This window comes from Furipterus horrens, unplaced genomic scaffold (genome assembly GCF_987537825.1).
Source record: "Furipterus horrens unplaced genomic scaffold, mFurHor1.1.pri manual_scaffold_4, whole genome shotgun sequence".
In the NCBI taxonomy this organism is placed as follows: domain Eukaryota; kingdom Metazoa; phylum Chordata; class Mammalia; order Chiroptera; family Furipteridae; genus Furipterus; species Furipterus horrens.
Genome location: NW_028327174.1, coordinates 14799985 through 14872073, shown reverse-complemented (window position 1 = coordinate 14872073; position 72089 = coordinate 14799985). Strand labels below are relative to the sequence as shown.

Sequence of the window (72089 nt, the reverse complement as noted above, 5' to 3'; positions counted from 1 at the left end):
AGAGAGAACATACCTCAGCATAATAAAGCCATGTATGAGAAACCTATTGCCAAAATAATACTCATTTGACAAAATCTGAATGTGTTTCCTTTACAATCAGGAACAAGACACTGGTGTCTACTTTCCCATTCTTATCCAACATAGTACTGGAAGTCTTAGCCATAGTGATCAGGTAAGAAGAAATAAAAGACCTCCAAATTGGAAAATAGGAAGCAAGATTGTCATTATTTGCAGAAGACATGATATTGTACATAGAAAACTCTATAAGCTCCACCAAAAAAACTACTCGACCTAATAAATGAATTTGGCAAAGTAATGGAATGTGAGGTTAATATCCAGAAATTGATGGTATTTTATACACTAATAATGAATATCATAAAGAGTAACTAAGAAAACAATCTCATTTACAATTACAACAAAAAATTAAGTACCTAGGAATAAATTTAACCAAGGAGGTAAAAGACCTGTACTCAGAAAACTATAGTACACTGAAGAAGGAAATTGCGGAAGATACATATACTGCATTCATGGATTAGAAAAATTAACATCAGGAAGGTGAACAATACAATTAAAAAAATGGACACTTCTCCAAGGATGACATACAGATAGCCCATAGACATATTTAAAATGCTCAATATCACTAGCAACCAGAGAGATGTAAATTAAAACTGCAATGAGATACCACCTCACAGTTGCCAGAATGGCTTTCATTAATAAATCAGCGAACAACTGCTGGTGAGGTTATGGAGAAAAGGGAACCCTAGTGCATTGCTAGTGGGAATGCAGACTGGTATAACCACTCCAGAAAAACAGTATGGAGTTTCCTCACAAAATTAAAAATGGGACTGCCCTTTGACCCAGTGATTTCACTGCTGGGAATACACCTGAAGAACCCTGAAATAGCAATTCAAAATACCCCTATGTTTATAGCCATGTTATTTACAATAGCTAAGAGTTAGTGACAGCTTAAGTGCCCATCAGTAGATGAATGGATCAAAAAACTGTGGTACATTTACACAGAGAATACTATGCAGCAGTAAAAGAGAAGGAATTCTTACCTTTTGCAACAATGTGGATGGAACTGGAGTCTATTACACTCAGTGAAATAAGCCAGGCAATGAAAGACAAATACCATATAATCTCATTTATAACTGGAATCTAAGGAGCAAAATAAACTAATGTGCAAAATAAAATCAGAGACACAGAAACAAGGACAGACTGACAGCTGTAAGAGGGGAGGGGGAGGTGGGTACTGGTTGAAAGAAGGTGAAGGGACTAACAAAGAACATATATGCATCACCCATGGACATGAACAACAGTGTGGGGACTGACTATGGGAAGGCAGGGTGGGAAGAGGGGGGATATGGCATAAACAATAAAAAATTTTTAAAAAGTACTGCCACTTAAAACTAAATAAACAAACAATAAAATAAAACTGTAGCTATTCTTTTATTGGTTTCCAATGAATTCTGAATTTCATTACAATTTGAGATTCACCACTATCCATTCAAAATATGTGAATAAGAATTTAGTTAACAGTTAAAATTTTATTTATTTTTTCTTAAATCCTATTTCCATTCCACATTGGACACAATTTACAAATAGTTATTAACCACAAAAGTTCACATTAATTAGAAATGCATTTATTAATTAGTTATATGGGAACTTTTTAGCTCTATTAGTTCATATAGAATTTACTTATTGCTACAATGAGTTAGAAACCAGTATTTACTTTATTTCTGTGTTTTTTGCAGTTTTATAGCTGTAGGTGCTGAGAAAGCTTATTGACAAAAATAGGCAAATGTGAATATAACATTTATTATAGTAATGCCATTCAATTATTCAAACACCTTCGAATTACTTGCCAAAAGTATATAGTAATCTAACAAAATTATTTTAATGAACAATTAGATGTTTGTTTTCTTCATAGTCTTTATCGCAAAATAATTATATTCTTTATTTCTTTATATGATGTCTCCTCTCCCACCTCCTTACCCATATATCAGGATGCTGATGCCACAGACAAAGGAAACTTGATTCTTTTATTGGAATAATGTCTGTCAGGCAATCTTAGTAATTCTGTTAGGACAGAAGATGGGGAAAGATTGGATGTGTAGTTGACCAGCTTCTCCGTGAGCTCAACTGTTGAAGCTTTCTTCTTCTCTACAAATAAGTTCTGTGAAGTACACTGTTATTTCAGTAAAATACAGATTCTCTTGTCCCTAACGTGCAACATAGGTAACTGTCCAATTCTCCTATACCTCTGGCCTCAAGTGTACCTTGGCAGCCATCCTCCTGTCCTCTCTTCTGGGGGTTCTCCTAGTAGATTCTGCAGTAGTTGAATGGCTGTCTATGGTGTCTGGGTGATTTTAGTGTGTCTGGTGTGTCCATCAACCTTTATTTATTCCCAGATGTGTGTCACTCAGGGGAAAGTTTCTAGAAATATCTGAAGACAATTTAACTTACAGTTCCATGTCATTTGAAGGCCTACAAATTGTACTTACATATTTAATGTTTATCCTTACCCCAGCTTTGTTTGGTGTGAAGGACAGGTATTATTATTTCTCAACTCAAAGATGAGGAAACTGAGGACAAGGGAAGTATAGAAACATACAAAATGTCATCACATCATGAGCACATGGCTGAGTATGGGTCTGAATGCCAAGTCTAGAAGTAATATAGAATAGAATTTAAATCCAGCCTACTTCAGAAATTTACTGTAAGGAAGTACCTTAACTTCTCTGAACAAAAGCTTACTCAGTAAAATGGCACCATTAAAAACATCTGGAGACTTCTGGCCAAGATGGAGGCCTAGACAGACAGACACACAGTGTCTCCCTCCACAACTAAGAAGAAATACAACTACCTCAAAACTAGAGACAACCAGACGTTCCAGAAAATCGAGCTGCGTGGAATTCCAACAAACAAAGATATAAAGAAGAAATACTCATCCACAGGTAGGCAGGGCGGAGCTGGGGTGAAGAGGACAAAGGGTGGTGGTGGCAGGAGTGGTGGCAGGAGTGGCAGCAGTGGCAGTGGCAGGCTGGTGGAAAGCACGGCCACATATTTTAAAAAGTTGGGAGGGACACCTGGGAGTGCTTCCAGCACCAGACCAGACCGCGCAGCTCATGGTCCCAGTGACAGGGAAAATAAAGCCTCATTGCTTTTGACTGTGCAAACCAGTGGGGGTTGTGGTGGAGGAAGAAACTGCAGGTCTCTCAGCAGACTCCACCTGTTTAAAGGGCCCACGGTTCTAGAATGTCCACAGACTCACCCACTCTGGGAAAAACAGCCAGGGCAACAGCTAGAGAGGTGCCAGTCCCATATGAAGTGGAAGAAGTGTCTGGAAAAGGAGTGAGTGCTGAGCAAGATGCATTGTTCCCTCTCAGATCCCTCCCCAACACAGCACCACAACGTGGTGAAACAGGTCGCCCTGTACTGATGAATACCTAAAACTCCATCTCTTACAAGGTAACAGGTGTGACAGCTCTACCTAAGACACAGAGGCAAACAAACACAGGAGCCTGTCAAGATGAGCAGACAGAGAAGTATGGCCCAAAAGAGGGAATGGATCAAGGTTCCAGTGGGAGAACTAAGAGACGAAGAGATAGCCAATCTAACAGATGAGGAGATAGACAACCTAACAGATGCAGAGTTCAAACCACTGGTGATAAAGATGTTCACAGGCTTGACAGTTAGGCTTGAGTATGGCAAACACATAAGGGAAGAAGTGAAGGCTATGCTAAATGAAACGAAGGAAAAGCCACACAAAATCAATGGTGAAAGGAAAAAAACCAGGCTTCAAATAAATAATTTGGAACATAAGGAAGACAAAAACAGTCAATCAGCACAGAATGAGGAAGCAAGAATTGAAAAAAATGAGGAGAGGCTCGAGAACCTCTGGAACAACTTTAAACATGCCAACCTCTGAATCATAGGGGTGCCAGAAGGAGAAGAGGAAAAGCAAGAAATTGAAAACTTATGTGAAAAAATAATGAAGGAAAACGCCCCAAGTTTTGTGAAGGAAATAGACATACACGTCCAGGATGCACAGAGTCCCAAACAAGCTAGACCCAGAAAGGACCACACCAAGACACATCATAATTAAAATGCCAATGGTTCAAGATAAAGAGAGAATCTTAAGAGCAGCAAGAGAAAAGCAGAGGATTTCCTACAAAGGAGTGCCTTTAAGACTATCAGCTGATTTCTCAAAAGAAACTGCAGGCAAGAAGGGGCTGGCAAGAAGTATTCAATGTGATGAAAAGCAAAGACTTAGAACCAAAATTACTCTATCCAGCAAAGCTATCATTTAGAATGGAAGGGCAGATGAAGTGCTTCACAGACAAGATAAAGCTAAAGGAGTTCATCATCACCAAGTTATTATTGTATGAAATGTCAAAGGGACTTAAGAAAAAGATCAAAATTATGAACATTAAAATGACAGCAAAGTCACAACTATCAACAACTGAATCTAAAAAATAAAAACAAAATCCAACTAAGCAAACCAGAATAAGAACAGAATCATAGGTATGGGGATCATTTGGAGGGTTATCAGCTGGGAGGGGGAGGGAGGAGAAATGGGAAATGGTGCAGGGATTAAGAAGCATAATTGATTGGTACAAAATAGATGGGGAAGTTAAGAATAGTATAGGAAAGGGTGAAACCAAAGAACTTATATGCACAACCCATGGACATGAGCTAACGGGCATGGGGCTGGAGAGAAGGGGGGTACTAGGCAGGGAGGAGCAAAGGGAAAAAATTTGAGACTACTGTAACAACATAATCAATAAGATATACTTTAAGAATACCTAATGTCAGGGGAAATTAACATATTTATAGCCTTACCACTTGTGAATACATTTTCTATCCTGCCATGAGAAGATATTATTATCCTCATTTTAAAGATGAGAAAAGCAAGGCATAACATAGCAGAATAGTATAGTCTCAAAGAGTGTGGGCTTGAGAGTCAAGTTGCCTGAGCTCAAGTCCTGGCTGTATCACTAACTAAGTGACTTTGGGCACATTACTTTATATTAATTAGAAATGCATTTATTACTTAGTTAGCTTGGTACAAGGTATAGGTCAATATATGTCAACTAATATTATTGGGCAACTTTTCCAAGGCCACAAACAAACAGTGACATTGCTCAAGTTCAACGCTAGTCAGTCCAATCCTAGAGATCATGCTCTGAACATTAACACTAAGTTATGTGTAGAGACAGAAAATCAGAAAGAAATACAAAGGCATATATGCTCAACAATGCTTCTCTCCCATGAGGATGTTTCTTTAGAAAGTAATACTGTAATCAGAAAGGCAACAAGGCAGACTAGCTTTATTTGTATTAAAATTTCTGAAAGAATTCTTACAGTTCACTTTGGGTAGGGCCTCCAATGAAGGATCCTGAAGATAAGGGGCAAATATTTCTAAGGCAAATGACACCATACAGCAGCTGTATGACCTGTATATTGTGGATACTCATTGTATCCTGGGAACTGGTCAACTGGCCAATCTAGATATCAACCCACTTAAAACATCCAGGTAGAATCCATGCTCCCTTCTCTGTTTCTATGTATTTTTATCTCAAGGCTATACTAATTAAACTCACTTTTACCTCTGGTAAACTGAATCCAGGATGTTTCACCTCCTCTTCCAAGATAGACAGGTTCCCATCCACATTCTTGACCTAGAGAAGAGGCATGATTTCCTCTTTTCAGCTGGTGTTAGGTGTTACCTGTGGTACCTGCTAGGTGACAATAGACGCTGCACTGACTTATAACCTTAATGTCTTCCAACAACCAGCTCTCCCCTTTACCAGTAGTCCCAACAAAAGTAACACCAATACCAACAATCATATCTCACACGCACTGAACAATTTCTACATTTGTTTGCTGAAACCAGTTGTGTTTGTAGAACGTTACCTCATTTATCATACCTTGGTTAGGAGATTGCTATGCTGCAGGATGTCTGTGGTCTCTTTTCAGCTTCCAGATTTTATATGATCTCTATGGTTCCTCTACAAAATGCTGTTGTTATTATTATCAATACTTAGAGAGAGAGCTAACATTTCTTGAACACTTATGACATTGTGTTAAGAACTTAATATGCATTTGCATTTTTAATCCCTAGGAAAATAACCTGTAAAGTGTGCATCTATTATTATTATTATCCCCAAGTTGAGAATGAGAGAACCCAAGTACAGCAAGATTAAACGTATTTTTCAAAGTTACACAGTTTACAATGGAGGGTCCAGGATGAGAACCCAGGCTGTCTGACTCTAGATTACTCACTCTACTATGAGAGTTGCTCCTTCCAAAGTGCTCTTGAACAGGAGAGTTCAATTTATCTTTGTATGTATATCTGGGGTTAGAGTTTTTACCATACATGTATAATATATTGGCCTTAGTCCATAATCAGATTCCCAGACATATTCTTCGGAAATAGAGGCCTGCCTGTCAGTCTTACATGATGGTGACAATGATGATATTTCTTTTCAGTGCAGATGAAAAATCTTGCTTGGAATCCTCTTTTGGAACTTGAAAAAATATAAATAGTATCTTATGGAATGGAATTCAGAAAAACAAGGCCATTTCACTTACAGGATGATAAGGGTCCAAATTGGGTCCATCCTTGGTTACTAGGTGGTAACAGTTAAGACCTTATAATTTCATGTGATATGGGCTTTGGAATGGCAGTCTTGGAAGGAAATAACTCAGAAGCAACGCATGCTACCATCATAATCATCATGAATCACTAAGCACTTTTGTCTTCATTTGGGTTTTCCCAGAGGCAGACTTTGAAGGAAGGATTCTAGCACAAATAGTTTATTTAGGAAGTGAAGATAAAAAACATGGGAAAGAGATACAGGAAAGAAAAGGTGATAGTGTTATCAAGCAGCTATTATTGTGGGCAACTGAGCTTAATTCCACTGAGGAAGAGCTGGGAGTCATGTTTAAAAAAAAACTTGACCAACTTTTATAGATCATTGGCAGAAAACTGATGAGGGTTAATTCCCAGGTACTTTTGGTCTACCATAAAGGCAGGCAAAGTGCCCTAGACTCTAGACAATACTTTCAAGAAGAGAAGCATAGGAACTGATCATTAGAAGTCAGCCTTCTTGCATGGATGTGGAAAAGCCAAAGGAAATGGGTAGATCACCGACAGCTTCTGAATCAATTTTGTTTTTAGAAGGCAAGTGACATGTAGTAGCTAACATTCACTGAATGTTTAGAACTCTTTTAATTATCACAGCTACCACATAAGGTGGGCACTATTATTTTTGGCACTTTATTGTTACAAAGTACAGAGAGGTAACAATTGCTCATGTGCGAATAGCTGGTGAATGGTAAAGCCAGGAGTAGAATCCGGGGGGGTCTGACTCTAAAACCCATCATCTTATTCCATGTAAGTAAGCAGACTGTAGCTACAGCCTCCTTAATCTATTTCCATTTCTCCAGCTCCATTCCACTTGGCCACACTGGATATTTTTGTCCAGAAAAGATGTATGTTGCTTCTAACCGGTTTCCATTGTCCCTTGATTAGCATTTTCTAAGCAGTGTTAATGATTATAATCTACACTGAGCACTTTCCTAAACTCTTTACAGGCTTATCTTAGTTAATGACCTTATCAAACCTAAGAGGTACTTACTATTATATTATCACCTTACTCATAAGAGAACAGAAGCAAGATGTGGTAAAGAAATGGCTTGAGGCCATATATTTAATGAATGGAAAACCCAAGTTTTAATCTGAATCCAACTTCCTTGATTAATCACTATGTTGTGCTGTCTTCTTGGTCAGAAAAGGCTTACAAGAACAGAGTTTTGAGTATTCTGTGGCAATTGAAAATTCCAAGAACTACCTTTAAAATGAGACAATGTTAGTGAGCATAGTTAATCCATGGAAATGGGAAAACTTCATCTCTACTCAGCTGTGATTCAGAAGGTAGGAGTAAGGAAATACAATCATATGTCTCTTTCTTCTAGGTGAATGTGTGTATATCTGTGCTCTTGTTCTAAGGCATCACTGGACCTAGGAAGGTCATATTCATGTAAATTTCCAGTTGAGACAAAGCACCCTTGATCTTGGGAGCAGGTTTGGATTCTAAACAGTGGATCTTTGCTTCAAAGGATTAAAAGGGAGAGATGTGTCAGTAACTGGCATCTTTGTGTACTTGATTTTTATGCTTTCAGTGATATTCTTTATTACAAAAAAATTGGAAAAAAAATAAAAGCAACAGTAAAGCAACATTCAAATGATCTTTAATTACATCATTTTTCTTCTCATTAAAACAGTATGTAAGGTAAAGAATAAGAGCAGTCTCCAAACCCCATTCAAATCCCAGAAGTAACTTCTGTCAACATTTTGGTACTCACCAGTCTTTTATTCTCTGTAATTATAAAATATACCTCTAGGCTACATGCAGACATATACACCATTAACAGCATTTTAAAAAATAAAAATGTAATCATGCTTTTTCTCCACTTAACAATATCTCCTAGACTTCCCCAAGAGTATTTACAGATTTACTTCATTTTTTAGATCCTGCATAATTTCTCAGTATAGAGATTATAATTTACCTAAGTAATCTCTTATTGATAGATATTTGGCTTGTTTAAAAATATTTGTTAATACAAAAAGCACTACAAGAATCATCTTGGTGTATCTTTCTGCAGTCCCCTCGTCTGGTGTCTTCTTAGAGCATTTAATACTGAAGGTGTCAGATAACTGAGATTTTCCTATTGCACTAACCAGGTTGATCCTAACTGAGTATTTAGTTTTCAGATTCCCAGACCCCCTTCCAGGGATGCTTCCTGCCTCTGATTCTAATTTAGATGTGCACAACCAACAGTAAAGATTTCAATTATCAATTCTTAAAGTCAATAGGATGTCTTTATTCTCCATTCTAATATCCAATCAGGAAGAAAATCTTGCAGGCATCTTTGCTCCTCTCCATCTTCTCTCCCCAACTCCCACCTTCACATAGATCCAGCCTTCCACTCTGATCATTGTCTCCTGGGCCAGCCCTGAGTCATTTTGGGGTTCAAGACACCAAAGCCTTAGAAGGTGTTGCCTAGTTTAATTGAAATACACTTCCGATAGCACCCCTTCCCCCAACAAACACACAGAGCAGGAAAGGTCCAGCTCCTTTAACAAAGGTTGTATCTGTGAAAAACATCTTTAGTTTTAGAGGAAGACTGTTTCTCTTTGAGCTTTTTGCCCCTATGCTTAGAATGGAAGTCAGCAGAGAAGACCAACTTGAAGCAAAAGGACCACACATTTTCTCCCCAATTTCCAACAGAAGGCAAGAACACCTTCTACAGGGCCTGGAAATTGGCATATCTGGAAATAGGGGAGTGTGGAGATCACCCAGTGGTTGGCAAAACTGGGAAAAGGGCCAGCATGGGTGAAGAAATTCCATATCTGGCCAAACTCTGTCCCCGAAGAGCCAGGTTAGGAGGGATTGGAGATGTGGTGTGAAGGGGAAAGCAAGGTGACTGGGCTTATTGTCCCGAGAAATATAAGCTCCACTGTGCAACGAGGCTTCTCTTTTTACCCTTTCTTCACTTGGAAGCCAATAAAGACCAAAAGCAAGGTGATACCTCCAAGACTTGGGCTAGTTTGATATACCAGCCTCCCTAAGAGAGAAAAGCAAGGTCACCCCTGCCCTGAAATCTCCCAGGGCTCTTGGCTGCCTTCTCCCACTGTCACCTCCATGAGTGCTGCTTTTCAGATGCAGAAGCTGAGTTCCCAGAGAACTGCAGGCTTCCATCTTCATCTCGCACCCCTTTCTTGGCTCTGGCCCTTGGTGGGGCTCCTAGCTCAAGATGGAACTCCAGGCTCTTAACAAGACACCTAGGGATGGTGGGGGAGGGAGAACAAGAGGAGGCCAATCCAGGCAGCCACTCTCCGGGTCACCCCGAGTGGAATTGGAGACTGCCCAAACCCGGAAGGGCAGAGGACACAGGGCGGGAGCTGTCCGTGGTTCTGGCCGACTTCAGCAAGTGGATAATTAAGGTCAAGAACAGCCCACCCATCGTCCTCTAAAGGATTGGAGGGGTCTGGGGTTGTGGAGCAAGAATTGGTTTTAATTAACCCACTGGAAGATTTTTTTTTTAATTTTATTTGATCCTTGTTAGATTTTTTTTCCCATTACCATTTAGTTCCCCTCTCAGAATCTTTCCCTCCTCCACCTCCCTCCTCTTCCCCACCTCCAGATCTAGGTGGACAAGTACGAGGTAATGGCTGCCTAGGCATCTAGTCATTTCCAGTTTTATTCGTGATCCCAAGGCCACTATACTGACCCTGAGAAATCCAGGGCAGTCTAACACTGGAACTGGCAGGCTAACACTGTCCTGGTCTCTGTGTCGAGGAGATAGACCTTTTAATTTCATCAAATAGAAACCGGATCTCTGAAACACTGTGTCTGTGACTCCATCTGAGCTAAATCTGAACCAGGACTAGAAAGTGAAAGAGTCCCCCTTTTAGTTCAAAGAGCTCCAGGAGAGGGAGGAGAAAAGGAGGCCCAGGAATGGAGTGATACATAGATGGAAACAAGAAGTTGCTGAATCGTTTCAGCTTGTCGGGGCCACAGAGGTGCTGCCCCGTGGCTCTCACAGTAATCTTTATATCGAACCTGGCCCCACGCTGGCATAGAAGCAGACAGTCCAATAAATATTTGTTAAATGAAACCCAAAAAGTGCAATAAATTGAATCGTTAAGCATTGTACGTTCGTTGATTGTCTCTTCCCTCTGTCACACTATGGAGCTATGGCTGATTTTTGGTGACACTTATTCTACAGTATTTTAGTGAGGGGACTAGATCAATACTCTCAAAGGAACAGGATGTTTTCTTTTCACATCCATGTTTGAGGGGCTAACTTGCCCCACTTGACTTTGCAAAAATTATTTCCATTTGGTCCTTGTTTGTGGATTTATTAATGATGGCCATTCTGATCAGTGTGAGGTGGTATCTCATTGTAGTTTTAATTTGCATCTCTCTGATGGTTAGTGATCTTGAGCGTCTTTTCATATGTCTATGGCCCATCTGTATGTTCTCCTTGGAGAAGTGTCTACTCAGGTACTTTGCCCATTTTTCAATTGGATTATTTGTCTTCCTGGTATTGAGTCATAGGAGTTCTTTATATATTTTTGAGATCAAACCCTTGTCCAAGGTATCATTGGCAAATATGTTCTCCCATTTGGTTGGTTCCCTTTTCATATACCCATCTTAATTTGTTAGATGCATCTGAAAATGATTCATAGTTTTCTACACACAAGATGCTGTTTTATCCCTGTGACAATCTTAAGAGGTAGACATGACACGTCCACATTTTACAGACAGGAAATTGAGACTTGGAAGATTAACAGTCTCTCTCCAAGTAGGTTCAGCTTGATGGAGAACCACCATTTACATCAGGATTGTCAGAGCAGTGCTATTCAAAGATGTTAAATCTTCCATCTCAAGTAGTGTCACATGGGAATGCACTGCAAACCAAAATAGGTACCTGGCTTCCATCTTTACAGACACTGGATGTTGTCACCAAGGGAATAAATGTTGCACTTGTCCTTTCTGTCTTTCCTTCATTTAGTCAAAATTCATTCCAAGTCTATAGCAAGTAACACAATCATCAGAGTTGTGTCTCCTTGTCTGTGTACCAACTTCTGGACATTTTACCCCTCCTGGCTTTTGCTCCATAAAATGATAGGCTTTGGAACTTTACCACCCTTTTCCCTGGTGGCAGTACCCGCGAGGGCATGGGTGCTGTCCTCAGTGCTGAGAAACTCCAGTGTGGGAGGTGTGGATAGTCCAGTCCATTCTCTGTCATCTCCAGTCTCAGGAACGCTCTTTTAGGAGCCGTAAAACCACTATTTTGTAATGCTGGACTGCCCCCTGTTCTGAGAAACAGATTTCCCCCCAAGAGGAACTCTACAAGGAGCCTCTTGTCTCCCTGGTTTTCCCAATGGTGTTCTGGGAATGAAAAGTTTGGGAAACATTTCCTCCTTGTCTATCTTGATACTAGATTATTTTGGTTTGGCCAAGGAAATGGACCTCATCGGGTTCTACAGCCTCAAGGCTGGGGATCACCAGGAGCATTTGGACATTGGAGGAGTTCAGAAACCTTCCTAGGCTGACAGTTACCCTTTTCCAGTAATGCTGTTTTTCCAGGCTAATTCTTTACTTCTGGGTTGTGCCAATGGCTGGAGGCCCTCTATGGTACAGATTTGAAGTGTTTTCTCTCCTAAACACAGTAGGAGGAGGCCTAAGGAAAGGGCCAGCCACTTTCTGGCTTCACTGACGGTGTCCTCAACTCAATCCCAATTCATCCTGTGGCCTCTTAGAGTTCAAAGGAAAGGTGTGTGTGCATGTGTGTGCATGTGTGTGTGTGTGTGAGAGAGAGAGAGAGAGAGAGAGAGAGAGAGAGAGAGAGAGAGAGAGAGGAAGAGAGAGACAGAGAAACAGAGACAGAGACAGAGAGAAAGCACACTCCATGGGGAAGAGGAAGCTTTGATCAAATTTTTTCTCTTTCCTTTGTAAAGTCCATTTTTATAGGCTTTCTTATTGTGTTTCCTCTGTGACTTTTTTTTTGTGGTGAGGGGAGTCATTCATTACTTTCTAAATATTTCAGCTCCACTATAGATGATTAAGAAGTTTCATTGATGCATTTTTCCCTTCATTAATGAACAAACATTTATTAAGCACTCCTATATGTCAGTTATTATTGAAGCACTGTAAATCCAAACTACCTAGGAATAATCTAGTCCAACTACCCAGGAAAAATCTAGTCCAAACTTAATATAAGGTATATCTTTGTTTTTAAAAGCCTAACTTAAACTAAGACACAAAACTGGCAATAGCTTTTAAAATGGAAAATTGCAACTTCAGCTGTTTCTCAATTTTTTCTTGCAGAATAGTTTGTGAGAGACACTCTTCACTATACTCCCTGTAATTCAACTCAGAGACAGAGAGATTTTTTTTTTAATTATTGAGCACCTACTGTGTGCTATATGCTAAGGCTTTCAGAGGTGAAAAAGATAGCCATGGTTCTTGTTTTTGTGAAACACAACTAAATTATGTAATTTAGAAACCTAGAATTAAGTTAGATACCTCCTTTCAGAAACTTACTGAGCACTAATACTACACATTGGTAGTGTCCTTACTTTTTTTTTTTTTTTTTTTTTGGACACAACAGGGTTATCTGTCAGTAAAGCATTACTATTATTTCTAAAAGTACTGCTCATTTACTGAATATTAAACAGATGATAATACTATCATACAGAAATGTATTGAATATCATTGCTGTAGGCTGGGTTTTTATATTCAGTTAAAAAGAGTCAGTACTGAGTAGCACATTGCTAAAAATTCAAAGATTATCTTTTATTTAGTATGTAATTTCTTCCTGACAATATTACAACCTAACCTAATCTAAGCTTTGATTTCAAACACACTCAGTTATCTTCAGTGAGACCAAAATTCACTATAAAATAAAATATCCAGTCTAAGAACGATAAATATTTTAGTTCCAAAGTTAAGAAATTAACTAATTTACATTTAATATCATGTAAAGAAATATTTATCAAAATAGTCCCTTTGCAGAGGATACGGGCTCTAGAGGAACAGCAGCGGAAAAGTCCGTTTTCATTTCTAGAATTGGTGCTTGTGAATGGGTTCTAGAAAGGCATGAGGAAAAAGATACAAATGCAGAAGTCCCAACTTCAAAGCAATGAAACTTCGGACACATTCAGACCAAACTGCTCTTTCCGTCTAGCTGGTGTGTTTAGGCAGGTATTATTATACCCAATGAGTGATGGAGAACGTGTGTTTAAAGACACATGTTAGTGTTTGGATGGTATTTCAGGGCTGAAAGGGACCTTGATTCATCCAGTTTAACTCCCTTATTGTTATAGTAAAACCAAGGTCCAAAGAGGGGAAGTGATTTGTGCAAGGTGACATAATTGGCAAGTGGCAGAAGTCAAGTTTTCTCAAATCTAATGTACCCAGTAGATTTGACTGGGCATAAAAAATCATCTTGGGTACTTAAAAATGCAGGTGTCTGTGTTCCATCCTCAGATAATCTAGTTGGGTACAGCGGGGTGGCGCCCAAGATGCCCTGTTGATGACGACACAGCTGGTCTGAGAATTACATTTAAAGAAGTGCTATGAAAATCCTCTAAGATTTAACTATTTCCAAAATAAAACATTAAACTAATGTAAGAATCATTTCAAAGCATGATTTCTCCAGATATTGTTCTCCCCACTCTTTCTCAGAGATCCAGTGTTCATGTAAAATGCACAACCAACAAACGTAGAAGACCGTTGACTCTCCAGGCATGACTTAGATTATCACAGAGAGCCCCTGCAATGGGTTGGAAATCAGAGACTTTGATTACTCTTGCATGTCATAAGATTATCCAGCTAATATATTTCTAAGGCAATGAGAGAAATATTTCATTCCAAGAAGCATTTGGAAGTGCGTAATGTTGTAACCACTTGAGTTTTTAAACATAATTAAAAACTCTCATTTGCTATTTAATAATGTATTCCATTACTCATTCAATGAATATTTATTGAATATCTACCAGCCAGGCTTTTAGTTAACATCTGTTTTATCTTAAGTGTCTTCAAAATGTCTCCCAAAGCAAATTTTACAATTACTGGAAAACCATAGTGCAAGCTGTGGGAGTCAGGTGGGGAGTTCTATTATCTCCCACCACAGCACTTATAGTTACAATAAAACATACAGAAATGTTTTGATGTTATCCTATGAACTTTAATGTTTGTAACTATTGAATAAGGTCCTGAATTAAAGGAAATCTTCATAGGTAACACAACAAAACAGTTATTAGAATTATAGTTTCCTGAAGTAGAAAATGACCTTCGTAAGCTAAGATTTATATTAAATCCAAAAGTTCAATTCTGATCACAGGCTGTGTTTTACACTGAGTGATATCTACTCCTTTAGGAACTCTCTATGGTAAATATAAAGCTTGAAAGAAGCAGGTCACAAATTTTAATTAACTTTGATGAAATATGACAAACTATTCATTTTAACTCAATTGAGAGTATGTGATTATCATCTCTAAGTCAAAGATAACCCCAAAAGATCTACCACTATGCTTTTGAGTATGTATTAATATACTGTCATTTCAGATTATTTAGATTTATTTGTTAATCCTCCACCTTGTCCAAAAAATTACTTAAGCCTATTATTTCAAATTAAGCTTTGATTTTCAGACTTTTTCAGATAAAAGAAGTAGTTGGGTTTCCATCAACAGATTCTCAGTTGAATGACCTGGTTCTGTCTACGGCTTCACTTTATTTTCTGGAGGGCACTGCAAAGAATCCCAACTTCACCTACAAAACAAACAAACAAATGAGCCACTCATATCATGAACAAACACCCTTCAAGTGTCCATAATGTGTAAAGCACTAGGAAATCCTTGGACTGCATGGAGATGCTAGGTATCACCTCGACCTTCAAGGAGCTCATGGCTTAGGTATGGTGATAGAATTTGGGCAGTGATAGCGTAGGTAGTTACAAGTTTTAGGAAGTACTAGAGCTACTAATGAAATTAGCTTCCTCTTTCCATAGGCTGTTTCTCTGCAAAGGAGTTAACAGTTCTCTCCTTCAGGAAAATCTTCAGCTGTTCTATTTCTTTTTCATGATGATCAATTGATGCTTGCAAGGACCTAAGACATTGAACCTAAAAGTGTGGTTCATACAAACCTCCTGTGTCAGAATCATCTGGAACCTTATTACAAATATGAACTCCCAAGCCCCACCACAAATCTAGTGAATTTAGCCTGGGACTATGACTCATATCTATTCATTTTTAACTATCACCGCAAGTGATTCTGATGCACACTAGGTTTGAGAATGCACAGTCTAAGCAGATAATGTAGCCTAGACCACTGGACTAAGGTATGATGAAGCCACTTCCATTAGTGCCATATTCTTACCTGAAGATGCTTTTCTCCTTACTTCAATATTTAATAAATTTCTTACCATTCCTATTGGGAAGGTAAGAAACTCAGCCCTCTATTTCTGAGAAAGAGCGTGGCCTCAGGAAGTATGTTACTTACTATTGATGGTGTCAGCCAAAATCTTAAGTTGCTGGGTATTGTCCAGGACCTCAATCCTTTGGGTGTATGGGTCATAATGAACTGAGAAGGGCCGCGGGATTGTAGCAGCAAAGTTCCTGAAACCAAAACCATAGATCTGAAGGGCACCATATGGGGAAAGGGTAATTCTCAAAGATTTCTCAGTTGCATTTCACTTGGCTATGAGTAGCACTGAAAACTCATTAGAAGAGGGGGTTTAGAAGCCAGGCTGAGAAGTAAAATGGAGTTTTAGTGGGGTCCTCTTGGGAACCCTTTGCTGTTTTTACATCTATGTGAATATTCAAACACATGTATGCACATATCTCTTTGGTCACCCACCTCCCAAAAGACAGAAGCAGCCTTACAATAAAAGCACAGATCACAATAAGGCCAAATTTTTCATTGTTAAGTAAAATGAAATAAGAAGAGTAAATAAAATCCAGCTAAAGAATATTACAGAAAAAAAAAGACCTCTGAGATGCCTGGCAATCAGTGCAAGAAGGGAAACATGGCTCTCAAGAGTTGAAGACAACAATACGTTATTAATGAAATTTAGCATGGCTTGAGTGCCTCCCATGTACCAAGAACTATGTTAAATTCGTAATGTGCTATAGTCTTTATAATTATCCTTCCAATTTTAATCTTCATAAAAACATTAGTAGAAAGGTACTGTGATTACCTCCATTTTACAGATGGGAAAACTGAGACTTGGGGAGGCTAAGTAACTACCAAGGCCATACTGGCAATAGACTGTGAAGCTGGGAAGAGACCCAGGTAGTCTGATTCTTCACTAGCCTGTGTTCTTCTTCATTACTCCTGGGTCTGAGAGAAATGTGCCCATGAGGGCCTTCTGAAGGACATCAAACAATATAATTAACAAGATATTCCAAAATGACCTATAAGATGCAAATGTATCATAAATGATATTTCTAAGTTGGCTTCTGGTAACAGTAGACGCTGCTATACTGAGAAGACAATGATAAGGGTGGCTAGTAGGGCTCTCCAAGTTTAACAAGAGTAGTGGAGCATAGTGGCTGGATACACAAGTGCCAGAGCCAGAATGCCTGGGCTTACATCTGCCTCTTCCAATGACCACTCTGTGACCATGGGCAAGGTTTCCTCTATACCTCAGTTTCCTTATTCCTCTGTAAGATTGGAGCAAGAGCAGGACTACCTCAAGGAGTTGTAACAAGTGCGGTTCCAGTACAGAGTATTATGTGCATGTTATCTGTTATCTTTTATTAGTGACTAGGGATTCATGAAGAGTAAATGATTAAGTATACCTCTTCACCTCTTCTTCTCTGAAAAGAGCTTTCTCAGCCCAGCTGGTGACATGAACCATGTTGTGCACACCTGATTTTGTTCTGCACCTCTTCTCTCTTATTCTCACAGTGCACCTCATTTTTGCTTTGAGTCACCTACCTCTGCCCCACTGATGTACCTCAGTTGGGAATCAGTCTCAGCACCCAGCCTTCCTCTGTCCAAGGAGTAGGAACATCACCATACTCAGCCCTGTCTTTGCTTAGAACTTGAAACTGAAAGGGGTTGGTGTTGGTTTATCTTAACTCTAAGGCTCTGTGGGAATCCCAGAGATGTCCAGATCCCTCTGTTTTTGAGCATTCTTTTTATAATTCTCTTTGAATCTGCAAGATACCTCTCTGCAGCATGGGACTATTGTGGATGTCTCCTCTGGACCCTGAACACTAGCAAAGAAAGTAGCATTTCAAAGGCCTGAGAGGCCCAGCTCTTGGCAAGCTCTTCCCTGCAGATCTGGGACTGATTACTTTCTGAATTAGAAAGTTCTCTCAAATAAGGCCCATCCCAATGTGATCCCAGTGAGAAAGGGACTGGCTCTGAGCCCGCTGCTCAGGTCCAACTCCTGGCCAAGCACTTACTAGGGGAGTTACATACACTGCTCTATGCTTCTGCATCCTTATTTGAAGGTTAAATGAATCAATACATGGAAAGTACTTAGGATAGTATTGAGCAATAATAAGTAACAGGCATCTTACCTGTTGTTGTTGCTGTTATTATTATCATTATTATTACTCAAGTGGAATATTGCATTAATCCACTAAAACCCACAACACTAAAGGAGTCACAGAAATGGCAGTGTGGAGGCTTCCGGGGCTAGTGGAAGGCTAGGCTGATAGTGAGGGGTAGAGGCTTAGGAGAGAATTGAAAAAGAGTGACAGGAAGGACTTCAGAACCTGGAGAGAAGGGGAGAATGGGGGTAATTTTAGGCCAAACTGTGTAGACTCATGGTAAGCATTTTACCTTTCATGACCTAAGTCCCATGCATTGAAAGCTGACATACCCAGCATCATAGGATCCAAGAGGACTATATACCTCCTGTCTATCATCTATCATTAATGTTTTAAAAAGACATGGTAACAAATGGTGAATATCAGGATAGCCATGTCCAGGTAGACCCTCTGCCTGGCCTGTCTCCTGCTGGGAAGAGAGCTGGTCAGGCTGGTGAATGGTGGGGCTATCAGCTCAGCAGACTGAGAGTTTCAGAGTCCTTGTACTTCTCCATCAACCTCTTGCTGGCCAGCACCTGAGATTGGTGCATTTGCTAATTACTTATTGAGTGCCTTTGATGCGTCAGGCAATGTTGTAAGGGCTGGGGGAAGAACAGAAAACAGAAATGACAAAATCCATATCCTCATGGATTTTAAATCACATATGAGTAGTAGGCATTAATAAGTAGTGAAGAGAAAAATAAACCATAGAAAAGGGTAAGGACTGCTGGGGTGGGGCTAAGTAGTGATTTTAAACACATTGGTTAGAAAAAGACACACACAGGTTAATTGTAGGTGAAGATTTAAAGGAAATCAGGGGAAAAGTTATGCAGGTATCCGGGAAAATAAAGCAAACAAGGGACTTCCCCATGTTATGAGATTCAAAGACTGATTCGGCGGAGGGACCTCTGTGGCCACTCTTTGCACTGGAGGAGTCAATGTGCGGGCTTGGTGGCTGCATTGAACAAGGATCAGGCGGCCAAGCAGTCTGCAGGGATTGGCTTGTCCAGACAGGAAGCTGTAAAACAGGGTCCCACTAAGGAACCCCTGGCAGCAGAGGGTGGAAAGGGACAAGGGTAGAAGGCTCTGTCTGCTGCACTGTTGCTGTGGGCACTAGGGTCCGCCTCCTGGCCCGCCGCCCACAGATCAGTGGCAGCAGACCCAGTCAGGAGGTCCCAAGGACTGGTGGCCCACTTCAGTCGCCCTCTCACCTTACTTTCTCTTTGGCATCATTAAAACTCTCAGCCACGTAATACAGGGGCTGGAACTCTGTGACAGTGTACTCCTGGATAGCTGTCTTCTCCAGGTCCAGGGGCAGAAGCTCCGGCTTGCCCGACAAGCAGTACTGCAAACCCCAAGGAGAAAGTTTTCGTAGTTAAATCAGGGCCAGTGGTCCCTGTTGCATCCCACAGGCCATTTGTACACCTTTCCCTTCTCATCCTGATTCCTTCCGCACCCCAGGCCAGTGCAATAAGCTAAATTATTTTGCATCTACTAGATTCTACCATTTATAGCTCATCTAAAGTCTACTGTCAAGATAGAAAAAAATAATTCCCTCCAACCATTTTTAAGCAAGGTGATCAACAGGCGATGGGGAAGCCAACCACATTTTCTGGCATGTGTTTGCATAGATCTGTATGCACAGTTCAGCCTTGGAATCAGGAGGCCCCTCTATCCTGGAGACCTGTGTAGCTGCAGTTCAATTTCTAATAACCACATTCATGATTAAATCATACCTGCTAAGGTACCAATCACTTGAGGTTAATCCTCAGGATTTCATCACCAAATGGATATAAATTGATTTTCCATAACACCAAGAGAAAAAGAGTCATCAGCTGTTTTCCCCACTTTCGAATCCACCGTCGGTTCCTGTTAGAGCCATACCTGTAATTCACCAAAGGACGACAGGAGCCCAGCGCCATATGCCTTTATGGAGTCTCCTTCTTTGCAGATCCCAAACTCTACAGTAAACCAGTAAATCTAAAATGGAAAGTCAAGTTGAGAGTGAACCCCAAGGAAGGTGAAGGCAGCAGGTGCCCCAGGATCAAGCACAGGCTGCCCAGGTGAGAGTTTGGGTAGGTCTGTTCTCCGAATCAGCATGACCTAGGGTTACCTCTCTGTCTCCTGTGTCTCACATGAAGTCATCGCCTATTGAATCAAGAGTTGGCCGAGTGCCAGTTGTGACAGGAAGCAGTGGTAGTGGGAGAACGTACTGAGGGAGCCCCCAAAGTATTATATACCCCTAACCAGTTCCTCTCTCTAGAACAGGTACTCCTCCACCACTTGTGATTTCTTCTCTGTGGCATCAGCTAGAGTGAGTTGTTCCCATTAAGTTGGTTGAACTTACGAGGCAATGCCATCAGACTCAGCAGTGGGAGGCAGGGGATTGGATGGTGAGAGAATCAATGAGGGGTCATCCCCTCATCTGTGCTAAACTTGGGGTGTTTCTGAATTACCCCTTCAGTCTCTGCCTCCAGACACACTCTCTATGCCCAAGAATTTCCAAGGGTGATTATTACAGCCTGTTGATCCTTTCAAGGCACTTTGTTTTGAATCACACGTAAACATCTGCATGCAGCTGATTTCAAAATCAAACCATTAAGGAGAAATCCAAATGTAAAACTCCGCTTGTACAAATATTATATAACCCAGCACCTTCTGGTTTTCTTTTCAAATGACCTGATGTTCCGGGGAGAATTGAAGCTCCAAAGACCTGAGAGCTAGAGCCCATCACACTTCCACTACCCACCAGGAAAAACAGAAACTCACCGTGGCAAGTTTCTCAACATAGTCATCAGGTGCACCCAAAGAGGCAAGGCCTATTTCCTGTAATTGTGGAGAAACAGAGTCATTGGCATGAATGGGGTCTGGCTATCTTCAACCTTTATCCTCAATTTCAACCTGTATTTGACCACAGGAAGGTGATGGTTAGCCAGATGCCTTCAGAAGGGCCCAGAAAGACCCGGATTGTTCTGTCAAGTCTCCTCTAATTATATATCATAGAATCAAAGATCACTAAAGTAGGAGAAACAATTGGTCCCTTGTATTCACTTTATAGATGAGTAAACTGTGGCTTAGAAAATGAAGCTGACCTGCTCAATACACAGTACTTTGTGTCTAAAGCTTCCTCTCTTGATTACAGCTCAGTGATTATTCTCCCACAGCAGAAATGGAACATTCCTGAGTGCTAGATGAGTCTTACTCACACACCCTGAAGACACCATAGGAGAAGTGCTTGACATCCACCCATGTATATATACATATAGTTGGAGAGTATGAAATATGGACTACTTCTTATCACAGCTCCAACTGTAAAATCTCTCTAGTGGTATTTTGTCTGTAACAGCATTTGCTTCAGCCTGCCTTTTATATGTGTGTGTATGTCTTCCCTGCTGCATGCATCCATTCATTCATTGCAAAAATATTCATTGAGTGCCTTCTATGTGGCTGGAGGTAAACAAAATTGTTAAAGATCATTTATCTCATGGTGTTTACATGTGGATAGGTATAAACAGACCATAAATAATAAGCATATACATGGGTATGTTAGAAGGTTGTAAGTTCTTCGGAAGGAAGGAACAAAAGGAGAAAGGGTCAAAGGGGACTGAGAGGGCCAGGAGTGGAGGAGGTAGCCAGAGTGATTTTAAATAAGGTTCCAGGGTGAGCATTGTTGAGATGACATTTGAGCAAAAACTTGATGAAAGCGAGGTTGTTGGCTCTGTTGAGATCTGAGAGAAGAGCGTTGTATCAGCCACAGGTACAGTCAATGCAAAGCTCTCAAAGGAGAGGTGATTCGGTTAGTTCAAGGAACAGAGAGGGACTAGTGTAGTTAGAGCAGCGTATAAGGGTAGGGGGGAAGTGGCAGGTGATATCAAAGAGGGATCTGGAGCCCAACCATGAATGACCTTTTTGGTAATTTAGGGCTTAAGATTGTCCTCTCAGTGAAATGGGGAGCCATTACAGGGTGTTGAGCAAGATCTTACCGATGTCATCAAAGAGTCACTCTGGCTGCTGTGTGAGACTAGACTGTAGGGAGGGGGTCAAGGGTAGAGGTGAGACTGGTTAGGAGGCTATTGCCATCACCAGGGTGAGAAATGCTACACATGTTTTGAAGGTCAAACACTCAGAATGTTCTGAAAGGTTGGTTGTTGGTATGCAGGAGAGAAAGGAGTCACTCATGTGCCACAGGTGCTTTTGGTTTGAGAAACTGGAAGAATGGAGTTGCCATTAACTAATATAAGGAGGGCTGTGGAGAGGAGATTTGAACTGGAAATTCAGGAATTTAGTTTTGGATAGGATAAATAGAGATGTCTGCTAGGCATCCAAGTGAGGATATTGAATAGGAGGTTGCATATATAAATATAAGTTTTAGGATTAAAGTCTTGGGTGAATATATAAATATGTTCATCATCAGGATGAAGGTAATATTCAAAGCTATGAAATTGGGGGAGATAACCAAGTAATTAATGTAGACAGATAGAAGGACCAAGAATTGGGTCCTCTATAAAGCAGAAGGCTATATAGTCTTAGTCCCTGTATTTCTGCCTTAGCCAAACCCAATACCTGACCCAGATTACATGCTGGGGAAATGCTGTCTAGCATAATGAACCAAAGTTAAATACTGGCTTAACCTGGCTCTACTTTCCTGCTCCTTCCCCATCTCCACTCCAGACATATCACAGTCCTAGGTCATTTTTAAATTCAAGATCAAAATTATACCCTGTTCCAGTAGTCACCATTCTTTGTGGGCCCAAAGCTTGCTTAGAACATGGGGTCCCAAGATTTCCCTATGCCCCACCCTCTCCCACTCCTCCATCTTTCACTCTAGCAGTAAGTAAGTTCTGCCTTTAGATCAAAAAGAAATGTGCTCAGGGAAGCTTCAAAATGGTTCTCTGCCTTGGGACTGTCCAGGTCAAAATTGAGACCATATGACCTTCATGGCCCACAGCTTCCATCTCTTGCCCCAGGTTATTGCCCACTCCTCTGTGGGGCTCTGCAAAATGGAAATGGCTTAAGGAAGATTGTTACTGAGCATCTGATTGGGCAGAATAGCTTCTGGTGGGGAGAACAAAAAGTTCCTATTCTCTGAGAAGAAAACTGATTTGTTTTTGGCCATAGTAACAAATCCTGGCTTTAAAGCTTCCCAAACAATCAAGGACATCCTGGCAGCAAGAACCACACTTCTGAAAGTCAGCCAGTCAGCAATAACGTCAGTCCAGCGTTGATGCTTCCCTAGTTAAGGTTCAACTAATCCTTAAACACTTCCACTTCTAAAAGTACAATGATCTCTGAACTCCACAATTCCCAGAACCCTACATAAAAGCAACAGTTTTCTTTGCTCAGAGAAGGCTGTGTCTCATAAGTATAGTTCTCCCTTACTTAGCAAGCAATTAATTCAGCTCTTTGTTTGTTTATCTGTTTCAACTATTAAGTAGTAGCCTCTTCATTCAATAGTAGAAATATTTATTTCTTCCAGCTGCTTACAAAATTGACATACAATCCCATTACTATGAAAACCATCCTCAGTCCAACATTTGCTCATGGGTCATTCCATTTGATCCTCATTGTGGGTTTGTGTGTATGGGTTTGTGTCCGGAGGGCTGTTTATTGATCCATATCTGTGGAGACTGAGGCACAGGGTGGCCTGGCAAGGACAGCTGTCTCAGGTCACACAGCCGATTGGTGGCACAATGGTGCCTATGAATGTATCATTCAACAATCTCACAACCCCACCTACTCAGCCATGGTTCTAGGCTGCCTCTCATTGCCAGGAGAGCATGAGTAGGATTCTTTCACTGATCCTGAAAGCATTTTTTAAAACCTGGTCACCACTGTGATAGATGAATCAAGATCTAGCCTGTTATTTTGATTATAGTAGAAAGACCATCATCAAAACAACTGGCTTATTGTTTTTTGCTATCTCTGAGTTGGCTTTGGATTCTATTGGCATTGAATTCTTGGCAAATGCCATCTTACTTAATAAAAGCATATACCAAATGACTGCTTGAAAAGGCAAGGTTACTTCTACGTGGGGATCAGGGAGGCTTTCATGGACAAAAAGGCTCCACACTATACAAATGAGATTGGCAAATTCAACAATTTAATTCAGAGAATGAGCAATTCTCTAATCCCATGCTGTGGTGTCTTGAATTGGTATTTAGCCATTGCCATGGGACCACACACCTATCTCAGGTGGGAGCACAGAACTGTAACTTTCAGAAGATAAAAGGCTGCCTCTATGATGTCAATTTATTTGAGCAATCCAGGTCTCACTCCTGTAGCTAGAAGGCTAAAGAGATTCACTCCTCACCTGGGAAAACTGGGCAAAGCTGCGATCTGAAAACAAGGGCACATGTCCCAACAGCTCATGGCAGATGTCACTGAAAGACAGAAAGCACAGAGTTTGGGAGTAAAGAAAGGTTATAAAGCAAGCTAGACACAGTCTTCCTACATGAGGAATGGGTGGAAAGAAATAAAGTAATTCATTCAGGTTTATGATCTCACTTCCAAGAATAAGTGGTGTGCAAACCTTGGGATCAGATGAGGCAGGGTATAAGAGAAAAGAAAAAAGGGAAAAGAAAATTAAGAGACAGGGCATGGCACAGGAGCCAGGGGGCCTTAGGTGTATGCCCACTGAGGTGCAGAGGAGCAAATATTTCCGTGGGCATCCTCCTATACACCCGAGTGAACTGTTTGTCATGAACACTTCCAATCTCAAGTCTTCACCTTGGCATTGACATTCCTGGGCAGATCCAATGTGCTGAGTTATTCTCCACAGGAAATTTAAAAAACTTTTTAATAGTACGGTTCCTCTCTTATTCTGGAATGGGTAGCAGTCAGTCAGGGAAAGAGACTTACATTGATTTAACCCTTTATGTGCCATATTTATTAAGAACAGATCTTTTCTGATTTATAGTAAAGAACTTTGTGGGCAGGGAAAGATTATTTGGTGTGTCCTGCTGACTTTTTATATAAATTGCTTAATTTCTAGCTGCCTAAAAAGATAGATAAATTCAAAAGTAAGCAGCATAGGAGCCAGCCATTCTATACCTGCCGCCAAAACACAATCTAGGCCAAGAAAGCGTAGACTCAACTAGGGGTGTATTTAGGAAGTATTGAGATAACCTGCCACCTCTCCTTCCTGTTCCCATTTGAAACTCCACAGCTCTGACTTCTACACAATCTCTTTGGAATTTGATTGTGACGTTTCATTCCCATGGCCAGGGGAGGTCTGAATCTTTGGCTCACAAGATGCCCAAATTTCCAATCAGTATGATCTATCTATTTGGACAGAGAAAATCCCTAGAAGAGATGAGTTTTTCTCTTAGTATCAAACAATCAAATAATGCAGGCAAATTGGTCTATAGATTGGTCCACAATGAACCCGAACCCCATTCCTGAATGAGGGAGAAGTGGCATGTACTGTCCCTGGCAACCAGTGGCAGGAGAACAATACTCACGGCTCGGGTGTATACATGGGTTTGGACCCATGTCTGATGTACTGGGTACAGTGGAAGACTCGGAACGCCAGGCCTCCCAGGAAATCCCGAGAGGAAAGAAGGCCAGCCACAGGTCGGAGGCGGAAACCAGTGCAAGCTAGAGAGCAAGGGAGAAAGAAATCTGAATGCCCATCACAGCAGAGCCAGAGGGGCCTGCAGCTTTAGGCAGGGAAGCAATACACCCAGCCGTGCAGGAGCGTGGGTGCCGACACCAGGTGGACTGGGCTTCAAATGTCTGCCCCGATACTTTTCAGCTGGGTGATGTGGGCCAAGTCAGTTCACTTCTCTGAGCCTCAGTTTCCTCATCCGCAACACATGGATAAACACTTCTTAAGATTATTCTAAGGATCAACAGAGCTTGTAAAGTGCTTTCACACACTTTGGAAACATCCAATAAATCTAGCGTTCATTATTGTGCATTAAGGTGAAACACTTATTCTCCACCTCTCCTGTTTCCAGAGTGCAAAGGGACTTTTCACTGCTCTTCCCAGGGAGGAAAATAGGAAAGGAGCACCCTGTCCTCCCTATTCACCCTGTGAGGAGCAGGGATTTTCCTGATTGAAGCCTTTAGGAAGAGGAATGAAGACTCTCGATTCCACACTGTCTTCCCTTTCTCTCTTGACTGTCTTTCCATAAAGGAGCACACTCTGGTCTGCTCTTGGCCATGCAATGGACTATACCCTGTGCCAATGAGTTGTCAAGTAAATTCACCTAAACTAGGGATGAAATGCCAGGAAGGTCCATGCTGGCTGCATATATATCCCTACCATGTTCTCTAAGCTGCTGCTGCCAGTAATAAAGCTGACATTTTGTTCCCCTTACTCTGGTTCCTATATTTGTCTCTCAATTTTTGTCAGACTTAGGAAGAAAATAATGACAGTGAGCATGATAATAATAATAGCTCACACTACCATATCTCAGACACTGTTCTAAGCACTTTATACATACTAACTAATCCTGATGAAAAAACAAAAAACTCTGTCAGGTAGATGCATTTACTATTCCCACTTCACAGATGGGGAAGTTGAAACACAGAGAGGTTCAAGTTCTTGTCCAAGGTCACAGCTACAGAGAGCCTGGCTTCAGAGGCTTTTCTCTTAATTACTACTATATAACTCCCCAGTTGCTATTATTAATGTTTTCTTCTTATTATTATTGGTCATGACAACATGGGTAATTAGCCAAAGAATGTCTTTCAGACCGCTTACCCTTCCACCTGTGTTCCCTGGACCTTGAGGGTGAAGTTTATTCTGCTTGAGCTCTAGTTCCCCTATTTAACTGAGAAGCAAAGACTCTCTAAATGACAGGAACCCAAAAGGTCGTCTAGCCCATCGCCAACCTGTCTCAGCTGCCACTTCCCTTCCTGCCACACTGTCTCCCTGGCTCTCAGCCCCGGGGCTGACCATAGCATCTCCACATAGCTTAGAAGCATGGTAAGTTCTCCATTTCTATAAACCAGTGGTCTGTCTTCCCACTTTTCCTCATTCTACCTGGCACATAGTAGGTATTTACTATGGGTTAGTTGATTGTTTTATTTTGGTTTTAATGAATTAACAAAACACTTCCTGGTAGAGAGGATAACACTTATCTTCCTGCAAATGATGGGAGGTACTCAAAGTCCAATTTAGCCCAAATGCACAGAGTACCTACTGTAGATGCATCACTGTAATAAGATGCATCTTATTTTATTCTCACAACTGTCCTATGAGAAAGGCTAAAAGACTGACACAGACCCCATTGGACAGATAACAAAACCGAGGTAGGTTCACCCAGCTAGAGAAAATCAGAGCATAATTCATACCAGATGGATATATGATATATAAACTTAGAGCCCAGGGCTCTTAGCACTGCCCCATAAATTATACATTTTTTACACAAAGGAACACTGTAGTCATCTCATAACATAGAAGAGGTGCAAGGAGAACCCTGATTGAGAGACCTAGGCTTTGAGTATTAAAAAAAAAAAACACTTTTCAAAGGCATTAATAGGCAAAACTCACGCCTGGTGCCTTTGCAGGGAGGCAGAGCTCAGCCGTGACATTTCATTTTTCCTGAGAGAATCCGCCTGAATGCATTGCCACAAACACACTTTCCCTCCTGCCCCTTTACCCTTGACCCCGATGTGGACTTACACTGCAGAAACTGAGAAACCTCTTCCAGCTGGGGAATGTTGTCTTCACGGAAGCCACAGTACTTCTCCAGCAGTGGGAAGATGTGATTGTGCTCGTAGCAAGCATGAGTTTTATACAAGGTCTTCAGGGTCCTGAACACCGTCCCCCATGTTTTCTTCTCTTCCTCTGTGTACTCCACCCGCGGGATGGGCTGCCCACTAGAATACAGGCATCAGTTACTTGTCTCTGGCAGGGCATGGGCATAGTGGCGGATGAAGGAGCATCAGCTGGGGAAACGGTCCTGGGTCTGTGAGGTGCTACCCCCCAGACTCCAGGGCATTTCATAAGTCGTTTGAAAGAAGGACATGCCACTTGACATAGGAAACAGTCAACTGATTCAGTTAAACAACAATACAAGGTCTCACCTTCTCCACCGCACCAAGGATTTGCTGTCACTTTGGGAAGTCACTTGGACTTTTTGCTCTGCTATCTCTCCAGTTGTTTAAGTAAGGTGGAAATTCACTTACCTTCAGAGGCCAGACAGGCTATGTAAATATGTAAACTAGCAGGTACAGACAACAGGAGGGTGGGGTTGAGACAACTGAAAAGTGCATCCTCTCTCTAAACAAAGGCATCCAAGTTCAATTAAAGTTTTGTATTATGTCAACTAAAGCAATTATATCTGAGGGCTAAAGTGGATGTAATGTGTGCACTGTGAGTTTTAGACCCTTGTTTAGCGGGCTTGCCCTTGCTGGGTTTGGTATTTCGGCCCCTGGGAAGTTACAATGATATTTAAACTCACGCTAGGTACACAATCTGCTTACCTAGGGTCTCCTGCGATGACGTAACAGAACTATAGGGAGCTTGCTGATGTACATGCGTTGGTGCTGCCCCATAAAACTGGAATCTGTGGGGGAGGGGAGGGTCCAGGCATCTAGATTCCAATAAGGTCCCAGGTGCCGCACTACTGTTTGAGGGTCTTTAGTTTGAAAGGTCCTTTTGAAAACTATCTACGAATGAGCTGTTCTCTGAACAGTGAAATAAAATAAAAGCAAACAAAGTCTGACTGCGAAGACCAGGGACAGTTCTGGGGGCTGCTGGCCTGTTTGCTCAGAGTTGCACAGTGTCTGGGGCAAGGCAAGACTGCTTATCTCAGAATAACGGCTCATCGTGATCAGGCTCCAAGCTTTCAGAATTGTAGCTCATCCAAAGACAGGAAAGAAAAGTCAGTGTTGTGTTCTGCGGAAAGGTGGAAAGGGATCAGGGGGGAAAGACAGATTTTTGCTAAAGTATTGAAAGCAAGACAAGGTCCTGTAATGACCAGCAGGGATGGTACAAAAAACATACGGTAAGTCCCTGCCTGGGGATGCAGCATTACTTTAGGGCTCAGTGTGATGAAGGAAAAGAACAGGCTTTAGAAATGAGCACAGTGGGTTCGATACTTGGCTGTGCCATTTCATGGCTGAATGGCCTTGGGCAACTCGGTAAACCTCTCTGAGCCCTGCCTGTGCAGCTGTCGCGTGGGCTAACTATTCAGAGACACATTTTATCAACTGATTGATATACTGAGATTCTATGAATCATAATGCATGAGTTGGATCCCCTTGTGGAACAATTATTGGGAGGGTGCCAGAGACCCTAATGTGGGGGCTGTTGGCATGGAGGGTGGCAAGAGCCAAGGAAGAGGGCCAAAGTTGAGTCCTGAAAGATGCTATAGTTTCTGGAGTGGGAGGAACTAGCCAGAGAAGACTGAGAAGAAACCTCAGAAAGGAAGGAGAGGAACCAGCAGAAAGTAATGTAGTTGGAGGAGTACAGTCTCCTGGCTCTGAGAATTCCCAGACTCTCAGGGAAGTGATTGAGAATGACTTTGGAGTTAAACAAGCCTGAGTTCAAAAGCAGAGCATGCCACTTACTAGAGTATGTCTTTAGTAAGTTACTTAGGTATTTTAAGCATTAGTTTTCCCATCAGGAAAATGGGGAGTTACTGTTAAGACTAAATGGAAATAATGTAAACAAAGTGTTTAGCAAACCCCCAGACATAGCAGGGAGATAATAAATGTGATCTATTATTATTGATTAGCTGAAGAAGGACTCTTGTCTATACCTGATTTGATGGCATCCACCTGACCATGCTGGGGCAAAAGTAAGGATGGGAGAGGGAGGTCCCCACATTCTGTGATTCCCACTTGCCATAAGCCAAAACCCACATGTGCTAGGCCAAGGTCACCACAGTTTTGGATCCTTCTGCTACCAGGAGTCATTCAGAAAAGGAAATGTGCTCATTTGAAAGGTGACTTTGTCTTCAGTATAGCACACTATGATCTATCTCCTTTATCTCTCTCATAGTCTAAGTTCTTAAAGAACCATTACTCAGTGCTCTGGCCAGTTGTTAAGTTTCTTCTTGTGCACATCTTTTCTCATGTCCTGAACTCAAAAATGGAGCCCAGACCCCCAGACACTAAGTTTCCCATAGGAGCATCCCTGAGATCCCTAAGGACTCAAAATAGCACACCAGCTCTCTTCCAAATAACGTGTTGATGTTTGCATTTTCCTTTGGTAGAGGAAGGAGCAGAGAATCCCAGAGAGGGGAAAAAAAAACAACACTCATCGGAAAACTGCCCTCTGCAGCTGGGTCCGATTGGATGAAAGGAAAACGCTGAGTCTGACTCCCCTGAAACCTCAGTAAAGCAGCCAACTGCTTCTTGAATGTAAATGATTCTCTTTTTCTTCCTTCCATGTTTAATAGGGAGAGTACCAGAGGCTCTTTTATTCAGGATGGAGGCCTTTTATAATTACTTCAGACATCACTGCGCTAATTACACAACAGAGCCTAGGAGCAGAGCTAGGTCCCAGCTCAGTGGGTAATTTTGTTTTGCCTAGCAGGATTTTTTAAAACAGGTGTTATTAAAGGGAGGGTCTACACACACACACACACACACACACACACACACACACACACACACACACGGCAAGACTCTCCATGCTGGTGTTTTCCAACCTTGGCCAAGGGAGAGGCAGGGTAGGAGTGTGCTCTTCCCTCTTTCCCCCACCGACCAAAGCAGACTTACTGTCGGTAGTTGTAGGCTATGTCAGCAAACTGCTTCCGTCTTGCTCGGTACACAGGGTCTTTAAAACCCTAGGAGAAAGGAGACACTTGCTAATCTCATGGCTTTGAAAGGAAAGGCCTTGCATACCTATTCACGCTTTGAATGGGCACCCTTGAACTTGGCCAGTGTGTCTCTCCTTGCCTTGATTGTACCCTGAAGGTGAAGTCTCACTGAGAACAAGGGTGAGCTCTCCCACCACCAGGATGAATGACACATTATTAGCAACACCTTCAACCCAGTGTGAGGCTCTGTGCCACGGAATCACAAAGTGCAAAGAGTGTACAGGTTTTAAAGAAATTTCATCCGTAGCATTTCCAAAGTGGCAACTTGCTAAATTAGTCCAAGCCAGTAGGATAGACGTCTATGACGAAGATATACAATACCCACTAAAGGCTGACTAATGGAGTCTAGCACTGCCTCCTAACTTCTTGATAGACAAACCATGTAGGCTTACAGTCATTGAAATTTTTAAAAATACCATTTATTCACTGACTACTATGTGCCAGTCTGTGTGTGCCAGAAACTCATTTTATTTATAACTCTCACCAAAAAAACTTGCAAAGTAGACTATTTTAAAGAGATATCTGTACCCCCATGTTAACTTCAGCATAATTCACAATAGCCAAGACATGAAAACAACCTAAGTTTTCACTGATGGGTGAATGAATAATATTCCATTTATATATAAATATTATTCAACCATAAAAAGGAAGAGAAAATCTTCTAACAGTATGAATGGACTTTGATGGTATTATGCTAAGTGAAAGAAGTCAGACAGTGGAAAAATACTATATGATCTCATTTATATGTATATATTGTGAGAAATAAAGAAGTGCAAATGTTTCACACTAGAAAAGTAAAGTAAAATTACCATACATTTTTTTCCATTACAAACCTAAGTTTCAGATGAGTTAAGGTTAGTAGTTTAGAAAATGTTCTATGACATGATTATTATAAAGTATAATCCATTTTTCCTTAGCGCATTGAGTGGTTTTGAATCATTAATCCCAGGTAGAAAAACTTAGAAATCTGAAAAATTTGAACTACCATTGGGTCTACTTATTCTGGGAGAAGATAAGTTGCTTTGAGGTGATATGATCAGAAAATTGGGCACCATGATTTGATTTCCAAGCAACACTAACATACCTGTCTACTGGGCTAATGAAGAACATATCTCCATACTTCAAACTCAAAATATAAATTTAATGGTTGTCAATCATTAAGGCTCATTTGTGACAGTCACCATCGCCTACCAGTCTTATTTAACAGTTAGTAGTAAATGGCTTTCAACAACTCTGAAGTGGGAAGTGTAGACTTTGAGACTCACAAGGTGCCTTGGAGAAGGGGAGGACATCTGTCTAAAGAAGCTGAAGCTCAGAGTCATTTGCCCAAGAATCCTTAACTACAGAACCAGGACCCCCATTGGGGTTTTCTGGTCCTACCCAAGCTGGTGAGTGGAGGTTTCAGGGTTGCGGCAGAGAACTGGGGAGACAAGAGAAAAATTCAGAGGGAATATAAAAATATGTAAGTGAAATGTTGGGAGAAATACACCACAGCCTAACAAATGTTATGAAAATGAGAAACAGTAGCAGTCTTATTATTGTACTACTTATGCTTTTGAAGTTTTCTAGTGTGTGTGTGTGTGTGTGTGTGTGTGTGTGTGTGTGTGTGTGTGTGTGTGTGTATAGGAGCGTATAGTTAGAAAAAAGTAAAATACTAGTAAAAACCCAACTCAAATCATTATGGGAAGTGGGAGCAGATTCACTCATTGAAATATATCAACACACGCCTATGTACTATATTGCACGGTTTTCTCCATGGGATGGTTTCTAACCATGGTCCTTTTTGACTCAAAGTTGCTAAAAAAGCTCATTATTAGCCTGCAAGACGACTCTGCCAAGTAGGCTGCATGGACTTTGGGCATTTGCTCTCTCAGTGACCAGCGAAATGTCACCTTGAAGTTTGTCTCTCGGGGAGTTGGCCTTGCGTCCTTTGGGCTGCTGGGTGAGCACAGGCCCCTGCAGCCACGCCGAATACACTCTGAATGAAGCTACAGTTGGTGAGGACTAATCATCCTGTCTCAATTTACGCTAATAGCAGCCGTGTCAGTAGCGCCGTATGTAATTTATTTATAATCACCCTGTCTCAATTAAGCTAATAGCAGCAATTTTGGTTGCACTGCGGGTAACCAAGTATGTTTTGACAGGAAAATATATTGCTGGTGAAGAGGTGATGAGGGGAAGGGGAAAGAGGGAGGACAGATGGAAGAAAGAAGAGAGAATTTTACAGGATGCCAAGTTGACAGGCAATCACTTTGCTTCCTCTCAGAATTTTTGTTACTTGGGGCGGGGAGGCGGGTTTGGGGAAAGGGTAGCTCTATGGAAAAGCCTTCTGAGTATCTTCTAGACAGAGATCTTTGTGTCATCATTTCTGGATATCATGGCTAAGGTTAAACCTCAGAAATCGTTAGTTAGAGAGGCTGGAACTAATATAAAAAATAATATCGAATGTCAAATCTCATTGAAAAAAATAAAATTAAAAAATAAAATGACTACAGGCAATTTGTACACTAAAAAAAATGTCCGATGGCTGGGTTGGATTTTTAACCTGTCTGATCACTAGGAGCACGCGCCCAGGTCGGTCGGTTTACCTCTCACAGCCTCGGTTCCCCCATCAGTAAAACCAGCCAGTTCATGGCAGCTCCCTCACAGTGTTGGGTGGATTAGATCAAGTACATTTCTGAGGATAAAGGAGACATTCACGCTGACCAGTGTGGCTCAGCTGGTTGGGCATCATTTGGCAGAACAAAAGGTCACCAGTTCGATTCCTGGTCAGGGCACAATATTGGCTTGTGGGTTCAGTCCCCACTCGGGGCACTCAGGAGAGACAACCAATCGGTGTTTCCCTCTCACGTTGATTTTTTCCTCACTCTCTTTCTCCCTCTCTCTAAAAATAAATAAATAAATAAATAAATAAATAAATAAATAAATAAAATTTTTAAGGAAAAGGAGACTGTCAAAAAAATAATGCGTTTGTGCACAATGGCAGGAAGTCCGAAAGCTGAGACATCGTGCTCAGAACGTCAAAAGGATACATGCTGGAAGGGTCACTGAGCCTCATCATCCATCCTTGAGCTTTTTAAACAGCATCTAGCGAATTCTTACCTTGCTATTTATGTTTCATCTAGGCCAATAAGGAGATCCTTTGGCATCCTATCAGTCCCATGCCAACAGGAGAAAGGTTGGTACACAGGAGACAAGAGGTTCAAAGTCACATTTTAAAAATATCTACCATTGCCATCCGGTAGACACAGGCCAAAGGTTTACAAACCAAGGGGACACAGGCAGGGCTGACCATGACTCCTGCCCTTGGCCGTGCTGTGTTGTTAGCCATGGTCATCGCCAATCAATCCTGCTCTGGGAAGGACTCAGATACCTGGTTTGGTTGCCCAAGCCAGGAACCCGGGAGTCGTTGTTTTACTTCTCTCCTCCTCCCTTCCTTCACATCCAATAATCAATTTTTGTCCATTTTTTCCTTCAAATACCTTGAGTCTGTCCTTTTTTACTGTTTTCTCACTGCCACACCTTGATTGAGGCCTCATCACTTCTTGCTTGAACTGTTATGACTACTTTTTTTGACTCCTCTCCAAAGCCACCCGCCTTGACTTCAGCTCACACAGACTTACAAGAGGCAAGCCTGGTAGCCTCTCTCCTTAAAAACCTTCAACGGCTTCTCATCACTTTGAGGATATAGTCTAAAATCCTTAAGATAGTCCGCAAGGCTTTACGTGATCTTGCCCTTGGCTACATTTCTAACTCTTTGTTGACCTACAACTGCTCACAGATTATGTCCCCAAATTTACCCAGATTGGTCTTAATTTTTCAAACACGCCATGGTTTGTTTTTTTTTCCCATGGTGCCAGGCTCACAGTGGTATCCCAGTCCCCTTGGCCATCCCTTTGTGGAGAGTAGTCACCCCTCCTCCCTCAACCCTACACCTGGAGGCTCCTGGAGGGCAGGGTTCATGTTCCATCAATCATTTCAACCCCCTGCCCTGCACATGGCCCGAGACACCATTCACAGACATGTGAGGCCACACAGCCCTCCCTGGCTGAGCGTTCTCATCTGAAAATGAGAGAGTACAACCCTCCCACTGGTTAAAATATTTAAATGTTTTAAATGCAGGTAAAGCATATCACCCAGCTCCTGGCACACCACCCATGCTCAAGAATATCACTCACTAATAAACATGTGTGGATAGAAGACAGAGAACAGGGATGGAGGGAAGGTGGGATGGACAGAGTGACGTACAGCTATCCTCATTCATTTGTCCACTTCACAGACACCCTAAGGCAGATGCCTTTCAACTCTGTTTCAGGAACAATCCTTCCCTGGTCTCCTTTCTCAAGGCAGCTGTGCTAGAGGCCAAGAGCAAGGGATTAGAGCGAGACAAGCCCGTCCTGAACACCGCGGACAATGCGGAACAGAGGGTCCTCTCCAGGGGAACACATGCCCCTCTCCTCACACCCTGGAGGGTTTGCTCTGTCCTTGGCCCGTCAGCTCCCAGCTCTGATGAGCAGCCACAGGAAGGAACAGAGAGAGCCTGGCCTCCTCATCGGGGGGACTGTGTACCTGATAAATTGTGTTTTATGACAAAGTTCATGACACTGAGAGGCCAGGGAGCCAAAGATGTGGGCTGGGTCTATAAGAGAAATTAATTCCAGAGTTTTAAGGTCAGCCCTCGTGGACTGGCCTCTCCTGCCACATCCCCAAATGACAGGACTGTGGCCAATGGAGGGGATGGGGGTCAGGGCAGAGGGACTGGAGGCTGGTGAGAGGAGAAAGGACCAAGATGGGCTGATCCTAGGCACTGGGTCAGACACGACCAACCAGCTTTTCAGAGAAATGTTATCTTTGGAGATGCTTTGCTCCCAGGGCCCCCTGCTAAGAGGCCTCTGACAGAGATGTGTCAAAGGGGGTTTTCACAAGTTACTCAACAGTAAGGACCCACATGAGGTGAGGAGAACACAGACACCGGGCGAAATGCGGACACTTCCATTCAAGTTCTGCTAAACCGCTGCGAATAACAACAGCATTCACATCCTTGAACGATCGATTCCTGGAGCCATTTGCCGGGTGGACAGTAAAGGACCGTCACCCCAGTGGTGGCACTTCTCACCCCAGGGGCTGTCAGAACTGGCTTCGAGCCCAGGTTGGGCTGCGGCTCCCCAGGACACTCCAACCCAGAGAAGAGGGGGATAAAATCTCCCCAACCTGGTCCTCTGCCCGGAAATCATTTACAGACCCACTCCCCTGCCCCTGGGACCCGGGACACAGTCCGAGCTCTCCATCCGGTACGTCAGACATTTTCACATCGGACGCTCACACCTAACACACCAACCAACCATTCTAAATATTCCAGATCCTTTCAGAACCCTGACCCTTGCGCATGCTGTTTCCTCGGACCGGAAGGCCTCCTGTTTCCTTACTTGACCAGCGTCTTCCACTCAGTTTCCAAGATCCTGTCCCTAGGCCACCACTCCCCGTGCCCCACTGGACCTGGCAGAGCTGTTAGAATAGGTTAATGCTTCCCAACCACTTGAATTAAACCTCTGTAAGATGAAGCCATGGAAATTAAGATGACTTACATATCTGTGTGTGTGTGTGCATGTGCGTGTGTGTGTGTAGATGCACACTTGCATGCCTGTATTATATATGTACAAATAATAGTTTCTGGATAGTAATCCCTGCTCACTGCCACAGCAATAATGACCAGGACAATGATGAGGTCACCACCATCACTAAGTAGGCACTCCGTAAATGACTGCTGTATAAGCAAACAAATGAAGACACCTTCCTCCAAAAGGAGTGATGGGAGTAAGATGGGCGAGGGGAGGACCTGAAGGCATCTTAAGGGCAGGGCAATGGACTCACGGGGTGGTCTGCATCCAGTTCCGCTCCATAGCTGAGAATTTGGTTGGCAAATCTGTCCAGATCTTGAATGGTTCTTGGGAACCAGGGCACTGCAACACAGAAAGGACAAAGTCCTGAGTGGCAGATTGGCAGGACACGGCCAAGACGTCACCAAGGGCAGAAGTGTGTAATCAACCCCAAGTAGTTGCGTCAATGGTGGTGAAAGTGGGGTTCCTGATAACCACCAAGTTGCTGATCAGACATGAAATCCCATTTTCTTTGAAAACTGATTTTATTTTTTTTTTTTTATGTCAGCTTTGTTGAAGTATAATCGGCAAAGTTGTGAGATATTTAAAGTGTACGTGATTGTGATTTGGTAATCATATTCATTGTGAAAGGATTCCCCCACACATCTCTTTTTTAGAGGGGGAAGGGTAAGAACACTTAATTTCTACTCTCTGAGCTCATTTCAATTGTACAATCCAGTGTTACTAACCATAATCACCATGTTGTACATTAGACCCTCAAACCTAAGTCACCTTAGAACTGAAAGTCTGTGCCCTTTTACCAACTCCATATTTCCCGTACCTGTAGGTCCTGACGAATACTTACCTACTCTCTGTTTCTATGGCTTTAATTTTTTTTTTTTTTTTTGGGTTTTATATATAAGTAATACCATGCAGTATTTGTCTTTCTCTGTCTGGCTGATTTCACTCAGCACCTTGGAAACTAATTTTAAAACACATTCACAAACATTCTCTTTCCCGGAAATTTTCTCTGAATTGGCTCAAAATTCATCTCCTTCCCACCAACCATGGGAGAGTAGAGTAGCTGTTGATGTTTTTCTTTAGCAGCAGAGTATTACATGTAACCCCAGAATATAAATCAGATAAAATAAAACAACAGAGCTGTTCTGTTGTCAGCAAGGATGAGTCCACCAGACCCCATCTTCCTATCGTGTATCTGCCCCCCAAAGGCCCCCAGGTATCTTGGCAGAATCTTTTGATGGCAAAGACAACTTGAAAGTCACTGGTGAAGCGAATGAAGTCAGGTAACAGGTGCCCGGCAGAACCCAAGGAATCTGCGGACTTGCGTGTGTTAGGAGCAGCACAGCGCGGGACAAGATGGGGTCTGAGGTGTGTGGCCTACAGCTACTGGGTCCCACTTCGAGAAGGACCCCAGGGGGGAAGAGCGGATGGCAGCACCCAAATCCCTGTGGTCTACAGGTAAAATTGTCCCAGGAATGAACAGAGACTAGAATATTCTTGGCTGGAAGGTCCCTGAGGGCAGGAACCATGAATGCACTATAGTTCCAGGTGCATAGAAGAAGGAAAAGAAGGAGCCATAAAAGGAAAAAGAAAAAAAGGAGAACATGGAAGGAAGGATGGGAGGGAGGATGGAAGGAGGAAGAAAGTCTGGTCATGTTAACATGTAAGGCATTAATAACTAATCATCATGCACCCAGAGTGTCAACTCTGGTTTAGTTGCTATTTCTGAAGTATCTCCAAAATTAGGAAGGTGTTATGAGACTCTTCTTATACCGATGAGAAAGTGGGAGTCTGAAAGCCTAAATAACTTTTAAGATCACATGAGAAATAAGAAAGTGATAAATCCAGAAAATATCAGAGAATAAAAGTAGACATGGGCGGGGGGGTTGGATGGGGGGAGTATGAAGTGAGCCCAAGGCACTCCTCATTCCCCTGAAATACGATTTAGGGGAAAAGATGCTGAACTTTCAGTCAATCAGGTATGGCTTTGAATCCAGACTCCATCTACCTCCATATGCTCTCTGGGCCTCAGTTCTAACTGGAAAAACAGAAATAATAGCAACAATAATAGGAAGAAGAATAGCAGACATTTTTTGAGGCCTAACCGTGTGCCAGGCACTGTGCTTAGCATTTTGGATGGAATGCCTCGTTTAATATGTAGATTGATGTGAAGAGTAAATGAGAACTAGGCAAAGGGCACAGGCCAGTGTCCGGACCGTAAAAGGTATCTTTCCACCGCTAGCAGGTCATTTCTGATTCTGGCCTGAAGGCTCACTTAGGGCAAGAAAGACCATGGGTGCCATCTAGTGGCCATACTTGGGAAATGTCATCCATGATCTAGACAAGGTAGCACCAGGTGAGAACCAGCCACCAAAACAAGATGGTTATTTCAACAGCATTAATAAAGGTTCATTTTTTTAAATAAAAAAATAAAGATTCATTTGCAGCCTTGTTCCCATGGGTCTGAGGTGCTAAGCTCTCTACAGTCCATGTAATAAAAATGAACACTGAGTGCTATTCTAAATATTTTACCCATGCGGTGGGTACTATTGGTCTCCCCATATTACAAATGAGGACACTAAGGTATAGAGAGGTTGAGTGGCAAACCCGAGCACACACTGCTAGAAAGCAACAGAGTCAGGATTCTAACTCAGGCCTGGCTGACTGTGTGATCTCAGGTCTTGACAGCAAATCCACCCACCACTTACGGGGCGGTAGCAGAGTGCGCAGGTTTGGAGGGCTGGCCCTGGAGCCAGATTGCCTGGCTGTCTTTGCAGCTTCCTGCCTGGAGGTTCCCATGCCCCTGAAGCCCATTCCTCCAGACCAGCTCCTTGTGATAACAATAACAGGAACAGACGTGGCGGTGGTAATTCGGCCTATTGCTTTTACACCACTTGCTGTGTGCCAGGCGCTGTCCTGAACAATTTCATGCACTACGTCACCCAGTCCACATAACAGCCCCATGAGATAGGTGATATTATTATCAGTATTCTACAAATGAACTGAGGAACAGAGAGGGTAGGTCTCTTCACAGCCTCCTCGATCCCAGCTGCTGGGTGACTCAGCCAGCCCCACATTCTGCTCGCCTAGCACAGAGCCTGGCTTCCCACTTGGTCATCTGAACCTCAACCCACGCATTCCTTTCTCCTTGAGTCCAGCATGTTGCCTTGTTCAATGGACCTCTATTGTCAGTGCTGGAAACGGGGTCTGTTCCCTACCCACCATAGTCAGCTGGGGCTCTGGATCTCCTCTGGGGCCATTCCTGTTTCCTCATCACTTCTCGTCCAAGGCACCCCTCCCCTACTCATTCATCATCTCTCTTTTGCCTGTGAATCATCAGTAATTCCTGCAGTAACAGCTTCCCTCAGAGACGGGACAAGCCAGGCTTTTCTTACAATGCTACTTCTGACTTACGGGACCCTTAGACTTGCCAAAGGAGACACCACAAATATGTCTTGAAAGGCTACGCCTACGGGGCCCTGGATATTGCGAGGTGAGTGCAATGGACTCCTCTTCGCCCCTGTGGAATGCCTATGAAGGGCAGAGGCTGGACGAGACCCATGAAAATATACTTCCAGGTAAATCAGTGTGCCAGCCTCGTTTGTTTCTGAAAGTATAGTCACTACATTTGTTCAGCTCCCAAATTTATTGCTCCTACCGTTTCCCACTCTCTTAAATCCACAAATGGAATCAAAACTGGGCTTGCTGGCTGTTTCCCAACTGAACGCCAGAGGGCAGAAGAGCAAGCATATTTTCAGCTCTCTATGCGTGCTGGCTGTTCCTCAATGGAACGCCAGAGGGCAGCAGAACCAGCACATTCTCAGCTCGGGGTTCCTTTTTCCTTTTGGGGGTCTCTGTGTGTGTGTGTGTGTGTGTGTGTGTGTGTGTGTGTGTGTGTGTGTGTGTGTGTGTGTGTGTGTGTGTGTGTGTGTGTGTGTGTGTGTGTGTGTGTGTGTGTGTGTGTGTGTTTTCTTTTTGTCCTCCAGAAGGAAAACACTAGTTGGGCTACATGACTTAGCTCAGATATCTTGAAGGAAGAAGAAGAACTGGCGACCTTGAGAAGTTTGCAAAGACTCAAAGTACAGCCTATGTATTATCTGGGTAGAAAGAGGCAGGCCTAATGATTAAGAAGAGTTGGCCAGCTGTTCCCTTGGGGAGCAGAGATAAAGCTTAAGGAAATGAGACTCAGGCGAGGCAAATTCTGGGTGTTGGGAATATGGTATTGAAGTCCTGAGATGCCTCACTTCCTGAGGAAGAGACCCACAGGGGCAGGGCTGTAAAGCAAGCAGTGTGGGGACATCAAGTACTTGAGGGAGAAAGTCTGCAGAGGACCCCAGGCAGAATGGGGACCAAGCCAATGGTTTATACTGCTTGACGAGTGTGCACATGCTGGACTGGGAGCCAGCAGGTCTGTGTTCACGTTTTCTCTCTCCCACCCAAAACCTGTGTGACTCAAGAGCATGTCACTTGATGAGCCTCTGGCTTCTCGTCTATAAAATGGGTGAGGCAGCCAGTCCCTCACTGGCCTCCTGGGTTGGGATGAGAAGCAACCGACCCACAGTGGGTCACTCTGTGTCATCATTACAATTGAACCACACACAGACACTTCTCTAGGTAAGTAAGGTCACAAAGGTCACTGGTGACAGGACTGGAGTTCGTACCTGTGTCTCTATCCTCTACAACCGGGGTCTTCTAAGCTTCCCAGCCACAAAAAAAAATTATAGCTACATTTTTTTTAATTACTTTTTTTTTTTTTTTTTTTGGAGAGCTGACAATGCAATAGATCCTGTACTAAGAACTTTTTACTTCCACTGTCTGCTTTAATTCTCAAAGCAATCCTAGGCAGTACCATTATCATTTCATTATCATTTCTGCTTTCCAGTCAACTGAGGCTCAAAGAGATGAAAGGAATTGCTCAAGATCACTGGGCTCACCAAGCTGGAATCAGAACCCTGCAGCTTGCTCACTTAACCACTACGATGGGCTGACTTAGAATAAGGTAGGGTGTGTGTGAGTCCTTGGTTTGAGATTCTTGTTCTCCTACCAGCAGACAGAAAGGAGGGGACAAACTAAAACAGGAATCTAAAGGCTCTTGAGGGTAATACCTAGGGCAACCCTGGGTCTTCCCACCTTTCATTCCAAGCCTCCCTGAATTTAGGGGTAGTGACTTTTTAGTACCTAGGTTCTCGGATCCTCACACACACCTTTGCATTTTCTCTTCTTCAGTGAAGGTCAGAGGCCTCTCTCCCCACCCAGTCTCATTGTGAAATGCTGGGAACCCAGTGACCCAGGCCTCTGTTTTGAAAAGTTAAATCAGATTAGTTCATTAATGACCTTTGCAAATACCTCAGTGGTGGGCTGGCCTCTGGGAGCCCCTCCATGGCCTCACAGGCTGCTGGGCTTGGTGATTAATGAATGACTTGGGCAGCTTGCTGATACAGAGGCCCTCTGTGAAGCCAGAGGCTCCATGGGCTGGGGGCAGATCATTAATGAATACTGATATGGTTCCAAGGAAAGCAGCCTGCAGGAGAGCTGGCCTTGGACACCCACGTCGTGGGCTCATTAAGTCGGGGTCAACTGCTCAGCTCAGACCAAGGGGTGGCTGGCTTGGGAGTGCTCCTGAGCAACGGAGCCCCACGGGCCTGGTTGGAGCCTGCTTCCAGGCCAGCAGGTCAGAGCAGGCCTCTTAAATTTATAGCAGTTCAAGGTGCAGGCTGAGTCCCATTTAACCCCCTGCCTCCACCAGACTCTCACCAGCCCCAGGGTTTAGCTGACTGAGGCACCCAGGCCTGCCCCAGACTTCTGCCTCCAGCCTGTCTCGGGGAGAGCAATAAATCCTCCATTTCTTAGGCCCAAAAATAGAAGGATGCTTTCTCCCCCTCCTCCCTGGCTCCTGGGTGTCTCTCCTCTGAGGCAATGGCCTCCAGCCCCCAAGAAAAGCGGTCACTGTGCTAATCACATCTCCCCCTAAGACAAGAAGGGATGGCTTCCCTACACACCCTGCAGGATGAAGATTTTGATGGTTTTGTTTTCCTCTTTTAAGGAGCATCTACATTCTTTCTAGAGACAAAACACTCTTCAGGAAAGTCTCCGCAAGAGGCAGGTTGATGGTGCCAAGCTCTTCCCTTCCTCCTCCTGGACAGTCGGGGGTGTGGCCGGGCAGGGGGGGTTCAGGGCCTGCTCCTATTGCTGGCACAGCAGGCAAAGCATTTGCTCTCTCTCTCTGCTCATATGTCAAAATGAGAATGAGAATGAGAACCAGTTGAATAAAAGGGATCTCACCATGAAGCACAGAGTAAAAATGTTAGAATAAATAAATGAATGGAATGAGTAATTGCCTATGAATGAAATAATGAATAAATTTTGCGAATGACCTGCAAGGTCATTTATTCTAATCACGGATCTAAACTGGAACTGTCCTCCCAATATCCTTTTTTAAAATGTCACTATTTTGTAAATATTGTTTCTGGCTGATTGCCCACTCTATCCTCCAAACACCAACTTGTACTGAGATCTGATTATCTGCCACTTAAACTGGAGTTATGATCACCCTACACTAGGTCCAAAAGAAGACACGCAAAGCCTCTTCTCTAGAATGTCCATCTCCCTCCAGGAGCCCCGTCCCTGGCCCTGCTGGCTTCAGAAAGCCCAGGTCAGGCCTGAGCATTAAGAGAGAAACTTCACCAGCTGTCACCTTGGAGCTCAGGGACAAAGCTTAAGGAAATGAGACCCAGGAGAGGCAAGTTCTGCGTTAGGGGAGATGGGATCTGTTGAAACAGAAGTCCCATTCCCAGATGCCAGTACCTACGGCAACATCAACACATCTGACAAGCATCTAGGTCAACTGCAAGAGGCAGTGTGCAAACATGCAGATACATGGTCTTCTGCAGACCAGGGACCACAAGCGTGTCCAGCCCTCAGAGACACACATGGGGCCAGGTGAAATGCATGGGAGAAGTTCTGGAGCTGAGAAGGGGACAAAGGAAGGAAGGGACACAGAACAGAGGAGCAGAGGAAGGGAGAGAAGAAAGGTGGAATGGGGACACCGCCAACCATCTGGACCGCCCCCCTCTAGCCCTAAGCAGCTTCTCTGTCAAGAGTCTCATCATCTCTTTGGGAGTCACAATAGCTTTGAAATCCTTCTCTCTTAAACATAGGCATGAACACGCATGGATACCATTTTGCCCAAAATCCAGGGACTTTTCAGATTCCTTCAGGGAACCCTATCCTTCCACTCCTGGCAATTGATCTGAAACTTCAATCTTTTCATGGTTCTGCTCTTCAGAGCAGCAATATTGAAGCAGAAAAGAGAAAAATCCAAGAGGGCTGAAAGGTGGGGGCGGGGGGTGTAGAAGAGGAAAGAAGAAAGTGTAATGATGTTGGTTTGTTTTCTCACAGTGTTGTTTTTTTTTTTTCCTTAAACTATTGCTTTATGGACTGACCCAAATAAAAAGACAAATAAAATCCTAATTGCCCCTAGGCTAGGTAGATAGGTAGATAAGTAGGTAGGTAGATAGACAAAAATAAATAAATAACCCCTCTGTCCCTACAAAGCAATCTAGATCCCCTTTGCTTCCACTCCAGGACCATTATAATCACCACAACTTGAACAAAACCCACTAAATGCTTTTGGAAAATAACTCCCAACAGATGATTTTCTCTAAAAGTGATGATCCTATACTTCTGTCTAGCCAAGACATTTGGGCCGTCTGCTTCTCCTGGCCGCATCTGTCTCCATATAGGAATTTTCCATCCCCCTCCAAATGCGATGTCATGCAGAAGACTCAAAGGGAAAGGTAAAAGGATTAGAAGATGGATCGATGGAAGATATTAATGCTCTTTTATGTTGGGTTGAAGAAGGATTTGAGGTCATGAAGAGGGAGGGTAGCAGGAGAATAGACCTCAAGTATTCAAAAGACTCTTTGGATTAAAATCCTATTAAACTCACACCACTTTCTCCAGGAGGCATTTTAGAAGGTTGGGGTTTATTTTTAACTCGTCACTGTAATTAACCTTCCCATAAGCTGTTTGGGGTGGGGAACTTTTAGCAATTAAGAAACTGAAAAGTTTCATTTTCTATCACTCACATGGCCCTTTGAATGGTTTAAAAACTAGAGTGACAAATGGTTTAGCCTAATTGATTGGAAGGGTTCAGATCTCCTGCTTCAACCTGCTGTCAGACTTGCCCCTGAGATCGGAGCCCCTCACCAGAAAGGTCACTTTGTGAAGTGAAAAGAATCAAAAGTTCGGATCTACCATGATGCCTTCCTGCCCCTAATCATCCGTCTACTGAGTTCTATAGGAAAAGCAACTCTGCGAAGGGTAGCTGTTTACCCTAGAAAAGATCTGTCTCTGGGTTCAGGTTTCTTCACAAAAAATACTCCGGAAGCCCACAGGGCCTGTCTCTCTCCACAGGCGCAATTTCCACATCACCTGCATCCCTAGCAGCTGTTCTGTTATGAGGAGTGAAGGTCGGGAGACCATGTCAGGTAGAGGCAGCTAGTATGGGATGGGATGACTGAGCATCCATAGAAATAAGGCTCACAAAACCCTTATTTTAAAGGGTTAGTCTTAGCAGCTTTTTCTCCACTAGGTAGAATGTTAACCCAACTTTAAATCTCAATGACTTGCTATTTTGAGCCCTGCTAAGGAATCGAACCTGTGCTATAATTAGTCTCTGACAAGCCCAACATTGATGTCACGATATTCCTCTGTGTGACAGCATTGGCTTTGTCACTTAAAAAAATATTTTTTTTAAATTTATTTTTAAAGAGAGGGGAAGGGAGGGAGAAAGAGAGGGAGAGAAACTCGATGTGAGAGAGAAACATCAGGGACCAAACCGGCAATCCAAGCAGGTGCCCTGACTAGGAATCAAACCCGGTGACCTGTCACTTTGTGGGATGACACCCAACCAACGGAGTCACAGCAGCCAGGGCTGCTTTTTCACTTTTACACTTTCTGGGTCCAGGCGTGAAACAGTGAGAAAGAGGCCAAATTCTACCAGCCGTAGCACCTGCCCTTCTACTCTGTCCACCTGGGTGATCTGTCAGCTCCAGCTCCCAGCACAGCGCCTGGCCCAAAGCATCCCTCGACACACACTCACCCACAGCCCCACAGGATCCGCTCTGTGCCTTAAGGCAACTCACAGCCTCTGTTTTTTACAATAAAAAATTAAGGAGTCTCTTGAGCTGCATGACCCCTGAGGTCATTTTCTAGTTCTCAGAATCTCTGAAAAAGTAGTTGTGTGCGGGCTGGCTTTTCGTGGCTCCTGTGCTCGGGTCATTATTTATAGCAACCGTGATAATGGTCCAAAGAGAGAACATCTATTAAGCCATTGAACACACTCTCCACTGTTCTCCGTGCTCCACTGCCATTATTTTATTATGGTCTCAATGCTCCGCTGCCATTATTTTATTATCCCATGAGACGGAGACACTTGTTACTCCCATGTGATACATGGGGAGATTATAAAGGTCAGCGATTTGCCCAAAGGTACACTACGTATGGTGTGCCCTGGTTTCAAAGTCTGGGCTCCTAACTATTCTTCCATGGCCCATTAAGAACCTCCTTTCTGAGCCCCCAGTTCAGGCTGCCAGCCCTTCATCTGATCTACATACATCTTCCCTGGCTCCCCAGGGGCCCGTGTGCCTGCTTGTCAATTGCTTTGATTTCCTACCCCAGGGCCCCAGCTGGCCAGGCCTCCACCTGCTCCAAGCAGAAACAGAGCTTGGCCCCAGGTCCAGCAGGGCCTTTGTCCGGAGAGCCTGCAGCTCCTGTTGGGAAGCAGGTGGCCGGAAAAGCAAAGGAAGACGATAGTCTGGGAAGCAGCTTGGAAGGTGGAAGGGGGAGGCAGGCAGACAGGGCTGATCTGAGGGGGAATTCCAAGGGCCCACCCCCAATGACCTGAGCCCACGAGTGTGGCTGTCCACCCTTGGCAGGGGCAGAGCCCTGGATTGACTTCCTTGTCTGCATGATAGCCACAGGGGAACAAGGCCAGAGAAGAAGTGAGATCTCCCAGGAAGGCCTTAGAAGTATCTTTTAGTAACTGTTTCAATAACTTATGCTAAGCCTGGTTGGTGTGGCTCAGTGGATTGAGCGTCGGCCTGCGAGCCAAGTGTCGCTGGTTCGATTCCCAGTCAGGGCACATGACTAGGTTGCACATCAGGTCCCCAGTTGGGGGCGTGAGCGAGAGGCAACCACACAGTGATGTTTCTCTCCCTCTCTTTCTCCTTTCCCCTCTCTCTCTCTAAAAATAAATAAATTAATTAATTAAATAAATAAACACACAACTAAATAAATTATTTAAAAAAAAAAACTTATGCTAAGAGGTGTGTCTTGTCTCAGTTTTAAAGCATCTCTGCCTATGAAAATGCTATTTTCAGCTATAGAGCCTGAAATCTTCTTGACCTAAAATCTTCAGCATTTTTACTAAGAAAACAAACAAACCTTTTTTTTATTTTATAATAAAACACTTTTTTAATTATTTAGGGAAAAAATAGTTCATCTCAGCAATGGCACTCCGAAGTATTTATCCAGATGAGATGAAAACTCAGGTTCACACAATAACGTGCACACGAATGTTTATAACAGCTTTATTCATGGTCACCACAATTTGGAAGCAACCAAAATGTCCTTCAATAGGCGAATGGATAAACAAATGGCGCTACATCAATACAATGGATCGTTGTTCAGCACTAAAAGGAGATGAGCTACTGGGTCACAAAAAGGCATGGAAGTGACAGAACCCTGTCTAAAAAAGCTACATACCCTGATTCCAACTACATGGCATTCTGGAAAAATCAAAATCATGAAGACAGTAAAACGATCAGTGGTTGCCAGAGCGACCGAATAAGGAAGGAGAGACGGATCGGTAGAGCACAGGGCATTTTGGAGGCAGTTAACCCATCTACATGAGACTGCAATGGTGGATAATATCCTGTATCCATTATTGCCAATCACCATGTCATTATCCGCATTTACCAAAACCAAAAGAGCTGTACAATACATGATCTCGAATGTAAACTATGGACTTTAGTTAATAATAATGTACCACTATGGCTCATCAATTATAAAAGTGTGGCAGACTAATGCAGGATGTTAATAACAGGAGAAACTGGGGTGGGGGAGGGGGAGGAGAAAGAGGGCATGTGGGAACTCTGTACTTTTTGCACAATTTTTCTGTAAGCCTGAAATTGCTTTTAGAAATAAAAAGTCCATTAAAAATAGTTTATCTGAATGTACTTTGTATCCTAAAAACAGCAATCACTTTGGTTCTCTGCATTCTTTTTAGGATAATCATAATAGGAACAACAACCACATACTATCGTTTCTCCAGACAAGCAGTCTAAGCACTGTTTATGTATGATCTCATTTACCCTCACAATAACCCTATGAAAAATTGAGGTCAGGGCAGTTAAAGGGACTTGTCAGCGGTTTCAAAGTTATTAAGTAGAAAAGGTAGGACTTGAACTGAAGTCTGTTCAATCCCAACCCATACTTATAATGCCTGCACTTTATTGCCCTGCTTCATTGCCTTGTTGTTCAGGGGACATCAATGGGAAGGATTTCAGCAAGTCCACAAGGAGGCAGCAAGTCTTGACCAGTCCTTGATTTAATCATTCACTCCCAAATATTTGCTCAGCACCTGTGTTCTAAGCACAGGGCTAAACTTCTAGGATGTAAATACAAAAGACTTCCTTTGCCTGTAAGAAATTCATAATCCAGTGGAAGAGACAGCTAGAGATGGACAATAACCATGAAAGCACTAGGATAAGGGAGCAGGCCACCCCCAACTATAGAGCTGACATACTATGTGAAGAGCATGTGGACAGCCCTCTGGTTGGACTGGAGATAAGCAAGAAATTTGTCTTGAAGTTGTATTTACATGGAAATCACCCCGAACAGCCTAATCATCCCACATCTAGAGGTCAAGAGCATGACAACCCAAGAAGGAAAAATATATAAAAATTGCAGCAACAGAAAGAAAACAACTAATATCAGAAATAGCTTTCCTGAGAAAGGAGGAAAAGAGCTAACGTTTATTAAATGTCTAAAATATGCTAGGCACTCATCTAGGTCTCTAACCTACATCCTCTCACTTCATCCTCCAATGATCTTCCAGGGTGGGTATTATTTTTGCCATTATTTTATAAACAGAATGTAGGGTTGCTGGGGTTGCAAACTTCCTCTCCTTCTTACCTGTGTCTTTCTTCTTGTCTCGGGAAAGTTCATGCACGGTGGCACCGATCTCGTGTTTCAAGATCTTGATGATGTTGGCCAGAGTAGGCATGCTGCCTTTATCCAGATTGGTAAAGAATTCATACTCATCTTTCTTTAAACGCGAAGGTCTTGATTCAATATGGGTCAGGTTTATGTCATTCTCCTAGAAAACAGAATTGTGAAGGGGACAGTCATTGGCATTAACACAGACCAAACATGCAAAAACAGAGCAAAATACACGGCACAAGAAATGCAAACGGATGTGAAATAGGATTTTTTTAAATTAAGACAGAAGAAAGTGCTTAAAGTTACACAGGTTTGTGGGTTTTTTTTTACTTTTTATTTTTCCTTTATTTTTATTGTTGACAGTATTATAGATGTTCCCAGTTTCCTTCCCTTTGCCCACCTCCACTCTACTTTTTTTTTTCAAAACCCAATAACAAAGGGCAAGAGGTGGGGACATAGTTCCAATGCCTCAGAATTTGATCACATGGAAATCAGCTGAAGGCCCAGAGTTGCAACCATAAAAGTGTGATTTGGTCCTAATGTCCAGGACAGTGTGTGCCAAAAGCATTTTCATAGGCAAACCCCCTTTTCCAAATGAAACTCCACAGAATCTGAATAATGATATCTCAGCAAATAAATATAGAGAAGCAACAGGTTTCTGCTTGAACAAGGTCCAGAGGAATCAAGCTTATTGGATTTAAATCCAAGTTCTTAATCACATTGGCTATGAGTCCTGGAACAATTTACTTTCATGTTTCTAACCTTTGGTGTCCTCATCTATAATTTGGTGATAAAAGTGACACCTGCTTCATAAATTTTGGGGGAACACTGAATGAAATGACACGTGTACATTGCCAAGTACATGGTAAATGCTCATTAAAAATTGTTTAGCGTAATTACTGCTCATATTTTTGCATAATTACTTTTCATTCAAATATGCAACCAATGTGTATGCAGCACTTACTAGGTACTGATTACTCTTCCAGATGGGTGGGATGCATCAGTGAACAAAACAAAGATACTTCCCTTTATAAAAGCTTGCATTCAAGTTATAGGGTGATAAATACAAACAGAAAGAGAACTGATTTATATATTATTTTATAATGATGAGGGCTAAGGAAAAAATACAAGGCAGAGCAGGATGAAGAGGGTAGGCAGTCCTGGAGTGGAGTACGGGCAGATTGCAGCCTTTAACAGGGGGGACACATGAGGCCTTGTAGAGAAGGGCAGAGTCATGAACCAGCCGCTTTTACTAAATGTCACAAAAATAATAACCACTTTCTATTCCTACTCAAATTCAATGTTTTTAGCCAGTGATATTTTAGCTATTCTAGATTTGTCATTAAATGAGTCACTTACTTAAATTAGTCCTCAAATTTCAATGCATGGCCATCTGCTACCTGTTCAGAAAGTCTGTGATTTCGTTGACAGTGCTGTTCATTGTGAAGAAAACTGAGGCACACCCTCTACCTCTTATTAAAATAAACAAATAAGTGGAGTTGCCCCAAACATTTAAATAGACAAAATATACCCTGGAAAAATAATGTGTTACTTGAATAACTCAACAATTTTTAAAAGCAAAATTCATCAACTTTTTAGTTCAAGAAGTATATTTTTTCCCTCAGTGGTTAATGGCACATGGGTGACAAGAATATGAATAATTATAATAGTAATACATTTTCACTTAGAACATCATTTCACAGTTTAGAATTATTTTCTGTGATTTTCCCAACGATCATATGAGAAGGTTAAAGGAGATGTAAAAATAATGAAATCAGAGATTAAGGGGCTTTGCCAAAAGTGGCAGGAGACAAGGGCCCAATTTTTCTAACTTCAGAGTCATTGTAATGGGGTTGTTGTCAGTGAGCACCCGCTGCAGAGAACATAGTCCTGACAGTGACACCAGGTGACCCAATGTGAGAATATGAGCTAGAGAGAGAGAAGGTGGAAGATGCAAGGCCAGAGAGATAGTGGCTGCTCTGAAGCTTTCCAGGCAAATAGAGGTAACTTCCTAAACCAAGCAAAGAATTAACCTTCTTGGTTCAGAAGGAAAGGGAGAGAGTGGGCCAGTTCCACCTGCTATTTACCCAAGTTGAAATTTCAAAAGAAGAAGGAATCAATCTCTGCCTTGCGGGGAGCAGAAAGTACAGCCAGGCCAAGAGCCAGCACCGGCCACACCTCTGGCAAGCTTAGTGCCAAGGGAAGGGGGAGGTGCATACAGGAAGGGGTGGAAGAGGGAGGAAGGGCTGGAAGGCCGACCATAGGCTGTCAGTGGTCGCTACCCACACACCACACCCCCTGGAAACAGCACTGCTTTCGGAAGAGCCACAAAACAATTTATACCCGCAAACTAAGTTTTTACTGTTCTAGAGACCTAATTTATGGGGAAATTTTTTACCTGAATTTATTAACTAAATTTCCATAATAGGGGAATGGTTAGGTAGACTATAGTATAATCACTCAGTGAAAATGATACATCTATTAAAAAGCAAGTAACAACAACACCTTACATAAAATCGAGTGTCGTTGGTCATTGCAAGATATGTTAGCAGTGTTGGTCTCTAGGTAATGAGCCTAGAGGTGATTTTGTTTCCTTCTTTCTGTTTTCCTTTTTATCATAGCTCTACTTTTCTAAAGCAAGGTTTATTGATTTTATACTAAAAAATTCACTTCATGTCTTACAGGGTTATAATGATAACCCCTTGGGAAAGTATTTATGATAGATATAGCTATGTGATAATCAAAACGTATCTTAAAAATATGGCCAGACAATATATAAATAAATGGAATAAAATGCATCAAAATGAGTTATGACAAGATTATGCATAACTTCTATTTATTTGACAAAAGTCTTCTAATATTACCCATATAATGAAAAGCAAAATGTCTCTTTTAAATGCAAGGGAAGTTTCTGGCTAAGAACACCCAGTCAAATTCTTGGAACTATTTCTTTCCCATTTGGATCAATTTGTTGGTAATTAACTTTCTAGTTTGGCATGCAATTTCTGTGTTGAAGTTTTTCCAGCTTATCAGTGGGGATACTAAGATAATTTTGGTTGCTGTGACCCCTGTCCTGCTTACCCAGCCCAGGGATCACAGGCAGAACTTAAAGTCCAAACTGTAGAGTAATAAATCACTTATCTGCCTGGATGCCCACTCTGCAACCCAGACCCTGTCCCCAAGAATGCTAAGGTTGGCAGATGGCGAAGGATTTTGTGACCCGAGCACTGGTTTAATCTCTTACTTCAGGCCATTTGTTTCTCTTATCTGGAACTTACTTCCCCCTTCCTCTCCCCTGGCCCCCTCATCAGGTTTCATCTTAAACACTGTGTCTGCAAGAAACCTCCTCTGCCCAACTCTGTCTCAAGTCTGGGTTAAGGAAGATCATGGAACCTCGAGCTCTCCTCAGGTGCACAGGGCCACAGAATGACTGTGTGGTTCATCCCCGTCTTCCCAGCAGCTATATAGGGTCCAAAAACAGTAGCTGCTCAAAAACTATTAGCTGGATGCATAAATGAGAGCATATGAGCCCCCTGTATATCTGCTGAGGGGAAGGCGTGAGTCATCTGGGCACAAGTAGATTGGGTATCAGAAGTGAATATGACAAAATAGACTGTACCTTTTCCATTTGTTTTCAAAGGACCGGTCTATTGTGAAAAAGGAGGGTGAAATCTGAAGCAATTTTTAGCTCAAGTGTCTGGCCTTGGATAGCTCTGTCTGAGCCTCTGTGTCTTCATCAATTAAATGATGCTAATGGAGCATACCCATCACTTAAGATCTCTGTGTATCTGCTGGTTTGTGTGTTCCTTTCCCTAGAGAATACACAGTAAGGTGATTAGTGGAGGGCTGGTGGAGGGAGAAAGATCTCTTCTGTGTCACTTCCCCAAAAAGCCTGCTACTAAGCCACTTGCAATAAAGACTTGCAGGAGACTTTTTAAAAATATGTATTTTATTGATAGTGCAGTTACAGTTGTCCCAATTTTCCCCCTTTACCTACCTCCACCTGCTATCCCCCTTTCCTTCAGCAATCACTTAGTTCATGTCCATGGGTCATATATATAAGTTCTTTGACTTCTCCATTTCCTATACTATTTTTGACATCCCCTCTCTATTTTGTACTTACAAATTATGCTTCTTAATCCCTAAACCTTTCCCCTCCTTCTCCCTCTTCCCCCTCCCAGCTGATAACCCTCTACATGATCTCTATATCTATGATTCTGTCCTTGTTCTGGTTGTTTGCTTAGTTTGTTTGTTTGTTTGCTTTTATATTCAGTTGTTGTTAGTTGTGAATTTGTTGCCATTTTGATATTCATAGTTTTGATCTTCTTTTTCTTTAATAAGTTCCTTTAGCATTTCCTGTACTAATGGCTTGATGATGATGAACTCCTTTAGCTTTACCTTGTCTGGGAAGCATTTTATCTGCCCTTCCATTCTAAATGATAGCTTTGCTGGGTAGAGCAAACTTGGCTGTAAGTCCCTGCTTTTTATCACTTTGAATTCTTTGAAAACTTCTGCAAAGTTTCTTTTGAGAAATTAGCTGACAGTCTTATGGGAACTCCTTTGTAGGTAACTCTATACTTTTCTCTTGCTTCTTTTAAGATTCTCTCTATATCTTAAACATTTGGCATTTTAATTATGATGTGACTTGGTGTGGTCCTCTTTGGGTCCAAGTTGTTTGGGACTCTCCGTGCTTCCTGGACTTGTATGTCTATTTCATTCACCAAATTAGGGAAGTTTTTTCTTTCATTATTTTTTCAAGTAAGTTTTGAATTTCTTTCTCTTCCTTTTCTCCTTCTGACATCCCTATAATTCAGGTGTTGGTGCATTTAAAATGGTCTCAGAGGTTCCTAAGCCTATTCTCATTTTTAAAAATTGTTTTTTCTTCCTGCTGTTCCAACTGAATTCTTTTTCATTCCTTGTGTTCCAAGTAATTGATTTGATTCTTAGCTACCTCCTCACCACTGCTGGTTCCCTGTAGATTTTTCTTTATTTCACTTAGTGTAGCCTTCATTTCTTCCATTATGTTTTTGCCATACTCAATGAATTCTTTGAGCATCCTGATCACCAGCGTTTTGAACTCTGCTTTTGATAGGTTGGTTATCTTTCTTTTGTTTAGATCTTTACCTGGGGTTTTGTTCTGTTCTTTTATTTGGGCCATATTTCTTTGTCTCCTCAGTCTGGCAGCCTCCCTGTGTTTGCTTCTGTGTATTAGGTAGAGCTGATTTGACTCCATATAGAAGGCAATTGTAAATTGTGTTGGGGGAGGGCTCCAAGAGGGGACATTGCCACTGCATGGCTTCTGGAGGTTTGCCTGGCACTCACCCCATTTCCAGTCACTTCACCTACTTTCTATATGTAACTGGCATCTTTCCAGCTGTTGCCCTGGTGGTGAATCCCAGAGTGGGTGTGTTTGCATATGTTCCAGGTCTGTGTGGGACCTTTAAGTGAGCTCTCCTGAAAATCTGGCAGTTTCTTCTGTCGCCCCAATCCCCACTGGTTTTTACAGCCAGAAGTTATGGGGATTTATCTTCCTGGTGCTGGAATCCTGGGCAGTGTGGTCTATCCCAGGGCTGGGGTTGCTTGCTCTCAGGTGTCCCTCCTGATTTTTATTTACCACATGTGAATGTGGGACCACCTGTTCCGCCACCACCATCACCACCACCTCTCCATGCCACACTGCTTCTCTGCACCTCTCCACCTATCTCTGTGACTCCACCCCTCCTACCCATCTGGATGAATGTGGCTTCTTTAAATACTTGGTTATGGGACTTCCATACAGCTCAATTTTCTGGTGGTTCTGGTTGTTATTTGTTTTTTTAAAATAGCTGTAATTCTCTCTGTGGTTGCACAAGGAGGCAAAATGTGTCTACTTAACCTCCATCTTGACCGGAAGTCAGGAGACTTTTTTCTTTAAAAGAAGGCATGGGATATGATGTAGTAGAGGCTAAAAATTAGAGTGCTATGAAAAATGTTGAAATAAATGCATGAAGAATTGGCAGAACAAATTATTGGGAACAGTGGGACATTTGCAGGTTAGTGAGTACAGGTTTTGATATGTTCCTGAAAATTTGGCTCCAATTCACTAAGACATCTGCTCCTTTGCCCCCCTCACATGCACAACACATGCAACACAGCACCTCTGTATCTCTGCTATAAATATCAATCTTGTTGTGTCACATTCTGATGTTGCTACTAGCTGAAGTCTACGAAGCTAAAAGTCCATTCAGCAAGGAACATCATCTCTTAATGGCATGGTGACTTTGGTGCTAATTATCTAAGCAAAAGATGGGCTCTCAGGAAGGAAATGAAACCTAGCCATGCTGGGAGTAGTCTGCCCTCCCCTGAAGACCTTACTTTATCTTTGATGAGCTCGGATGTCTTGTACATGCTCCTGGTGGATAGGGGATAAGAAAGGTTCCACCACATAGAGTACACATATCAAGAGCTGCTTTCAGAGTTCAAAGGTCCTGAACTTGATCAACATGCGTTAACAAGACTATATCTCAAAAACATTGCATTCAGAGAAAAAATACATAGCTATTCTTACTGAATACTTAATGTGTAACTACTCTGAGGGTTTTACATGCATTAAGTCATTTGATCCTCAGAACTACCCATTTGAAGCTGAAACTATTGTTTTTTTCCATTTTACAGATAAGGAACTGTAGCACAGAGAAATCAAACAGCTCTCCCAAAGCCTCAGCACTGTCTCCCCAGAGTCTGTGTCTTGACCACTCTACTGAACTGACTCAAAGAGGTTGCAGAACAATGTGTATAGCATGGTACCTGTCAATATCCATAAAGCTTTTTAAAGGACTGGAAGGAAATATACTAAACTGATAATAATGTTGATCTTGGCTGGAACGTTTGCAGGATGACAGGATTGATAGACGATCAGAAAGGACTAGAGATGTATCTTGCATTGTCTATATATTTTTAAAAAACAATATGTTAATTTGTAATTTTGGAAATGATAATCATACTTGAAAAAAATGAAAGTGAATGTGTCAAAATGCTGACAGCAGTTTATTGTGCATGGTGGAATTATGGACATTATTTTTCTTGTATTTTGACACATTTTTCAATTTGGAAAAAAAGGAAGAATACCTGGTATCAGATCCTCCTCTCCCCAGAGAAGGATATTGGCACTTTTAAACAACTCCAGAGATGCTCCAGATGTGCAGAGATAGCTGTATTTGGCAGAGGGATGGGGTTTCAGAGAGAACTCATGGGCTTTGGAACCAGGATCCACAGTTCAGTCCCACCTCCACCACATGTTAGCTATTTGGTTGCCTCAGGGAATGTCAGTTTCCTCATTCATAAAACGGAGTAATACCTTTGTCACCAAGTTGCATAAGGATGAAATCAAGCAACATCCATGCCTGGCTTATCACCTAATATGGTTCCACATACACTACTATGAGATTTTCCTCTTGCCTCGGCACTTTGAGTAACTATAACAACTCTGCATTTGCTAGACTGGTAAGAAGGAATGCTGGCCTATACAATGTTTAGGACAGCTGAAATACATCTGGAAAAAAATCAATGCATTCTAACACCAACCCTTTCCCCAATCACCCAGTACATTAACCTCTGTTTCCTCCTTTGTAGATGGGTATAATGATACTACTTATTGACCAGGGCAATTGAGATTTTGGATAATGCTTTAAAAAGCTCGTCCAGATGATGAGCACACAGTGCAATATACAGATGGTGTACTATGGAATTGTGTACTTGAAACATGCAATTTTAGTAACCAATGTCACCCCAATAAATTTAATTTTAAAAAGTTTATCCAGAGTACACACATGCACAAATGCTCCTGGGTACATACATTTCACCCATACTAGGTAATTTAGCTACTTGTGGTTTATTTATTAAACTGAAAACATCTTATTAATTTACTCTTAGCTAAATTATTAACTCTAACATATGACCTCTCAAGGGGAAAATGCTAAATTGTTACAAAGGAGCTAAATTGTTACAGGTATATTATTTCTAATAAACAGTTTGTCATTCAGAAAGTACTCTATCTTAATTCTCCACTTATGGCTTGCTCTCACTCAAGCAGACATTTCCCCAACCCTCAACCTCTTCTTTGGATAGCCAAGTTTTCTTTTTTTAATAAACTATTTATAGAACAATTTTAGATTTACAGAAAAATTGAGAGGATATCACAGAAAATTCCGATATGCTCTGCACCCAGTTTTCTCTATTATTAACATCTTATATTGAGGAACCAATATTAACACATTATCATAAGCTAAAGACAATACTGAATTTGAATTTCTTTAGCTTATATCAAATGCCTTTTTCTGTTCTAGAATCCCATTCAGAACACCATATTATATTTAGTTATTATGCCCCTTCAAGCTCCTCTTGGCTATGACAATTTCTCAGATATTCCTTGTGTTTGATGCTTTGACAGTTTTAAGGAGTATGGCTCAAGTATTTTATATAATGTCCCTTAACTGGAATTTGTCAGATGTTTTTCTCATGATTAGACTAAGCTTATGGGTTTGGGGGAGAAAAATTACAGAGGTAAACTGCCATTCTTATCACACCATATCAAGGGAACGAACATACCATCTACATGCCATATTATCTTTTCAGAAATTTTTGTTTTGTATTGTAAGTCTATTTATTATTATTTTATTAATTAATTTGTGTGTTTGTTTGTTTATTTATTTTTAGAGAGAAGGGAAAGGAGAAAGAGAGGAAGAGAAACATCACTGTGTGGTTGCCTCTCACTCACGCCCCCAACTGGGGACCTGACTTGCAACCAACCTAGTTATGTGCCCTGACTGGAAATTGAACCAGCGACAGTTGGCTCGCAGGCCGACACTCAATCCACTGAGCCACAGCAGTCAGGGCATCATATCATCTTCGATGTTGACCTTGATCACCTGGCTGAGTTATTGTTTATTGGTTTCTCCACTGAAAAGCTACTCTTCCCTCTCCTTTTCATACTGTTTTCTTTGGAAGTCACTCTGTGCTACCCACACTAAAGAAAAGAGGAGTTATGCTTTCCTCTGAGTACAGAGTATCTACTTAAATTATTTGGAATTCTTCTGCATCAGAGCTTTGTGTCTTCTCCACTTATTTATGTACTCAGTCACTAGATTTAATTTTATTAAAGAACTCAAGGTTAAAGTTAATTGTCTCAAAAAATTCCTTTTTAAAATTCAGAACAAAAGAGTAAAAGAAAAGTCAACTTCCTTTGCTTATATTTAACTTTAATTTCATCCTTAATTGAATACTTAATATATAAAAATCAGGGTCTGTAAAGGATATAAGATGACTGAGCCAAAGTTGAAACCATCCTCAGGGCCAGATACAAATGTATACCCATAAGGCAAATAAATGCTACTGCCAAAAGTAAAAAGTGTTCTTGAGAACACTGCTAAGACAGTGAGTAATTCAAGAAAAACTTGATAAAGAAGTCTGAAGCCAGGGCTGGGTTCCTGGGTATGCAACCAGTGATTCTGAATGATCTGATTATGAATGCAGAAACTGAAGTTCAAAGAGAATGAAAGACTCAACTAAAGTCACACAGTTGGTTAATGTAAGAGCCTAAGCTGAAAATCAAGTCTTTCAGTTCCAGATCCTATGTTCCTGTGTCCAACTAGAAAATGACACAGAAGTCAGCTATGCCACTATCTAAGGTAGAAACAAATAAAGGTCTTACCTCAAATAAGCGCAAGACTTTGGCGAGTGCTCCAACTTCTTCTTTGAGTGAGAAAATCAGTGATATGGCATCACTTTGATTGGCACTGTCTTCAATATAACTTGTTTCCTACAGGATTAAAAACACTTGGTTAAAATGTTATCCATGATTTTGCAATTCATTCCTGAGAAACCTCCAGGGAAGGCCACCATGAACTGTTTCTTCTAGTTAAGCCTTGGGATACAATAAGCTACATATATTCTATATTGAAATATATAACATGGTGGAAAATAAGTAAGTCAAGGGCAGTGATATTTTCAATAATGCTCCTAGGTCATATTTCAACTTTAGGAACTTCAATTATTCACTGATATCACCAGTCACCCTAGAGAGCCAATATCTTTTAATGAGTATCTACCAAGTGCCAGGTAACAGGACTCTGAGATCTACATACAAAGATGAAGAAGCTCAAAATTTAGCTTAATAGACACACAACAAACATAATAACTGAAAAAAAGATCATTAGAGGTGGTTCAAAAAGTGACCCAGGAAAACACTGAAAAATACCGATGGAAAGTCCTAAAAATAGAACACAGGTAGGCTTTTGAGTCTAAAGATGTGGGTTGGGATAATCTCAGATGGACTACTTTAGGAAAATCATTGAGTCTTCATAGTTTCCTCATCTGTGAAATCATGCTAATAATAATTCCTGTCTAAATAGTACTCAGATGATGAAAAAAAAGATAAAATAGTTTAGAATATTAAGAGGAGTCTATAAAAATGATGCAAATGATTTAAATATACAACAATGGCCTCTTGGTCTTTGGCAAAGATCTTAGGGAAGCACTAACTTGTTTGTATACTGGGATCTTGGGTATCCAATTGTAGAAATATAGTTACAAAACAAGTAAAAGTACACAAATAATCGATCAGAAGGTGGATGGTTTAACCAGAAGAGCAAAGAATGTCAAGGATCTAGCACTTTCTACATGCATGTGACAGCAAATTGAAGTGGTATTAGGGTTGGCATTCCAGAAAGGGTTTGCTGAAATCTTTAAGTTTTTAAAATTAAGTTCTATAATGATATATAAAGTTCCATGTGTGCCCACAAATAAACAGCATCTACCTAAAACTGGGAAGAAGAAAATGTGCAGAAATTTGCTCTCTTATAAGCAAGTTGGAGAAATTAGTGGAATGGATGCTACATTATCTCAACGGGAAGGCTATTTTGGGTAGGTTTATCAGTGAGTTGGCATAATAAGCCCTAACACCAGAGACCCTTAGGATGAACTTCCTTTAATTAAAAAAATTCAGATTTTCCCAGAACCTCACCTGAAACAGGTATGGAGAAAAACCCTAAATTATCAGCTAGTTTGATTAGAGGGAGTTTCAAATGAATTAGAAGACTGAAATGGGTATATATCCTTATAGGGATCATGATGTAATCTTTCTAAAAAAATTTTTTTAATGCATCATTTATTAAGAGCCTATAATGTTGCAGGCATTGTAAGTACTTCATTTGGGTTAGCTCATTTAATTTTTGTAACAATCTAGAACAGCAATTTTCATCCAGTGTGCTGCAAGATTTTGAAAACATGCAATGCCTGACTATTTAGTCAGAGGCACTGACTGATTTACCTTAGATTGTCAAATTAAAAAATGACAACAGCCAACACAATAGCCATCTGGTGTGAATGAATCACAATTATACTTTTTTTTTTTTTTGTCTGATTGGAAAAAATAGAATATCTTTTTTGGTGTGCTGCAGAATTTTAGTAATTAGTTCGTGTGTCACAAGATGAAAAAGATTGAAAATCGCTGATAGAAAAGGTATGTCTGATTAATTTCCAAGGGCCTCCTTTTATTGATGACAAAATTAAGGCTTAGAGAAGTTAAGTAACTTACCCATAGTTACACAGGGGAGCCAGAATAGGAACCCAGGCTATTTGATCCCAGGATACTGTCTATGAATCAGGACATTTTGCAGGCTCTACACTGCCTTCTCCCTCTTTTATCCCTGTCAAAGATATGCAGATGAATTTCTGACATCAGTCTTCTTCTTCCTACCAGAGAACACTGAGCCCTTAGTCCTTTCTGGTTTCCTTGAAATGACAAAGAATTTCCCTGTTTCTAGTTCCCTTGGCAACATTCTCTTATCCTGTTGGCCTCCAAAAAAAGTACTGGGTTGGCCAAAAATCCATTTAGTGTTTTCTGTAAAATAAAAGACACATTTTTCATTTTCACCAATAACTTTATTGATTTGAGTATATTGAACACATCATCTATCTCCCACATGGTATAACATTGATTGTTCTCAATTAATGTCTCGATTTGATCACAATCAACTTCAACTGGTCTACCCGACCATGGCAGAAATCTCCAGCATAGAACTTCACAAACCACTTTTGACATGTTCAATCAGTCACAGCACCTCCTCCATACACGTGTGCACAAATCTTTTTGTGTATGTTTCAGTTGCATTTTTACCTATATTGAAATAATAAAACATAATATGCCAAAAATGTTGCATGTTTTCTTCCATCTTCAATATTAAAATGGCTGCACAAAAATTCACCAATTTTGATAAGCTTTTTAAAATGCATGCTGATATGACAGTTGTCACAATACAATCTAACAAAATTGTTTCTAATAAAGTCAAAGACAACTAAGTGCTCTTAGAGCTATCTTATGGAAAACACCCAAGAAACTTTTTTGCCAACCCAATAACTTATTCTTGATACATCTCCAGAGATGTAACCTTTCAATTCTAACATGAATGCACCATGCTCAAAACTCCATCACCACCCACTTCCCAGTCCTGTGCATGGCCAGCCAATCACCAGATCCAATCTAACCTTTTGCAGATGCAGCTCTCAGCATCAGGTCCATCTTTTGTTCCTACTGCCACAGCACTAATCCAGCTCTTAGTGACCCTCAGTGATCCAGCCCTAACAGAATTTTGCTCATGTCCTTCTTCTATTCAGAGTTCTTCAAAGACTTCTCATGGCCAGTAGGATTAAATTCCTCCTTCTGATATTCAAGAGTCTCCTGAGGCCCACTCACAGAAAACCCAGCCCCACACCAGCAAACTGGTTTCCTCCTTGCCCTTTCAACTCAGCCTTGAGTGAATGCATTGCACCCCTTTTTCTCTCACTCTTTTAAATAACTCATGCTCAAACTTGGGTCTCACTTCTCTCAGAAGCAATCCCTTTTCAGTGTGTGCATTTCTTTGGCTTCTGAGGCCCACATGGAACTTGATAATAATTGGCTCACAAAGCTAGACTTGGCTTTAGAGTTCGTCTAGTTCAAATCCTCATTTTTCAGATGGGGAAACTATGAGCCAAATAAAGTGACTTGCCTGAGGTCACACAGGTAGTGGTCAGTCATTCTATACAATTCCCTCTGTTATGAACATGATGTCCATATTAAGGCCTAGCTTTCTGGCAGAGCAAGGGCTTTGCTCTGGTCTAACTGCTAGTTTACTCAATACCACTTCTGACCTGCGCCGGTGCCCTTTTTCTTTCTCCATCCTCCCCACCTACTTTCTAAATCAGGCTTTTTCTGTGAGCGTTTCTTAGATTTTCATGCCTGAATTACCTGGCAATTCCTTGTTTAAATGCAGATTCCTGGGCTCCTCCAAAACCAATCAAATCAGAATATCTGGGGTAGGATCTTAGAATCTGAATTTTCAGAAGCATCCCAGATGATTTTTAACCATAGAATATTTTTAAACCACTGACAAAAATACACAGCTTATTTTTTAAATCATGACTTTTCTCAAACGTATCTGCAAATTCACATTTACCCTATGATCAGTCACTACTCTTTAGTGTTAGTAATATTAACAGTAGCACCTGCCATTGACTGAGTACCCACTATGTGCCAGGAGCCACACTTGGTACTTATCACAGTTAATAAACATCATCATTGGCAGCAACCAATGCTATTCTAAGAGTTTACTTGTCTTCACTATAGCCCCATGAAGTAGGCGCTGTATTATTGCAAATGAGGAAGTAGACTCAGAAAGGTTAAGTGGCCTGTCCAAGGACACCCAGCTCATAAGTGGCAGAGTCTGGACTTGAACTCAGGTCCAACAACCCCAAAGTCCCTATTCTACATTCCAGTGGCAGACTCAACTGGGACTACAGCTCCACTTTTCAAAGCCTGAACGGAACTCATGGAAGTTTGTTAAATGGTATGGTCTTGGATGGATACTGATTTCAACCTTAGTGTTGACCTGACATGGGACCTCGGGCAAATGTCTTTCAGAATATGTTTTTATTGGCTCATAATCTATACCTTATTTGTTTCCAGTAGACACATGAGTTGACTTAGAAGAGAAGAGTAGCTCAGAAACTAAGTAGTAAGAAATAGGGCAAGGAGAAAGAACTTTAGAGGAACCAGGAAAAATTATTCTGATCACTGAGTAACACAGTTAACAATAGAAATATATTGGGTTTAGTTGCATCTAAGAAATACATTCATTATCTTTAGAAATGAGCACTTTTCTAAATTCGTCGTCGTCGGCGGCGGCAGCCGTCCGTCTCGAGAGACGATGGTGTAGCTTCTTAAGAGTCTATCTGCACCGCCGAGAATGGCTGTGCAGTCCGACTCGGGAGTGACATGGTATCTGTCTCCTCCCATGTTGAATCGACATCTTGCGATGACGCTGAAGCTACAAAGCCTGGGCAGGGTAATATGGAGGGTCTGCTGTTGCCCATGCAGCAGACCCCTTTTCTAAATTATAAACAGTAATACTCTTTCTTTGGCAAGAATAGTCCAGGAGCATTGCCTTTTTATCTTAGTGTTTTGGGGGGACCATAGTAGGAAGTGCTTATTTGCCTATGTGGTTAAGCATACACATATCTCCAGTGTTAAGACTACTGAAAACAAGATGCAGATATCCTACCATAGGCATACTATACCATAGTCCAGCATTTATCTACAGGAGAAAGCAGTGAGGTAGAGGAACATACAGGGGGTCAGAGTCAGATCTGGTTTTGAACATTGGCACATAGTAGTTGCTCAATAGATCTTTGTTGGGTGAACAAGTGCATCGACATCTCTTACAGCATTGCTGTGTTTGTTGCACGGGTAGAGCACCTGCCATATCCTATGCCCTCCAGCCTCGTGTCAGAATTATGCCCAATGTGTGCTCTTCACCTAAGCTGGGAGTTTCGTGAAGACATGAACCGTGTCTCTTCTGCAATTTGTCAGAGCTGGAAGGGATCCTTAATTTTATTCTAGTTCAACTTCCCACCCCCCAGGAATTGTAAAGGTGCCAAACTGAGCTTCTCCTCATCCCAATTAGGTTGCTTTCCCAACACATAGCTTAAGTAACCCAAAGATGAGAACCCAGGTCCCCTGACTTCATGTCCAGCATCGTTCAGTGACAAAGCGATACTAGTCACTGTGCCTGACTCAGTGCTTGTCCTTCCAACTAATGCTCCAGGCCTATTTTGTTGAAAAATTAAATTAATTATAGCTAGACATCACAGGCATTTTCCTGTGATCCAGGAGTTATGCTAAGAGCTTTATATATATTATTTTATTTAGTCCTCATACTAACACTAGGACATGGGTATTTTTATTCCAATTTTTCAAATGAATAAAGCTGAGGCTCTGTAAAGTTAATTACCCTGGTTTCCATGCACAGGAGGCACCAGGACATGCTCTGAACCCTGCTCTTTACCCCTACTCATTAAGAGTGACAACCTGTGGTTCTCAATCTTATAAAGATGACTCCCTAACCAGATTACTGCCCCTAACTTCCTCCCATGGTTGTGGGGGTCCTGTGACCAGCAATACAGAAACTAAATGATGACCAAGTCAGGATCTGTCCTGGGATCTGTCTGATCTCCACACCGTCCCTCTTCAATCCCAAGTTCTCCTGTCTCCCAAACATCACATACCATTTCCAAAGGAAGTCTTTCTATCAGGGCTCAAAAAAAAAAAAGTCAGTGCAAAGTTCTGCAGTCTCTCTATAGTTATACGGAAACATCGAGCACTCATCATTCTGCAGCCTTTCTGTTCTCTAGTTGGTTCTCACTAATCCTGCAGATGACAATTGCCTGCAGAGGGACGTTATCTCCCCAAGCCGGGCTTTAACTTTAGAACCGTAGAGTTGGGAGTGTGATGGTATTCTGCAATTGTTCACCTCAAGAGAAAGGCAACAGATCCCAGACAATGGGACGCACCCTGGGCATTACTCAGGAGTCACCTTTAGGGCTCTCTCACATTCCAAGCCCAAGGCTAACTCATGTTCATTTTCCTCTCTGTTTATTTTCTCCTTCCCCAGGTCTAAGTAAGTCTGAGACTTTTTTGATGCCCCATTTTTCCCCCCCAAAGGTAAAAAGAGAATGCAATTTCTCACAATTTTGCCATTTTAATACATGGCCGAGAGCATTGAATAAACATCGCAGAAGAGCAGAGAGAGAAGGACCCCATCTCCCACTCCAGGTCATTAAGGATCAGTCCCTTCAATGCACAGAAGGGAGAGCAGGCAACACAGAGAAAGGGTGCCCTGTCTAGAGACACACAGCTAAGTTGGTGGCAGCTCTGGAAGCCAGATTCCCAACTCATACAGCAATGCCCTTTCCCCTGAAAGCCACACCGGACAGATGTCCGCCCTGGGAAACAACTGTTGAGGACCTGCGTTATCTGATGACTTCCTGGACAACTTCATCACCTTCAAAGGGATTCAGACTTCCTGGTGAGCTTATGAAAGCAGGAAACACCAACATTCCTCGGACCTCTTTCACCCCTTCCACCCGGGCAAACCCCCCTCCCTGCACAGCAGAGGGCCAGCGCTGGCTCACCAGGCCGACATCCGAGAATTTCCTGGTCAAGCCTCCTCTCTCCAGGACCACAGCCGACATGCTGGCTCCCACGAGTGAGGTCTCTAGCTCTGCGCTGTCAGTCACAGGCAAGTTTGTCAGCAGCACGTGGTGCTGAGATTTTTAACCTGAGGTTAGGGAGGAGATAACGGCTTGCACAGGTGTCTGGTGCCCTGCGCCCGGCCACAGGAACGCCCCCGGTGGGCGTTGTTCTGACGCAGGGAGCTCCAGGTCACTGCACGGGGCGGGGAGGATGTGGCGGGGAGACCACACTTGGCCGCCCGCCCTGGATAGAGGAAGGAGCCCCACAGCTGTGGGGCCACCTGTGAGCTGGCAGTTAGACAGATCGGTCTTTCCAGGACTCTCAGAAGCACAGAAGCAGATTCTCTGCATTGGAGTAAACCTGTGACCGCCTGATGATTACAATGATCGGAAATAATCCTTTCTCCCCCCACCCTTTGCCCACAAAAGCAGTCAGGATCCCTACCTCAATTTTTTATTTATTTATTTATTTTTTTTTTTTGCGGTTGTATTAACCTCTAAACACACTGCCTTTCTAGGCTTTGACTTCAGACATACAAGGTGACACCGTGAACGCTGAGCACAGTTACTAAAGAGCAAAGGGTAAGAAAAAGAGAGACCTGGACTGAAATCCAGTCATATGTCCTGGAGCTGTTTACCTACCTAACTGCTGGGAGCGCCCTAACAAGGACAGGACGGCAGAGCCCGTTTGCCAGGGTGTTTTAAGAATATTAATAATAAAGTAATGCATTAAGTGTGCAGTGCACTTCTTGCCATGCATTAAACACTGAGTAAATGGAAGGTATTGTTGAAAAGTATGTGAACACAAATAATTATTGAGGATACAGCACTGACTCAATAGAGGATCCTTCCTCCCCTCGCCTGGTGCTGCCATTCTAGGGGAGAAGGCAGAAAATAAACAAATAAATAAGTTTAGGCAGAACTAAGCCTACAAAATAAAATAAAGGCAAGGGCTAGGAGTGAGTGGGTGTTGGAGAGCGGACTCTTTCAAGTAGGCAAAAAAGATGTCATTCACCCCATTTTTTTTTCAGATCAGCAAACTGAGATGAGGCATTCATTTCCAGTGGGAACAAAACAAAAAATAAAAGAACACCGCAAACTCAGAGGTTCAGGAAGGATTTGAAAAATCAGGTGCTTCAAGGCCTTGAGTGGCTGCCTAATATTTACCAGGAGGGGTAATGGACTGCAAGAAAACAAGCCAATAATAGAGGTTTCTAGAAATCCACCCCCGCCCCTCCCACAATTCTTTGATGGAATGACTTAACAGCTGCCAAAAAAGAAAAAAGAAAATCTCAGATCTGAGATTCAAAGCAAATGGATTCTGCCACAGCTTGATTAGCTTTGTAGCTTTGGTGAAGTCCCTGCCTCCACATCTTTGTCTTTAAAATGGGGGTTTTCAGGGTTGTTGTTTAGGATTTCTCGAGCATCTCTAAAGTGCCAGGTTTTCTACTGCCTGTTGAGAACGTAGACATAATATTATAAGTATAATTTCTGTCCAAGAGTCCTTGGGTGTCTGATTAATATTTAATATGGCAAATTAAATGCTCAGTATTGTTGAACAGGAAGGACAAGACCTTGACTTCCACCCTCAGAAGAATCTGTATCCTTTATCTGACTTCAGTATTTTTGTAGTGTGGTAGACATAAAATGAAGAGTTTTCCTTTACCCCAGAATTGCCTTACAAACATCGTTTCTCTCCTCACTGCTGGTATACTAAGGGAAAAAATTAATGTGGCCATCAGCAATATAAAAGGCATGCAGTAAATAAGCCAGCAAAAACACCTACTTGTTTCCTTGCATACTGTATATCAGACGCTGTGTCAAGTTCTCTTTTCTTTTTCTTTCTTTCTTTCTTTTTTCTCAACAACCCTATGAATTATGCATCCCACTTTATAGATAAAGAAACTGAGGCTCAGGAAATTTAAACAAGTAGTCCAAAGTCACACTACATTTCACCTACTTCCAAAATGTTTGCTCTTAAATACTCTATCTTTCCTTTTTGAAATAGTGATTTCTTTTTAGGACAACAAAATAATAGCACTTCTCTTTCTCCTCACAACAGCTAAAAATTGAATTAAAAATCTTATCTCACACACAAAAATGCCCCAGATCTGTGTTGAGAGGAGAGCATACTTAATTGTCTGCTACTCAGAGTAAAACCCTAACAGCTTATTTAAAATGTTTTATTCTGGCAAAAAAAAAAAAAAAAAAAAAGAAAGAAAGAAAGAGAGAGAGAGAGAAAGAAAAAGATGAAATGTATTCATACACTAAGACATAACCTCACCTAAGACGAGATTGCTTGTAATATAAATTTTGTAGATGATTTTTAAACTCTCCTTTTAGTTCATTTGAATGGAATACTATGTGTTGCTCTTACTGACAAGGGTGGTGCTGGGTCCTAAGAAAACTGTATTTACGGTGTAAGTATGGAAGGAACATTTAAGAATTCAGCTTGTAAACCAATGAGATAGAGTCAATGACCACAAAGAGGTGGTGCCATGTCGCAAGATGTGCAATTGTGGACCCAGTAAACTTGAAGCTGACCTTCATTCACTGCATTGGAAGTTAAAGATTTCCCAACTATTGTTGATTATCAGTCCCTTTTCACTTAACCTCTTATGTAGAGGGTTGAGTTAATCATAACCTATGAGGCCCCTCTCTTGTTTTATTTATTTACTCACTTGTATCTTCATTCCCCACTCCCATTCCCATCCTCCAGAGTCAGCGTCCCTATTAAATTTCCTGTTTAGCCTTGGATTTTTAAAGTGCATGGATATGTTGGTGCATATAGGTATTTTTCATAGATAAGAGTAATGTTGTAGTATAGGCTTATTATAGTATATAGAGCTACTACTATACATTTATAGTTTCTAAGTTTTTTCTTTCAACTATGTGCCTAGGATCTTGCCATTTTGCTAACTGTATACCTAGTTCTTTGCTTTAAAAAAAAAAAAAAAAACTGGTGTAGCGTATTCTGTAGTGTGTACCCATTTCACTTGATGTCTCCATTACCCAGTGATGGACACCTAAGCTGTCTCTAAATTTTCACCACCCCCAAACAGTACTGAGATAAACATCCTCATCCTTGTCCCCTTATAAACCTGTGTTAGAATTTAACATGCTCTTAGGGTAAGAAATTAAATGTTTGAGTTCCAAAAAATTTGAGACATTCCCTTAAATATTTAACCAGATCCATGCATTTATGCAGAATTTAGAAATGGAATATGTAAGGAGGTAATTTCCCTGGCATTTCCACATTTCTTGGACTACCTTTTCAAGGATTTTGTTTGGGGTCAGATTTGTTTTCCTGGCCAATATGATAAAGAACATCTCCATCTCTGAAGATATTCCATGATAATGTCTTCATTTCCTGGACAAAATTTTGTTACATTCCAGGATAAAGATAATGCCCTCTTTTGAAGAGAAGGATGGAGAACTTGTGGTAAGCCCTATATAAGATCAGAGTTTCCTAATCCCAATGTTCCTCAGCTGTGACACAGATCCAATGTGTGCTCAGCCTCTACCTGAATTCACTCTTTCCCACCCTGTGAAGTGACACCCATGGGACTTGGTGGACAAGGGGAACCAATGTATCTATGAAACTCACATTGCCTATTGTGCTCTGAGGAATAAACTGTCTAAATCTACTTGAGCTTGGTTTTTCCTTACTGGCCAGTTTCATAGAATTGTGGTGAACCAGCCTAGTTGTTACATTGGTGTTTAGGAACTGCTCGACCCACCTAATGAAGAATAAATGGATGTGGCATATATGAGTCATCACACTGTTTTCTTTCTTTCTCTGTCATGGAAATAGAAGCTTTGAATGTTAGCTATCCAGCCCCAAGGCTCTCCAGAATAAAAACTACATTCACCAGCCTTTTTTTTTTTTTTTTTTTTTTGCAGCTACATAGAGCTACAGGTCTAATATTTGACCAAAGAAATGCAAAAAGAAGCCTGGGCAACATATAAGAAGTGTTCTTACAGGAAACACACCCTTGTCCTTCCACGTTCTCCTTCTTGCAGGTTAGAATACAGAAATGCTGACTGCACCCTTAAGAGGTAGATTTAAGAATGGGAGCCATGCTTTTCAGAGAAAAAAGAATCAAGCTAAAAGGAGCCTGGTTCTGGACACCATGAAGCATCACTCCAGCAGCATTTGGTCTGCTGACTTAGATTTAAGAGGAAAATTTGCTTAAACCTCTACTATTTTGAAATTTCTGTCACTCACAGCCAAATTAGTTCTAACAATATAAGAAGCATAGGAAGGGTACTTGTGATGGGTTTATATGTCCAAGAACTACAATTTACTCATCAGAATATAAAAAACAATGCATATCTCACTGCAAAAACTTAGGAAATTTCCACCTGCAAAGTCAGCTGGCTGTGACCTCCTTTTTGTTATATTTCTTTTTAGTCTAACTTTTCCTACACAGACAACCCAGAAATTTGAAGATCACTGCCAACCAATGACACATAAACTAAATACAATTGATCTATGAAGTCATGATTTATATCAAAATAAGATTTATAGCAGTCTATTTCAGAAATTCTTAGCACAACTTAGGTATTTCTTTGGGTCATAATAAAATTAGTAAATGAAGTACATTTGATCATAGGTTTATTAAATGAAACATACATATAAACTCTCGAGATGCTGGAGCTATTACATTATCATCCCTTTTTGACAATATCGGAGTAGGGCACTGAGTATTGTCATTCACATACTTGCTCATTCAACAAACATTTGTTGCGTATGTACTATATATCATGCAGTGTTCTAACCTCTGGTAAGCAGAGCATTCTCATTGATCTCACATTCTATTAGGGGACATGATGGTGTATGTTTAGCAACCCACTGACTTTACATTTGTAGGGTTTGATGACGTCTATGGTGTAAATATTCCCATTATGGCAGATTTTAAGCTACTGTGAACAAGAACTTGGGAAGAGATACACAATAGCACATTATTATGTAGTACTTATGCCACACAGATATAATGGGCATAAATAACCTTAGTATAATGTACAAATGTATAATGACATTTAGAAAAAAACTAAAAAATGAATTTTGAATATTATCTTTGTTTTCAATATAATTTGTTTAATTGTAAATTTACATTGTTTAGTTATTAATCATGGATGTGTTTAGCAATAGGCTCACTAAAATCCTGAGATCAACTCTAGATCTTCCCTATACATCTAACTTAAATCAACCTCCCCAAAATAGTTTATCACTTTTATAACATATCTTTTTAAAATGTTATTTCTTACAATCACATCAAAATTACAACTGAAATATAGAACAACTATCACCCAGAACCATCAGAAATCAAGTTGAATGGAAGTCTGACAACTAAAGAATTAATGAAACCACATCCATCCAGACTGGTAAGAGGGATGGAGATGTGGAATGGGCTGGTCCTATATTCACATGTGCTGGATAAAAACTTGGGAGGGATATCTTGGGAGCAAGATGTCTCATCACCATACCAGGCCCTCCAGCCCAGGGTTCCAGTGCCAGGAAAATAAGTCCCCATAACTTCTGGCTGTAAAAACCAGTGGGGATTGAGTTGGTAGAAGAAACTTCTGGAGTCCCAGGTAGTTCCTCTGAAAGAACCCCCACACAGACTTAGACTTACTCACTCCGTCTGAGCTCTAGCACCAGGGTAACAGTTTGAAAGGCACCAGTAGCATACAAGAAAGAACTGAAGTGTTTGGCATCAAGGCAGGAACTGGGGACAGCTTTCTCCCAGACATAAAGAAGGGCAGAAGCCTTTGTCCCTTTTCTGAGCCCTTCCTCCACAAAGCCTCAGAACTGGCAGGAGGGTGCCACATCTGAGTCTCCATCAACCTGGCTAACACTGTTTGCTCCACCCTGTAGATTCCCTGAGACTCCGTCCCACCCTAATTATGAGCCTACCCAAGCTGTTAACCATGACTTTTCCATATGAATGACTGGTCTTGGCTCATGTTCACAACTTCCTAAATTCTATCAAACAAACAACAGCAGTCTCGGTAAGTCCCCAGCCCCCATAACACTTGCTAAATGGCCCTAGGTCCAGTGCTAGTATCAGCCAGCCTAGATTCACAACTTTCCTTTGCCTGGGAATCTTCAAGCCCAGCACAAGTAGCAGCCCTCTCAGATTATTTTATAGCTCATGCAGAGTCCCAAACAAGATGGACCCAAAGAGTACTACTCTATGACAACCATATTAAAATGCCAAAGGTTAAAGATGAAGAATCTTAAAAGTAGCAAGAGAAAAGCAGTTTGTTACCTACAGGGGAGTTACCATAAGACTGTCAGATGATTTCTCAAAAGAAACTTTGCATGTTAGAAGGGATTGGCAAGAAATACTCAAAGTCATAGAAAGCAAGGACCTATAGCTGAGATTGCTCTACCCAGCAAAGCTATCATTTAGAATCAAAGGGCAGATGAAGAGCTTCCCAGACAAGAAATAAACTAAAGATGTTCATCATTACCTAACCATTATTATATGAAATGTTAAATGGACTTATTTAAGAAAAAGAAACTATGAACAATAAAATGGCAATAGATACATATCTATCAACAATTGAATCTAAAAAAGAAACTAAGCAAAAAGGCAGAACAGAGATAGAATCATGGATACAGAGAGTGGTTTGATGGTTGCCAGATGGTAGGGGTGTGTGAGGGAATGAGTGAAGAGGTGAGGGGATTAAGAAGTACAAATAGATAGTTACAGAATAGCGATGGGGATGTAAAGTATAGTATAGGAAATAGGGTAGCCAAAGAACTTACACACATGGCCCATGGACATG

At 41.7% G+C, this 72089-nt stretch overlaps 1 protein-coding gene across 1 annotated transcript; it reads right to left on the bottom strand.

Annotated features, from left to right (window-relative positions):
- Positions 1–14544: 14544 nt before the first annotated feature.
- PAH (phenylalanine hydroxylase) lies at positions 14545–65395 on the bottom strand. Its single transcript, XM_090272602.1, has 13 exons — positions 65232–65395; positions 58435–58542; positions 48720–48903; positions 36775–36863; positions 30803–30870; positions 27756–27952; positions 25585–25720; positions 24435–24504; positions 20894–20950; positions 20009–20104; positions 19336–19469; positions 16083–16198; positions 14545–15353 (listed from the first exon to the last, which is right to left on the bottom strand). The coding sequence occupies exons 1-13, from the start codon at positions 65289–65291 to the stop codon at positions 15310–15312; spliced, it is 1359 nt and encodes a 452-aa protein (XP_090128728.1). The 5' UTR covers positions 65292–65395; the 3' UTR covers positions 14545–15309.
- Between the last annotated feature and the right edge of the window lie 6694 nt (positions 65396–72089).

What these genes read in the sequence shown, in the direction of transcription:
- PAH (XM_090272602.1), bottom strand. Translation starts at nt 65,291, where the DNA reads ATGTCGGCTGTGGTCCTGGAGAGAGGAGGCTTGACCAGGAAATTCTCG. An exon ending in AATTCTCGGATGTCGGCCTG is followed by an intron (nt 58,543 to 65,231) that starts GTGAGCCAGCGC and finishes TTAATCCTGTAG; the next exon opens with GAAACAAGTTATATTGAAGA. An exon ending in GATGCCAAAGAGAAAGTAAG is followed by an intron (nt 16,199 to 19,335) that starts GTGAGAGGGCGA and finishes TTTTGGTTTCAG; the next exon opens with GAACTTTGCTGCTACAATCC.